The sequence below is a fragment of the Schistocerca serialis genome, chromosome 7 (assembly GCF_023864345.2).
Source record: "Schistocerca serialis cubense isolate TAMUIC-IGC-003099 chromosome 7, iqSchSeri2.2, whole genome shotgun sequence".
NCBI lineage: Eukaryota > Metazoa > Arthropoda > Insecta > Orthoptera > Acrididae > Schistocerca > Schistocerca serialis.
The window spans coordinates 100,806,179-100,878,267 of NC_064644.1; the positions used below are offsets into that span (position 1 = coordinate 100,806,179).

General features: G+C 38.9%; 1 protein-coding gene across 4 annotated transcripts; it reads right to left on the reverse strand.

The window, feature by feature from the left end:
• Positions 1-9,098: 9,098 nt before the first annotated feature.
• LOC126412243 (methyl-CpG-binding domain protein 3) lies at positions 9,099-54,288 on the reverse strand. Of its 4 annotated transcripts, none has more exons than XM_050081737.1 (5): positions 53,994-54,288; positions 52,709-52,861; positions 45,987-46,128; positions 11,549-11,794; positions 9,099-9,592 (listed from the first exon to the last, which is right to left on the reverse strand). In XM_050081737.1, the coding sequence occupies exons 1-5, from the start codon at positions 54,137-54,139 to the stop codon at positions 9,494-9,496; spliced, it is 786 nt and encodes a 261-aa protein (XP_049937694.1). In that variant the 5' UTR covers positions 54,140-54,288; the 3' UTR covers positions 9,099-9,493. The 4 variants fall into 4 exon arrangements, with proteins under 4 accessions (XP_049937694.1, XP_049937692.1, XP_049937696.1 ...); XM_050081735.1 differs by having other exon boundaries at positions 45,987-46,131; XM_050081739.1 differs by lacking the exon at positions 52,709-52,861.
• Positions 54,289-72,089: the final 17,801 nt, after the last annotated feature.

Consider the following 72,089-nt stretch of genomic DNA (forward strand, 5'->3'; position numbering starts at 1 on the left):
TTTTTCCATTCGTCTGTAAAGAATTCGTGTTAGTATTTTGCAGCTGTGACTTATTAAGCTGATAGTTCGGTAATTTTCACATCTGTCAACACCTGCTTTCTTTGGGATTCGAATTATTATATTCTTCTTGAAGTCTGGGGGTATTTCGCCTGTTTCATACATCTTGCTCACCAGATGGTAGAGTTTTGTCAGGACTGGCTCTCCCACTGCCGTCAGTAGTTCCAATGGAATATTGTCTACTCCGGGGGCCTTGTTTCGATTCAGGTCTTTCAGTGCTCTGTCAAACTCTTCACACAGTATCATATCTCCCATTTCATCTTCATCTACATCCTCTTCCATTTCCATAATATTGTCCTCAAGTACATCGCCCTTGTATAGACCCTCTATATACTCCTTCCACCTTTCTGCTTTCCCTTCTTTGCTTAGAACTGGGTTTCCATCTGAGCTCTTGATATTCATACAAGTCGTTCTCTTATCTCCAAAGGTCTCTTTAATTTTCCTGTAGGCGGTATCTATCTTACCCCTAGTGAGATAGGACTCTACATCCTTACATTTGTCCTCTAGCCATCCCTGCTTAGCCATTTTGCACTTCCTGTCGATCTCATTTTTGAGACGTTTGTATTCCTTTTTGCCTGCTTCATTTACTGCATTTTTATATTTTCTCCTTTCATCAATTAAATTCAATATTTCTTCTGTTACCCAAGGATTTATACTAGCCCTCGTCTTTTTACCTACTTGTTCCTCTGCTGCCTTCACTACTTCATCCCTCAACGCTACCCATTCTTCTTCTACTGTATTTATTTCCCCCATTCCTGTCAATTGCTCCCTTATGCTCTCCCTGAATCTCTGTACAACCTCTGGTTCTTTTAGTTTATCCAGGTCCCATCTCCTTAAATTCCCACCTTTTTGCAGTTTCTTCAGTTTTAATCTACAGGTCATAACCAATAGATTGTGGTCAGAGTCCACATCTGCCCCTGGAAATGTCTTACAATTTAAAACCTGGTTCCTAAATCTCTGTCTTACCATTATATAATCTATCTGATACCTTTTAGTATCTCCAGGGTTCTTCCATGTATACAACCTTCTTTCATGATTCTTAAACCAAGTGTTAGTTATGATTATGTTGTGCTCTGTGCAAAATTCTACCAGGCGGCTTCCTCTTTCATTTCTGTCCCCCAATCCATATTCACCTACTATGTTTCCTTCTCTCCCTTTTCCTACACTCGAATTCCAGTCACCCATGACTATTAAATTTTCATCTCCCTTCACAATCTGAATAATTTCTTTTATTTCATCATACATTTCTTCAATTTCTTCGTCATCTGCAGAGCTAGTTGGCATATAAACCTGTACTACTGTAGTAGGTGTGGGCTTCATATCTATCTTGGCCACAATAATGCGTTCACTATGCTGTTTGTAGTAGCTTACCCGCATTCCTATTTTCCTATTCATTATTAAACCTACTCCTGCATTACCCCTATTTGATTTTGTGTTTATAACCCTGTAGTCACCTGACCAGAAGTCTTGTTCCTCCTGCCACCGAACTTCCCTAATTCCCACTATATCTAACTTCAACCTATCCATTTCCCTTTTTAAATTTTCTAACCTACCTGTCCGATTAAGGGATCTGACATTCCACGCTCCGATCTGTAGAACGCCAGTTTTCTTTCTCCTGATAACGACATCCTCTTGAGTAGTCCCCGCCCGGAGATCCGAATGGGGGACTATTTTACCTCCGGAATATTTTACCCAAGAGGACGCCATCATCATGTAATCATACAGTAAAGCTGCATGTCCTCGAGAAAAATTACGGCTGTAGTTTCCCCTTGCTTTCAGCCGTTCGCAGTACCAGCACAGCAAGGCCGTTTTGGTTATTGTTACAAGGCCACATCAGTCAATCATCCAGACTGTTGCCCTTGCAACTACTGAAAAGGCTGCTGCCCCTCTTCAGGAACCACACGTTTGTCTGGCCTCTCAACAGATACCCCTCCGTTGTGGTTGCACCTACGGTACGGCTATCTGTATCGCTGAGGCACGCGAGCCTCCCCACCAACGGCAAGGTCCATGGTTCACGGGGGGGTGGGGGGGGGGGGGGGGATTTTCAGGTATTAAAAGTTCATTCTACTATGAATTCCACAGAAAAAAGTAAAACTGTATCCTGGTAAACAGTATAACTTGTCTGAAATAAATTGACATATGTTAGAATGTGTTTACTTTTTTAAAAATGGCAAATGGAACTGTACCTGTCAAAATGATGGGTTGGTCCTTCTAAGTAGATTGAAATCCCCAATCCTTCTAGTGTTAAATATGTATGTATCAAATACATGCACTGCTTTTTGACCCTGTATGTGTAATGACACATAGAACTGACAAATCAGCAATGTATAAACTGACACCATGTTCACCATCATTCCAAGCACCAGTATTTGCTTTGATCATAATAAACAGATTTGTTATCGGATCTGATACACAAGTGTGTTTATGAGTCTCTCATTAGCTCAAAATTCCATACCTTTCTTACTTGTGTGTGTGTGTGTGTGTGTGTGTGTGTGTGTGTGTGTGTAAGCTTTAAGTAATGATATAGGTGGGAGCTATCAGAGAGAGAACGGTAGGTGATAAGAACAGGGAGCTACATCACTGATAGTCAAGGTCAGGACCCCATTCTGTAGCACCAAGGGGAAGATGCTCACACTAGCATACACAAGACCAATGGATTTGCTGCCAGCTGCAAGCATATACAAAGAATTTGTAGCTTGAACTTCAACGGCCTGTTTTGATAATGAAATTCAACATACAGTATACTACTTCCTGTAGCAACTGATAGCTTTGCACCTTGAAAAATAGAAACATTTACTACTAACCATTATGTATTTAAATATTACTTCAAGAAAGGGCAACTACTGTATTAATCTTGTGGATACATGAAATTCGACAAGAGACCCTGATTTTGAAAGAAAAGTAATTTTTTATGAGGAGAATGGACTTGCTCACAAAGCCTCTTCATCAATGAGAAATCTGAGGTACGATACGCTGAAACATCCACCATATTCACCATTTTGGCATTCTCTCACTTCCACCTATTCCAAAATCTAAAGAAACTCGTGACTGGAAAACGTTTTGAATACAGGGAAGAGATTTTGGTGAAGTCACAGATAAGTATGTAACAGCTCTTCAAGAATCAGTACTTCTTGGACAGAACCTACTCATGACAAACTTGGGGAAAACTACATTGGTCTAAAATGTGACTATGTCAAAAAATTAGAGGTTTTTGACATACATACAAGGTATTCGATTCTCAAGTCAAGAAATTTTCTCCTCACCTGTGTAAGGTGTAAGGACCATATACATCCACCTAAGGAGACGGCCTAATGCCTGGCTTGAAATGTATTAGAAGATTAACTACACTACTGGCCATTAAAATTGTTACACCACGATGATGATGTGCTACAGACGCGAAATTTAACCGACAGGAAGAAGATGCTGTGATATGCAAATGATTAGCTTTTCAGAGCATTCACACAAGGTGGGTACCGGTGGCGACATTACAAAGTGCTGACGTGAGGAAAGTTTCCAACCGATTTCTCATACACAAACAGCAGTTGACCGGCATTGCCTGATGAAACATTGTTGTGATGCCTTGTGTGAGGAGGAGAAATGTGTACCATCATGTTTCCGACTTTGATAAAGGTCGGACTGTAGCCTATCGTGATTGCGGTTTATCTTATCGCCACATTGCTGCTCGCGTTGGTCGAGATCCCATTACTGTTAGCAAAATATGGAATTGGTGGGTTCAGGAGGGTAATACGGAACGCCGTGCTGGATCCCAACGGCCTCGTATCACTAGCAGTCGAGATGACAGGCATCTTATCCGCGTAGCTGTAACGGATCATGCAGCCACGTCTCGATCCCTGAGTCAACAGATGGGGACATTTGCAAGACGACAACCACCTGCATGAATAGTTCGACGACGTTTGCGACAGCATGGACTATCAGCTCGGAGACCATGGCTGCGGTTACCCTTGACGCTGCATCACAGGCGGGAGCGCATGCGATGGTGTACTCAATGACGAACCTGGGTGCACAAATGGCAAAACGTCATTTTTTCGGATGAATCCAGTTTCTGTTTACAGCATCATGATGGTCGTATCCATGTTTGGTGACATCGCTGTGAACGCACATTGGAAGCGTGTATTCGTCATCACCATACTGGCATATCACCTGGCGTGATGGTATGGGGTGCCATTGGTTACACGTCTTGGTCACCTCTTGTTCGCATTGACGGCATTTTGAACAGTGGACGTTACATTTCAGATGTGTTACGACCCGTGGCTCTACCCTTCATTTGATCCTTGCGAAATCCTACATTTCAGCAGGATAAGGCACGACCGCATGTTGCAGGTCCTGTATGGGCCTTTCTGGATACAGAAAATGTTTCACTGCTGCCCTGGCCAGCACATTCTCCAGATCTCTCACCAATTGAAAACGTCTGGTCAATGGTGGCCGAGCAACTGGCTCGTCACAATACGCCAGTCACTACTCTTGATGAACTGTGGTATTGTGGTGAAGCTGCATGGGCAGCTGTACCTGTACACGCCATCCAAGCTCTGTTCGACTCAATGCTCAAGCGTATCAAGGCCGTTATTACGGCCAGAGGTGGTTATTTTGGGTACTGATTTCTCAGGATCTATGCACCCAAATTGCATGAAAATGTAATCACATGTCAGTTCTAGTATAATATATTTGTCCAATGAATACCTGTTTATCATCTGCATTTTTTCTTGGTGTAGCAATTTTAATGGCCAGTAGTGTATTAACCACTACTTCTGTAATTTGATTCATGGATGTATTTTTCAGTTAACACAAACATTGCTGTTAAACAGGTTTTTAATTTTTCTAGTATATTGTCAATTTTACAGGTCTCTGAAATCAGTTAAGTTATAGAAAAGCTTAGTACAAATCTAAACTGCAGGTGAGTAGTGTGCAAGAGGAGGAGCAGCGACTTTTTTAAAATTATGTTTTCTCTCTCTCTCTCTCTCACACACACACACACACACACACACACACACACACACACACACACACAAAACCTAACACACATTTTTCCAGTGGTGCACCTCGACACTTCAAACTAGAAGTAATTCCTCTAATTAACAGCTGGAGCAGATTATCTCTAGTTGTAATAATTCATTGTTGTACGCCTTACGGATGTAGCCTGTAGTGTCTGTTTTCTGAATGTTAATGCATAACTTGACACATGCCACATCCATGAAGGCTCTCCTTTACAATGGGATTTACAGAAAATGATGTGGAGAACGAATGCAAAGTAAATGTAATACCCTCACAGGTGAGATCACATACAAAATTTTTATTCAACCACATCTCAGGTAATGTTGAGCATATAATGGACATTAAGTTCACCAACAAACATTTCCCAGTTTAATTACTATACAGTGCAGCTTTGGTACTGCCAGTGGTATTCTACTCGCAAGTAACTTTTTGTGTTATCCTTGTGTAAAGTTTCCTCTTCTGTGTCCCCTCAACATAGATTAAAATGTTGTTATTCATTCCCCTCAGAGCACTTCAGGACTTCACCTTATTTACAGACTCAATGTATATTCCGAAACATTACAAACTGTCATAAGCTGTTGTAACGTATTTAATAGCACAAAAACTGGCAGCAGAATCATGGCAAAAGATCAAGTCCTATACTGCACTTAATACATTAATGCCACTTTTATATTTGGAAATTACAGATTGCCTTACATTATGTACAACACTTAAAAACCACTATTATTATTATTTTGAAAAATCAGCAAGACTGAAAGAAAGAGAAAGCCATAAAACATTAAATGTTTATTGAATACTGATTTGGTATTAGTGGTGTTGTTGTCTAAAGAAGTGTATGAATGAAACTTGTGAAATGCAGGGAAATGGTCATGAAAACTCAAAAGACTAATGTTGACTTCTGCAATGACACTCTAGCAAATAAATTAGCACACACAAGTTGGCTACTGTTCTATAAGAAAATGAATGTTGCTGGGGAAACTGAACTTAGCTATTAAAACAACAGTTTTGGAGTCATCCTATAAAGCAAATAATACACAATGAACCATATTAAATTATGTATTCATCAACAGAAAATTGAGTTTCTGCCAATCACACCATTTTGGATATCAACAAGAAAAGTACTCAGTTTTTGTTACAGTTCATTTCTTCATGCAGTTAAAATTTTAACCATGTAAGAAAAGATAGATTGCTATTTACTGTAAAGATGACACATTAGATTGCAGACAGGAACAATTAAAAGGCACTTACACATAAGCTTTCGACCACAGCCTTGATCAGAAAAAGAGAAACACACACCATTCATTCACACAAACTAGTATACCCTACGCACGCATGACCGGCAACTCCGGCAGCTTGGGCAAGGGAGTTGGCAGTCATGTGCGCTTGAGGTATGCTTGCTTGTGTGAATGAATAGTGTGCGTTTCCCTTTTTCTGCTGAAGGCTCATGTGTAAGTGCCTTTTAATTGTGCCTGTCTGCAACATAAAGTGTCACCTTTACAATAAGTAGCAGTCAATCTTTTCTTACATTGTTAATATTCCTACCTGGAGTTTCCATTATTTTAGTTAAAATTTCTGTAATCTTAACACAATGACTATCACACATATAATGATAGGTGTTTCACCACCTGGCTGGTGGACACACAGCATCAGGCGTGAGCCTCTGCTGTGGCTGCCGACGGCCACCTGACAATCAATGTGTTAAACAACTCAGTACCATTCCTGCACTAAACTGCACTGCAATAGACAATATGCGCAAATAACTCTGCCCAGGCTGGGTGTTAATCAAATAACTGCATTACATTTCTTCCTTCGCAGCAGTGATTTATTTCAACTCTGCGTGGTCGCAAACACTTGGAACTTTCGGTAACAGTTATCTGTCCGCAGACTGTGGAGTGCTGTTCAAATGTGGAAGCCGTCACATGTCTACAGCTCCAAATGTATTACACAAATGTGACACATTACAGGAAAGTGAAGTACAGGGATTTTACATTCAATTTTGTGTGTAGTCACATGTTGTCAACAATTAATAAAAGTCCTAGTTACTTATTGGGAATATATTTTGGTCAAACATTACGTTTCAAAATTATTGCAACCTGAGAAAACATCTGGAGCAAAGGCATCCAACAATAAATTTACCAGTTCACAATTATAATCATACTCGCTTAAGCACGAAGTCTGTAAAAAAGGTTCTGTTTTCGAAACGTGGTTTGTTAAAGAAAGCGTGAATATACTGTTTAGTATCTTAAACAAACTGATTATATTAACCATATAAAACACTTAATTTGCATTAGTGTAGCAATTTTCTGTATTTCTCTGGTTTTCTTGCACTTCGTGACCTATGTGGCATTTATTATTACAACATTCCAGTTGTAGCCTGTTACTTGTAATTAATAGTTTAGTCCATCTCTAATTGGAAGATTTCTTGGACACAACTGACAATATAAAATTAGATAATGGTCAAACTTCTTTAGTCAAATAGTGTTCGTGAAGTGTACAGCCACAGTTAGAGAGAATTTTATCACCAGTCACAGGTGAAAAGAAAACCAGATTTTTTTAAATTGTTGCTTGGATAAAACGGCTGACAATGCCTTAGTTATTAATTAATTGAAGAAATTAAATAACTTTCAATTTGAGGGTGAAGCATATGAAGAACCAAATGTTTTTTGTTTATAGGTTCAATAGAATCAAATAAGTAACTGCTGTATGAGCTGTCATTTCAACATTACACATTACACCTCTAGTGAAGAGGAGAATTTGAGTGGAACACAGAACCTGGTTCTTTGTGCTAAGTTATTGGCCCAGCTGACTGTAAATTAGGAGAGAAAATTATACACATCAGCAATGGTTGGTTTTGGCATGTAGTTTACAATTCAAGGTGAATAAATTGCATTGTATCACCAACATAAGGTTTTCTGTTTTCACGAAAACATGACTACTGGCATATCATATGACTCAATATTGTAGACAAGGCTCCTGTAGCAAATCAATGCAGATTTTAAAAGTTTTTTATAATGTTAAGCCATAATCATGCAACATTTTTTGAGAGAATAAACTGCCATTTTAATGTGTATTACTGTATTTAACTTCTGTACTATCTAGATTTTATCTTTTATCCCATTATCAAGTACAATGTTACAAGTTCTTAGACTAGTAACATGATCATGGTCTAAGAACATTGTACCTGATAATGGGATAAAAGCTGAAATCTGGATGTACAGAAGATAAATGTAATAACACACAGTCAAATGGTGATTTATACTCTCAAAAAGTGCAGAATTTCAGTCAGGACATAGACCCACCTGATTGAAAACTAAATATTTAACGATTTCTCAATGAATCTCTGTTAAATATCTTGTGTCAGGAGGGTGAACTCGCATTCCTGCTCTGGTCACCAGCCTGACTTCTTTTGTTCTTTGTTGTTGGGATTAGTGAAAGAAGCTTCTCTAACAACAATGCTGGATAAATTTAAAGACCACACCACAGTTACAGTAAACTCACTCAGTGGTACAATAAGTTTATCAACAGGTGGAATGGTTCAGTTACTGATTGGATGTTATCTGTGCAGCCAAAGGGGGCATATTGATGCCCATAAACTGTCATATCAGTATAATCAAATATAAGTTAAATTGTGTCTTGTATTATGTATAGCTCATTAAATACAAAAGTACGAACTGAGACTATAATTTTGAATACCCCTGTGTATTATTTTCTGTCATTTAATCTCCAAATTTATATTTATCAATATAAAATGTGTAATTACTGAATGAAGTCATACTGTACATGGTTGTTGAAAATATTTACTGTGACTGCAATTTCAACATAATGTTAAAGCCCTTGCTACAACATTAAACTGAAACTTTGTTCCAGCAGGTCACAACTTAATGGTGAAGAGTGGGCTTTAACACCCCACAATACTCAACTGATAAAATGTTGAAATTTTAATCACAATAAATATTTTTTAAGAGTCATATTTTTTTTGTTTGATTTTGGAATTTTTATCATTAGACATCCATAAGCCTGAATCTTAGATATTAATAATTTACACACAACCTGTACATATTTATTCATTAATGGAAGTATTACAATAATGAAGTACATTTTGTTGTCATAGGCCACAAAAATCACTTTTAGTCTTTATATCGACAGAATTATTGCATTTATTTTGTTAATTCGTAGTGTCCTCCAAGGGGAAAGATCCTTTGCTTTGTCAAGGCAATATAAGAAAACTAGTCCAAGAACAAATCTTACTCAGTCTGTGCTTACAAAATGTGAGATCAAAGAGCACTGCTGCACTGTGTATACCAATGGAACCACACAACAGTTTCACACACAACTACACCTTCCTGCAACACATGCCACAACCTGAGTGAATAAGACAACCTGTCTGTCAGTACCCAAACAGTCACATTTCAATTACGATATTCTGCTATGCTACAATTCTCTTGAGAGCTTCCTGAAGTTTCTTACGAGCACTTGCAACACGCTCCTCTTGGCGTTTGATATCTTCATCTGCAATGGTTACAGCCTGCAAGAAATTGAAGCACATTAAGTAATAATGTTACTTGAAGTTAGTTATGTATGACAATAATGAAGTTCAGAGTCTAATGTAACAACAAAAATAATTCTTCAAATTATAACATAATTGGATAGATAAAGGATCCACTCACAAATTGGTGGCAGAAGAAAACACAATTCCTCAAATTTTGTGTGTGTTTTTCCCTGCCGTTGATTGGTGAGCAGATTTTTGTATCTATAAAATTATATAATAAAGTTCAGAGTCTGTAATAATTAATCAATATTTAGTAATACAGGGTGATTCAAAAAGAATACCACAACTTTAGGAATTTAAAACTCTGCAACGACAAAAGGCAGAGCTAAGCACTATCTGTCGGCGAATTAAGGGAGCTATAAAGTTTCATTTAGTCGTACATTTGTTCGCCATTTCAGCCAATAAAGTTTTTGGTCCCTTTTTCTTCGAAGGTGCTACTGTAACTGGACTACAGTATCTGGAGATGTTAGAGAATTGGCTGTTCCCTCAGCTCGAACAAGAAGCACAACAATACATATTTCAGCAGGATGGAGAGCCACCACATTGGCACTTATCTGTCCGTAACTACCTGAACGTCAACTACCCGAGGCGATGGATCGGCCGCCAGGCAGCCCGTGACAGAGCATGTCATCACTGGCCTCCAAGAAGCCCTGATCTTACCCCCTGCGATTTTTTCTTATGGGGGTATGTTAAGGATATGGTGTTTCGGCTACCTCTCCCAGCCACCATTGATGATTTGGAACGAGAAATAACAGCAGCTATCCAAACTGTTACGCCTGATATGCTACAGAGAGTGTGGAACGAGTTGGAGTATCGGGTTGATATTGCTCGTGTGTCTGGAGGGGGCCATATTGAACATCTCTGAACTTGTTTTCGAGTGAAAAAAAAAACTTTTTAAATACTCTTTGTAATGATGTATAACAGAAGGTTATATTATGTTTCTTTCATTAAATACACATTTTTAAAGTTGTGGTATTCTTTTTGAATCACTCTGTATAACTGTTCTGTTGTTCTGGGAAGAAATTGCTGAGTAAAAATGTATTAATACAGGTTTCATAATATTCTTGTAGTGGATTGAATGACACATCACTACGAATTTTATACTTCTCTTAACAATAAACTTTTCTGATGGGACAGGAAATACTTGATTAATTGTGTGTTGCCCCTACGTGGAATGAATGAAGTATGGTCTATGTACATCGGGTGTATTGGAGACAGACCAAAGTTAATTTAATTTGTGCCATCCATAAAATATTTATAGTGTTAGATCAATATTAATGTGTAAATGCTTTTTAGGCCCACAATGACTTTTATTATGGAAAAATTGGTTGACACTTTATTATGAAGATATAAAGAACAACAGAATTCATCAAGAATACACTTCTTAAACAAATAAACTGAACAGCTATATCTGAAAAAAACAATGGATTTTGTGACTGTATTCTGGCAGTTAATAAGGTTATGGAAACAAGCTGGCTGCTATTTTATGAGCCCATTGTGACTACAAGGAAAATACATTATCAATATCATTAGTATAAAAAAGTATCTCAAATGAAAGAGATGCCTTACCCTATAAATGGGATTCACGGAAGTGACAGTACCCAGAGACCAAGGATGAAAAAAATTCCCTTGCTAAACTAGAGTATGTCAATGACTTAATTTGAAATTCCTGCTTCCCCAATGTTGTTTCACAGCCATCAAAAATTAATCAAAAGATGCCAGAGTTTGCTGTGGCTGTCTTATTTGAATGAAATGGTTTATTTGACACTAATGGACCAATTTTGGCCACATAGTCATTATCAACTGCTGTAGTAAGTGGTACATATGAGCGAGAGAGAATGAGAGAGAGAGAGAGAGAGAGAGAGAGAGAGAGAGAGAGAGATATGCTTACTAATTCACCTCATTTTGTGATACTAATGTGCAAACATGTACCTGCACAAGGGGTTGCTCAGGGTTGAGAAATACACCAGGATTTTTGTCTAGAACAGTTCGAGATCCTGTCTGACCAGTAACAGGTTGAGCAGAAACATGTAGTGCTGTTGCAACTGACTGCAGCAACGTCTCATCACCAACATGTGGGCCCACTGGTCGAAGCGCACGAGGCAGCTCCATAGCATCGAACTCTGTACCGTCGAGATCACATGCACGAAGCCCCTCTAAGCGTTTTTCCCAGAACAGCTGAAAAAATTACATTTATAATGAAACATGTAACAAATCACGTATCAAATTGTGTGTGTTAAGTTAACAAACAACAATTGTTCCTAATGAGATTATTCACTACTTCCTACAGCTTAATTTTCAAAAAGAAGAAAACCATGTAATTTTTGTACTAAAAACTAATTTCTTTTATTTATATAAAATTAAGATGAAACTAATTCTTCACATGGTAACTGGTACTTCATTTTACTTAAAAATACAGGTTTCTTTGTAATAACTTCTTAGTCTGCAGTCAATCTCTTGAACTGCCTAGTAAATTGTGCAACACCAGAATCATCAAACAAGACATCACACGATTGTCAAATGCAAATGTTTGCCACAGCCTTGATATTCATGCTACTGTTTAAATATTAGGAAACTATGACACAAAGGAGACACATCTGCCTACTAATTTGTGAAAGGCGAACAACTGACAAGTGCAAATCCCTCTTCTGTCTCAAATAACTATGACAATTTTTTTTATTCACAAATGATAACAATAAAATTTTAAAGTAACGCTCATAGGCTCTGCAGGAGAACTGAAAGATCTGGGAATGAATCCCTACTTCAGGCTGTTCCAGGTGGCACAATCACATGTGAGCACCTGTCAGCTCGTACCCAGGCAGCTGCAGGTAGTATAAGCTACCTGGCACAGTGTTCTATTGATATGTGTTACGTGTGCGTGCAAATCACCTGGATGCGAGTGTTTGGCAAGACCAGCATGGTAATGTAGACCAGATCTGTTAGTCAGTGCTTGTGGTAAAATCACAGGCCAGACATCATTATGTCTATCAGGGGAAGTGCAAATTGTGCACCGTTTTCAGAGGAATGACAATATGTTAAGCTGGCTGTAGTTTTAATAACAAACATATATGCTTAAAGGTGCAGTGCTTAAAGTGGAGATTAGCTCTTTTAAAATTGATGAAAAGCAGCACAAAAAACAACCAGATTAGGAATTTCAAATCAAAGGTCAGACACACCAGTGTCAATTTATAACATGCTGGTGCAGATTGCCTAGCTACAGTTAGCACTTCTGGACCTGCAATGTACAGGCAGTTGAGTGATAAATTTCATTCTGTTATGAAAGACTTATTCTGTTATGAGTCATGCAGATTCATATAAAATTTTCTTCAACTTGAATTTTCACAACACCATAAAGTTGCAGTTATGATTGTCATTGTTGGGACCAACATACTTGTGCAAACAACTTTTTTCCGCAATGAAGTAAACAAAATTAACCTACAGAATCTCATTGACAGACTTCAATTTAAAAGTGCATCTTCAAATCAACAGTGCTCAGAAAGTGGTGCCAGACATTGATGCTTTAGTGAAAAGCAAAATAAGCAGTATTCACTGAGACACAATGTTTCTATTTCTAATGTTTAAATAAAATAGTCATCACAAGATATATGTTGATGCCAACTGAAACTTTTTCCACAAATGTCATTCATTATAAGGCTGCAGCAGTTGTAACAAATATCACATTTCCTACTTAGCCGACCTTTTCTATGCCTCATCAATTAAAAGATATGTAAGCTTCATTGCACTGTCATCTCTCATCAATATAACAGATTAAGGAAATAAATTTGCCACAAAAAGGCATTAATTAGCCAACGTGAAGTGGTAGATCTCCTTAGAACTACTAGCGGTCATAGAACAAACTCTTTGAACAGTTTCTGCTGCTGAGCTGTAATGTGGAGCATACTTCTACAGTGAACAGGAAGCCCAAGAATGAGCAAAATGTTTTGAAGAAAGTGCTACAGCTAGACAGTCTAGGCCATCATTTAGGGAAAAATTTAGGGGCAGCATACCAGACTGCCAGCATATTCAAATCAGATGCAAGTTATAGAGCACCTATACCAGGGCTTAACAACTGGCCGGTTTTGAGCGCGAGTACTCGTGTCCACTCAGGCTCATGCTCGCGAACAGGTGCAAGGTCCTTCCTGGCAGATTAAAACTGTGTGCCCGACCAAGACTCGAACTCGGGACCTTTGCCTTTCGTGGGCAAGTGCTCTACCAACTGAGCTACCGAAGCACGACTCACGCCCGGTACTCACAGCTTTACTTCTGCCAGTACCTCGTCTCCTACCTTCCAAACGTTACAGAAGCTCTCCTGCGAACATTGCAGAACTAGCACTCCTGAAAGAAAGGATATTGCGGAGACATGGCTTAGCCACAGCCTGGGGGACGTTTCCAGAATGAGACTTTCACTCTGCAGCGGAGTGTGCACTGATATGAAACTTCCTGGCAGATTAAAACTGTGTGCCCGACCGAGACTCGAACTCAGGACCTTTGCCTTTCGCGGGCAAGTGCTCTACCAACTGAGCTACCAAAGCACGACTCACGCCCGGTACTCACAGCTTTACTTCTGCCAGTACCTCGTCTCCTACCTTCCAAACGTTACAGAAGCTCTCCTGCGAACCTAGCAGAACTAGCACTCCTGAAAGAAAGGATATTGCGGAGACATGGCTTAGCCACAGCCTGGGAGATGTTTCCAGAATGAGATTTTCACACTGCAGCGGAGTGTGTGCTGATATGAAACTTCCTGGCAGATTAAAACTGTGTGCCCTACCGAGACTCGAACTCGGGACCTTTGCCTTTCGCGGGCAAGTGCTCTACCAACTGAGCTACCGAAGCACGACTCACGCCCCATACTCACAGTTGGTAGAGCACTTGCCCGCGAAAGGCAAAGGTCCCGAGTTCGAGTCTCGGTCGGGCACACAGTTTTAATCTGCCAGGAAGTTTCATATCAGCGCACACTCCGCTGCAGAGTGAAAATCTCATTCTGGAAACATCCCCCAGGCTGTGGCTAAGCCATGTCTCCACAATATCCTTTCTTTCAGGAGTGCTAGTTCTGCTAGGTTCGCAGGAGAGCTTCTGTAACGTTTGGAAGGTAGGAGACAAGGTACTGGCAGAAGTAAAGCTGTGAGTACCGGGTGTGAGTCGTACTTCGGTAGCTCAGTTGGTAGAGCACTTGCCCGCGAAAGGCAAAGGTCCCGAGTTCGAGTCTCAGTCGGGCACACAGTTTTAATCTGCCAGGAAGTTTCATATCAGCGCACACTCCGCTGTAGAGTGAAAATCTCATTCAGGTGCAAGGTCGCGGAGTATGGAGGGAGGGGAAATGCGCGCGCACGTCTGAATAGGGCCTCAGCGTGCCTATTGAATTCGCGCCGACTGTGTAACGTTTAAAGTATTACGATCAGCTCTAACAGTCACTTCACTGGTTAAGAATCATGTCAAGTCGCCGTTGTGTAACCCCAGCCATGCTTTCGCAGTTGAACCCCCACTGGGAGGAATTGTATCTGTTTACAGAAAAAGAAGGTGCTGCAAAATGTTTAGTATGTCACAAAACGCTGAATTCTTTTAGGAAATTTAATTTGCATTATATGTCGTACCATGCGAAAGACTACGGAAGAGGAAAATGTGATGGACCAGATCGTGCACAGGAAGTTATTAAACTTAAAAGGAAGCTATCCGAAGAAGATCTGGATGACGAAGAAAAATCAACTGAGGCAGCTCTCAGAGTGAGCTACAAAATTGCTTTGCTTTTAGCAAAATCCCTGCGCCTCTTCACTGATGGCGATTTAATAAAAGAATGTTTGGTAGTTGCAGCAGAACATTTGTGTCCATCTCAAGTCGAACAGTTTCGGATTGTACCATTATCTAACATAACCATTATGCGTTGCATACAGGACATGGCAGACGACGTCCAGAGCCAGCTTGCAAATATCTGTAAAGACTTTATGGCGTATTCTCTAGCTCTGGACGAAAGTGTTGATATCACTGGAACAGCGCAGCTTGCCATATTTATTAAAGGTGTTAATAGAGATCTTCAGGTGAGGGAGGAGCTCCTCGATGTAGTAGCCATGAAGAACACTACAACCGGAGATGATATTTTAAGTAGTGTTGAAGAAAGTGTTGAAAATATAGGATTGTCGTGGAATTCTTTAGTTTCAGTGTCTACAGACGGTGCACCAGCGATGACAGGGAACAAATCAGATTTCGTTGCGCTGTTGAAGGAGGAAATGCAAAAACTGACCGTGCCGAATAAAATAAGGGGCGTTCAGTGTGTGATCCACCAGGAAAACTTATGTGCAAAGAGTATCACTCTACAAAATGATGAGTGGTGTTGTTCGTGCAACCAATTATATAAGGAAGCATGGGCTACAACACAGGCAATTTAAAAGCTTTCTTGAGGATGTAGAAAGCCAGTATGGTAGCCTGCCTTATTACAGCGAGGTCTGCTGAGTTAGTCGTGGTGAATTATTAAATCGATTTTTTTCCCTTATAGATGAGATAAATATGTTCATGGAAATAAATAACATGTGTGTTCATAAATTGAAAGAACCTTCATGGAACTGTTATCTCGCGTCCTTAGCAGATTTAACTAGCCATCTGAATGCTTTGAACATTTCACTACAAGGTAAAGATCTGCTAATTACTCATTTCATAGATTGAATACGAGCTTTTAAAATGAAATTGACACTTTGGGTAAGTCAGCTGGAAACAGGAAATCTAGCTCATTTTCCTAAATTATCATTCATGCAAGATGTTCACAAAGACTGTGAACGTTATTCACGTAGTTTAGTTGCCTATAAGGAAGAATTTGATCAACGCTTTCAAGATCGGACAGCACTAGACAGTGATTTTGATCTGTTCTCCTCTCCATATTCAGCGAATATTGAAGAGATTCGTCCTGAGCTGCAACTAGAAATTATTGACCTGCAGTGTGACAGAGAATACAGAGACAAATTTCAGAACAAGAAAAACATTTTGGAATTCTACAGACACTTCCCTCAGGATAGATTTCCTCGTTTGCACAAACTGGCGGCTACAATAATATCAATGTTCGGTTCCACATATGTTTGTGAACAACTGTTCTCTGCAATGAAATGTAACAAGACGCGCCTGAGAAACGCACTGTCTGATCGAAATTTAAACTGCACGCTGCGCCTAAAATGCGCAAGAACATTACTTCGAACATACAAGCAATTGTAAAGGGCAAAAAGTACAAGATAACCGAGAATCCCACACTTCAGTGACACCTTTTATTGTGTAACAGTTCACAAATTAATACGAATGTAGATGCATACACTAAGCTAATAAAATTATGTGGCACGTGTACATTCTCCTTTATTTGTTTCATTTGTCGCAGTAATAATTCGTGAGTGATATCCCTGCGGGTGGCCGCGGATTTACACTGACTGGCGGCAGCCGTTATGTGCCCCACATGACTCTCCCCACTCTCCGTTCTAGTCCGGTAGTGGGGGTAGCGTGCTCGCGCTGCTCCGTGCTCGCGCCTTGCTGCTAACAGCTTGCTCCGCGAGCACGTATGTTGTGAAGCCCTGACCTATACCCTTTATTTAAGGACTTTACAAAAGAGGCCCATGTAATACCATTGGATGGGACAGTAAATAATTTGAACAGGGACATAGCATATGAAATCGGAGGTGATCTAGAAAAGTCAAGACTCGCTGCCTTGTGGCACCAATGTACACTTTGTCAAGCTGTTCCAGCATTATGATTGAGCACACCTTAACAGAGGAATGAGGCAGGTTAATGTGAGGTTTGAAATGTCATTGACGGCAGTTGATTTCACACTTACTGTGCTGTTGCCAACAGGGGTAGGGTTTCACTAGGCATGAGCAATGCCTACACAGGAAATGGAAGGGAAGATTTGTACAGCTAATTAGTGTAAGTATGAGTGGGTCTCTGGCCACACATAGGTAACTGTTGTTACGGCCAGGAGAACTGGGTTCTTTTTGGAATACATCAAGGCAACGTGTTTCTCTCCTTGAAGACAGTCTCCAACAGTTAAAAGAAATTGCTATTACTTATTCACAGGACAGATGCTGACAAGCTAAATGGCACACTTACAATATGGCATAAAGAAAAAGAAAACACTGGGACTACATCAAACATTTCACAGACTTAACAATTCTTCACCAAAACTTGCACTCAGTAAAAATTAAAATACAGCATTTTGACACTGAGCTTTGATATTTGATCTGTATAGTAGTAAAGAATAATTACTGCATGTACAGAGACAATCAAACAATCATTCTTCCTGTTCTCCATATGTGAATGGAACAGAAAGAAACCCTAATAACTGGTACCATGGGATGTATCCCCTGCCATGCACCTCACGGTGGTTCACAGATTATAGATGTAGTAAAAGTCACAGAACACTGGTGCAGAGACGAAAAGCTGCAATGTGTAGTATTATTACTGGATGAAAGGCCAGACTCTTACTTTAGGACTTCTTTGCTGGTAGCATATCATCTATGTATGTCAGAAATGAACACATTTTAAACTGAGACATGATCTTTGTACAGTTGGTGAAAAAACACTTCCAAATATCACCTACCGAATTAACAGAGTTTGACTTCAAAAAGAAATTCATCATTTCATATTTGTATCAATCACATAGTGCTAAAACATTTTTTAAAGTCTGTTAAATTGCCCAATTCCAATACTTAAATTCAAATTTTCAGCAAAAACAGAAAACTATTAGGAAAATCTCCTAGAAATTCGTGATGCTGTTGAAGCACTCAAAACAACAAACCAAGAGCGTAAGACTCAATCACAACTGTGATCTGCACTTGCTTTTTGAGAACATTTGAAAACCAAAAGATTCGAGGCGAGTGATAATAGAATAAATAATAATAAATAAAAGGAAACAAACAAAATATCAACAATTACAGAGTAATGTCACTTCTGCCAGTAGCATACAAAGTATTATAAAAATTTCTCCTGAGCAGAGGTGAAAAAATTTTAGACAAACAACAGGGTGGTTTTTGAAAGGGGAAGATCCTGCACAGAATACGTTCACACGCGTGGGAAATCTTATGGGACTGCTAAGGTCATCAGTCCCTAAGCTGACAAACTACTCAACCTAAATTATCCTAAGGACAAACACACACACCCATGCCCAAGCGAGGACTCGAACCTCCGCCAGAATCACTGCGCAGAATAGATTTTTAACATCAAAATCAGCAATTTTCCATAGAATGTTAACAACTAAACCTATCACATGAAGCATTTGGTTCTGCAGACAGGGAAACAATAGATAAAATCATCAAATAATAAGGCATTAAAGCAAAACTAGCTGGCATAATTCATGAAACTATGAAAAATACAGGGGTTTCAAAATGAATATATGGGTTTTAAGGCTTTGTAGACGAATTATATTCACCTTACAATTACAAATAATACACCAAATGAAAGAGAAACATTTTTCTTACAATTATTCAGTGTGAACACCGATCACACATCGAGTCAATAGGTGAGTTGTTCTGGAATCTTGATCAAAGTGTCAACATTGTTTCGGAAGTCAGATAGATCAGCTGGTATTGGAAGCACACACACATGATCGCATCAGATTGTGTGCGAACGTGGAGATCATGCATAAAATGCTATGTAAACTGTCCCCTTGTGCCCAATCCACAGGTCAGATACAACATTGTTCAACCAGTCACGCACTGAGTTATGCCAGTGAGGCAGAGCACCATCTTGCTCCCATATAAAGATGTGTTGATCAATTTCTTCCCACTGAGGCACAGGCCATAGCTGTAGCGCATCAAGGTAAGAAACATTAGTTACAACTGATTCACCAAAAAAGAAAGGCCCATAAACTACCTGCGGGGATATTTCTTGGGGTTAAGCGTGAAAGACTCGCACTTGTTCAACACATTCCCATTGCGCACAGGTATACAAACAAAACCATCTGAGTTGCTCTTTCATTTGGTGTATTATTTATGATTGTAAGTGGAATGTAATAAATGCTACAATGCCTTAAAATCGGTATGTTCATTTTGATACACCCTGTATAGTATCTAAAGTTAAATTTATGAGAGAAGTATTTCAGTCATTTGAAATGACGACTGGTGATAGGCAATATGTCAGCTTATCACCTTTACTTTTAATTGCATTTTAGTGCAAATAGTAAAGATCTGGAATTTTGAGCTAAAAAATAACAAAACTTAACCAATAATTCTGGGAAAGAAATAAAATGGTTTCTGTGAACAATTTTGCTACTTTCAGAAAATCTGACAGTAGTAGTTACTCAAATAAATATTTTGGAAAAAAGTAAATAACAGAGTAACTCTCAAAATCTCAGATGAAAACTCTAAATTCTTGAAAAATGTAACACATGCTCCAAAATACATGCAAACACAAATGGGTGAAATGTTGTTGTTGTTGTGGTCTTCAGTCCTGAGACTGGTTTGATGCAGCTCTCCATGCTAATCAATCCTGTGCAAGCTTCTTCATCTCCCAGTACATACTGCAGCCTACACCCTTCTGAATCTGCTTAGTGTATTCATCTCTTGGTCTCCCTCTACGATTTTTACCCTCCACTCTGCCCTCCAATACTAAATTGGTGCTCCCTTGATGCCTCAGAACATGAACCGATCCCTTCTTCTAGTCAAGTTGTGCCACAAACTTCTCCCCAATTCTATTCAATACCTCCTCATTAGTTACGTGATCTACCCATCTAATCTTCAGCATTCTCCCGTAGCACCACATTTTGAAAGCTTCTGTTCTCTTCTTGTCCAAACTACTTATCATCCACGTTTCACTTCCATACATGGCTACACTCCACACAAATACTTTTAGAAACGAATTTCTGACACCTAAATCTATACTCAATGTTAACACATTTCTCTTCTTCAGGAACGCTTTCCTTGCCATTGACAGTCTACATTTTATATCCTCTCTACTTCGACCATCATCCGTTATTTTGCTCCCCAAATAGCAAAACTCCTTTACTACTGTAACTGTCTCATTTCTTAATCTAATGCCCTCAGCATCACCCGATTTAATTCGACTACATTCCATTATCCTACTTTTGCTTTTGTTGATGTTCATCTTATATCCTCCTATCAATACACTATCCATTCTGTTCAACTGCTCTTCCAAGTCCTTTGCTGTCTCTGACAGAATTACAATGTCATCGGCGAACCTCAAAGTTTTTATTTCTTCTCCATGGATTTTAATACCTACTCCGAACTTTTCTTTTGTTTCCTTTACTGTTTGCTCAATATACAGACTGAATATCGGCGAGAGGCTACAACCCTGTCTCACTCCCTTTCCAACCACTACTTCCCCTTCATACCCCTCAACTCTTATAACTGGCATCTGGTTTCTGTACAAATTGTAAATATCCATTTGCTCCGTGTATTTTACCCCTGCCACCTTCAGAATTTGAAAGAGAGTATTCCAGCCAACATTGTCAAAAGCTTTCTCTAAGTCTACAAATGCTAGAATCGTAGGTTTGCCTTTCCTTAATCTGTTTTCTAAGACAAGTCGTAGGGTCAGTATTGCCAAACGTGTTCCACTATTTCTACGGAATCCAAACTGATCTTCCCCGAGGTCGGCTTCTACCAGTTTTTCCATTCGTCTGTAAAGAATTTGCGTTAGTATTTTGCAGCCATGACTTATTAAACTGATGGTTCAGTAATTTTCACATCTGTCAACACCTGCTTTCTTTGGGATTGGACTTATTATATTCTACTTGAAATCTGAGGGTATTTCACCTGTCTCATACATCTTGCTCGCCAGATGGTAGAGGTTTGTCAGGACTGGCTCCCCCAAGGCTGTCAGTAGTTCTAATGGAATGTTGTCTATTCCCGGGGTCTTGTTTCGCGACCCAGGTCTTTCAGAGCTCTGTCAAACTCTTCACGCAGTATCATATCTCCCATTTCATCTTCATCTACATCCTCTTCCACTTCCATAACATTGTCCTCAAGTACATCGCCCTTGTATAGACCCTCTATATACTCCTTCCACCTTTCTGCTTTCCCTTCTTTGCTTAGAACTGGGTTTCCATCTGAGCTCTTGATATTCAAACAAGTGGTTCTCTTTTCTCCAAAGGTCTCTCAAATTTTCCTGTAGGCAGAATCTATCTTACCACTAGTGATATGCACCTCTACATCCTTACATTTGTCCTGTAGCCATCCCTGCTTAGCCATTTTGCACTTCCTGTCTATCTCATTTTTGAGACGTTTGTATTCCTTCTTGCCTGCTTCATTTACTGCATATTTATATTTTCTCCTTTCATCAATTAAATTCAATATTTCTTCTGTTACCCCAGGATTTCTATTAGCCCTCATCTTTTTACCTACTTGATCCTCGGCTGCCTTCACTATTTCATCTCTCAAAGCTACCCATTCTTCTTCTACTGTATTCCTTTCCCCCATTTCTGTCAATTGTTCCCTTATGCTCTCCCTGAAACTCTGTACAACCTCTGGTTCTTTCAGTATATCCAGGCCCCTTCTCCTGAAATTCCCACCTTTTTGGAGTTTCTTCAGTTTTAATCTGCAGGTCATAACCAATAGATTGTGGTCAGAGTCCACATCTGCCCCTGGAAATGTCTTACAATTTAAAACCTGGTTCCTAAATCTCTGTCTTACCATTATATAATCGATCTGATACCTTCTAATATCTCCAGGCATTTTCCATGTATACAACCTCCTTGCATGATTCTTGAACCAAGTGTTAGCTATGATTAAGTTATGCTGCATGCAAAATTCTACCAGGCGGCTTCCTCTTTCATTTCTCCCCCCCCCCCCCCCTCCCCCCAATGGGGAAATAGTATTAGTAAATTCAAATATCTTGAACAGAATAGACCAGAGAAATTTACAATAGATGAAAAAATTAATAGTATGGAAACAGCCTACAACAAGAAATGCACATTTAAAAAAATATAACTGAAATACTATATCACAGTGGTAAGGCCAGAATGTTTTTATGCATGTGAATGCTGAACAAACTATAAGGCGAACAGAATAAAGGTACTTGAAAGATGGGTTATTAGAAAAATAATGAGCGAACAAAAAAACTGCAGATGGTAGAAGATGAGAATTAATAAACTCTATGAAAACAGAAAACATAAAAAGTAATGGCAAAACAAAGATTAAGCTCCTTTGGTTATCTCAACTGAATAAATGAGAACAAGCTAATAAAACAAATATGCCTCCATTTATGAAAAAAGAAATCAAGAATGGCATGGATAACAGAAATATGAAAAGGGCTACAATCAAAAAACAAGGAATTGGAAATAACAGAATGAATTTAGAAAGTTTTTAAGGTGGAAGGAAAAAGAAATTTGGAACAATGTGGACAGAAGAAAGGAAAAGACAGCATTAGGACAAGTTGACAGAGTGCTGGTAAAACAGGAAAAAACAAAGAAGAAGGATGAGGTTGTTACATGACCCTAGTTGGTCAGTACGAAGATAACAAAAGAGGTGCAATTAATGGCTAGTTCTGTTTGCTGCTAAGAGATAGGGTACAAGAGTAGAGATAATCAAACATCAAATGTCTAGTGGAACACTTATCAGAACCAAATTGCCTTAATACAAGACTTCATCATTGTAGCATATAAGAACCAACACTGAAATGACTTTCCCAATAATGTTAGTCTTGAGGAAAGAATTCTCTTTGCACATGACAGCATCATATAGACTAAAAAAAAATACAGCCAGTGCCTTTTGGTTACATACTATTTGAACACACATTTACTGCTAAGCTATGGAATTCTTTTCTGGATGCTAGGCTGTGTAGTTCTTTACTGGGAAACAAATGTATAACCAAATATATTAATCTGGCTCACTATAAATATCTGTTCAAAACACTGGGTATTTTAAAAAATGGCTCCGAGCACTATGGGACTTAACATCTGAGGTCATCAGTCCCCTAGAACTTAGAACTAATTAAACCAAACTAACCTAAGGACATCACACACATCCATGCCCAAGGCAGGATTCGAACCTGCGACCGTAGCGGTCACGTGGTTCCAGACTGAAGCGCCTAGAACCGCACGGCCACACTGGCCGGCAGGTATTTTAACTACACAACTTCAGTAAATTTACCAATCAGTCATATGCATAAAAAGATATGATAATTACAGCACAAACAGTTGTGTCCTTGGCCATGAGCAAGACCTAACTGAATTTACATGGAAGTAAAAACAAAGCTCAAAAACAGCATTTTCTGCCAAGCAATCAAATTGCACAATAAACTGCAGAAAGATACTTCAGATATTACATGAAACAAACTTCTTAAAAGGTGGTTAAAAAGTGCCTGTTATGGAATATGTTAGACACATTGAAGGCTTCGATAAAAAAGTGTAGAAGTTTGATAAAAAATGTAACATAAATAATAATGAAACGTCTGCCATTTCATGACATACTTTTGCACTATAATGATCTTTTTTTCCCTTTTTCTCCAGAAAACCCTACACCCAATCTCTGCAATGGATAATACAATGTCTTCTCTTTCCAATCTAAAACATACAACACGTTAAGGGGTGGGAGAGAGGGGATGGGGGTACTGTGTCAGCTTTTTAGGCATGCAAATGCTAAGTTGTAGTATACAAAATAGAAACCAATCATCACAGTCCTGAGTCAGGTGATATGGCGGATATGCTATGTGTAATACATGCAGTGATTGATATTGAGAAATTTAACATTGTAGCACTAGCAATCTACATAATGAAATAACTACTACTTTGTAATAATGTATAAACAAAACAATATTCTACACAAGGGCTAAACGGAACAAAGTTGTGCTACTCCTAACAAATGGGAATTGAATACAAGAGGATGAGGTGTCTAATTCTCACCTGGCTATCTTGGGTTAGTTTTTCAAAGTTCACCTAAATTACTTCAGGCATACGCAGAGTGCGGACGATTCCTACTATAGAACACAGTTTACTATCTATCCATCTTTGTCAAACCAGAGTTGCATGTATGTAAATGCTTGCATATATCCAAAAAGGTCAAACAACTGCATTCTATCAGAAGGTTTTCATTATGATTCCTCGAACAGGCTGCTGACTAAGTGGTGGTAAAAGAGAGAGAGAGAGAGAGAGAGAGAGAGAGAGAGAGAGAGAGAAAGAAAGAAAGATTACAGTATAATGCCCTGTCAATGATTCCAGTTGGTCAAGCTTCACAGTGGTCACTATGGTTCTGGACTGAAAAAGTGGACTTACTGCTCAGAAAACCAATAGTGCCAGATAATCCGCCAGCCACAATAGATAGCAAAATTAATGTACTTACCTAAACTCACAATCCTCTACACCCATGTGCTCCTGTATGTACAATCTCAGTAAGAGAAGGTCATACGCCTTGGCTGACAAGTGTGTTCACCTCAAATGATGGAAAGGGATGCTTCTATCAGATATTTCTAGTCAAATTTGAAGCCTAGATACTAAGAATAACAAAGAAATCTGCAAATCGTGGAAAAGTAATTTGTTTATACTGCCAAAATTCGACACACTTGCTCCATTGTATGCAGCAATGAGATCTCCTTAATTGTATGGAAAAAAATTGTGTAGTGTATAGGTTCCAGCTGAATGAATTTCCTTCAGCATCAGCCAACCCCAATGTTGTACAGAACTATTACCGCAAGATCTCCGCCCCCCCCCCCCCCCCTTCCTTTCAGGACTCTCCTGTAAACACCACAGCAATAACACTGCACTAATTAAGGTAACTGATATCTGAAACATGCCGCAGATGACTATGGGGCCACAATGTTGGAAATATTAGGACTTCAAGAAGGCACTCAACACCGCAGACTTTAATACACTTCTCACAAAAATACAACAGCTAAAATTTTCAGATAAGGTACTGAAGTGATCCGACAGCTTACTGAGAAGCAGAAAGAAACGTATTGTCTGTGAAAATAACATGTTATCTGGGAAGCAAGTTACTTCTGAGTGCCAGAGCTGGGCCTGATAATATTCTCTTTGTTTGTCATCAGTTCTGTTCCACAAATACTGTTTCTGTGCTGATAACTGCCAGCTTTACCTATGTGCCAGACTTGAAGCTATAAACACTACCATTGTCTAAATAAATGGCCCTCTAGAAGTTTCAAAACACACTTCCACAGTAAGTTAAATGTAAATTTGTGCAATCACTCATTCTGCCATACCTCCACAGTTGCAATGTAATCTAATATGGAATGAGTAGTGAAGGTTCCTGGCGGTTAGAACTAGCCATGTGTGGTTGCTTGCATTACATCTGTAGCACCCATCCGTTTCCTCATCTCACTGTTTCAGATGTAGAATTACAATGTCTTTGACCAGGCAAGCTAAATGATTACCATATGCCCTGTTTACTTTACCGGCTCCTTAGAGTGGACACATCCCAGTACCTTGAGATCAGACAACAAGTACTTGTCATCTCATAATCACAAAACAATGTCTTGCTTAGCTACTGTCCTAGGTGCCAACCTATAATGCAAAAAATCACAAATCTGTTCTCTGTTACTGCTTTCTGCGTCTGTGACAAGCTACCTTGTACTCTGTGCACAATTAATTGCAGGAAAACGTTTATGTTCAGCTGCAGACTCTACAGCAATGCACCGCCATTCTCACTTCAGCCTTCACTGGATGTAATTACCCCACCAGCCTAGCTCAAAAGCAGATTTCCTGGGCCATAATATCCAATCCTGGTACTGCTGATTCCTCCAAAACACAGTTTTGGAGTACATTTCTTGTCACTCAATACTATCCAAGTCTCGAATGTATTAATCAGCTACTTTGACAAGGCTATGACTTCCTAAAATCTTGCCCTGAAATGAGGGCCATTCTGTCTGGCATTTTGCTCACCACACTTAAAACAGCTTTTCGTAGCTGCCTTCCCCTCTCCCTCCTACCAATCTCCGCCAATATCCAGTCAGACCCTATGCACCTTTTGCATCCATGTCCCTGCCCTGTGGCTCCTATCTCTGTGACCATCCCCGCTGTAAGACTTGCCCTATACACCCTCCTACCACCAGCTTTGCCAGCCCTGTAGCTGGTAAAAATATACTCGATGGGAGAGCCAACAGTGAAACAAAACATGTCATATACTAGATGTTATGTAAATACTGTTCGGGCTTTTACATTGGCATGACTACCACGATGAATATAATGGCAACACACAATAGCCTGCTGCAGAGAATGGTCTACAACACGACAGTCATGACCTCAATGCCTGTCTCGTCACACGTACTATCTGGATTCTCTCCCGCATATTCCCCTATCACATATAATACACTTAGCTTCCCACTCTTATTATCTCTTGCATGATATTTTGTCAATAATCTCTGACTTGCTTACTACCCTACCTTCCACCACTCAGGCCTTCAAATCTTGTCTTGTGCAGCCTCCAACAATCAGTCTTTCCTTCTCATCGCATCCGGTATGACTTTTGCATAACTTTTCCAGTCCTTTTCCTTCATCCCTCTTCCTTCCCCTTCCACCTCCTGGCAGAAGAAGGAGCCTCAATATCCCAATGCATTCATGGGTAAAATGAAGGACTTTCTTCTATTACATTATATTTGTTTATAACAAATTAATACACTAATTAAAGTTTCATATCAAGCCATAATTCGTTTTCTACCTTTGAAGGGGAACAATGCAGCAACAATCCGTACTGAGTAAGTGGAAGTATACAGCAACAAAATATCATCATATGACACAGTGGTTAGGTGGCACAGATGAGGAGACCCTGGTGCTTGAAGACCAGGGTATCACAATCGAGATGATAGTGGAAAAAGTGAAAATTAGCCATGTATGATTTTTCAACATCTTACACATTTTAAACATGACAAAGTTAGCTGCCCCCCAGACTTCCTAGCTGTTCAAATCAGTTCAATAAGGCTGTTGAACTGTGGTAGCATTGGAAATGTTACAGCAGTCCAATCCTCATGATTTCTTTAGCCAGCAAATCACCATAGACAATTGTTGGGTGTATCATTAGGACTCCGAGGAAAGTAACAGAGGAAGCAGTGGAAACACACTGATTCATCACTCTCATAAAAAGAGGCAACCCAGCCATCATCGGGCAATACAATATGCTTTTTGGGACTGCCATGGTGCGGTATTAACATATTATGCCAACACAGGGCATACCATCACAGGAGCAAACTACTGAAATCGCCTGATATGGTTACAAGAGGCAGTTAGAAAGAAGTGTCACGGTGTTTTTGCTATACAACAAGCCCCAACTCATTTTACACAGTACACAGTTGCAAATTGTGCTTCTTAGAGCTATCACATTTTGTCTCACACCCAGTATTCTCCTGGTAATAGACCCAATGGAATGTTCTTTACACCAATGAAGAAATCATTGCATAGCAGGCATTTCCTGAATAACGATGAGGTGATTTTCAAAGTGGAACATTTCCTGAGCAGCCAAAATGCAGACATCTACAACCATGTCCTCAGTCAAGCCATCCATCATTAGAGAAAATATGTTGCGTTAAAGGATGAATATGTGCAGAGAGACCAATACTATCACAAAGTTTCATATTGCTGGTTGTATCTTCATAGATAATAATTAAAACTGTATATCTCCTTGTGCACAGCCAGTCCTCTCTGCTAAACAACACAGTGAATCATCCCCTTTGATGCTTCTCTCTCTCTCTCTCTCTCTCTCTCTCTCTCTCTCTCTCTCTTTTCCCCACAGTCCTCCCCCTCCACCTTGTCATGGTTACTTGTAGTCTATCATTCTTAGTGTGGCTGTAATTTAACCTGACCAAAAAGCCCATGAATTTTACCAGCAAAAACACAATAAAACTCAACTAAACATAATTAAGAAAATTTAAGTAACATACGAAATCTTACTAGTTAGCCCGACAGAAATTTAAAAGTGCCACAATATTTATTGAAGGCAACTATTTACAGTCACAAGAAATTTAGTAATATTGTATTTTAACTTTTCTTGCAATATAAAAAATACAATTAAATAACATTTAGACTTCCAGAACTAGAATGACTAAAGTATAATTAAGTCCTTTTTGGAAGCATGCAGAAATTTATAGATGTTCACTAATTACTTTCTTTCCGAACTTATTTCTTCATTTTAAACAAACATTCCCTTAGCTAGGGAAGATTCTCTCAGTGGATGCAATACTGGCAGGATAAGAAATGAGGCTTTTTACAAAAGTAATAAATCATGTTGGTACTTTTTTCCTCCATTTGCCATTTGTTTGGATGGAACTGTTACAATTGTAGAAGAAAACATAGTGGGTGGAAAACAATCAGAATCAGCATCAGCAATCTTAAAAAGACATAAGACTTGCCATCCACTTTGGATGCCTATCTATGAACCAGTTTTCTGCAGTTTCTCCTTGTTCAGACTTGCAATCCACTTTGGATGCCTCTCTATGAACCAGTTTTCTGCAGTTTCTCCTTGTTCAGTAGTTAATCTTCTCTCTCTGAATCTTGGATGTAACATATTATCAAGATAGTGAAAGGATTCTAGTTCTTGTCCCTTTCATTTTCTTTATTACTTTCATATATGGTTCCATGTCAGGACTTTCTAAAAAATCGACCCACGGCTCAACGGCTTGTGCAATATTTGTGTCTGCTTGAAAGGAGGTCCAGGATTCTACAAACCTCTGACAATTATCATAGATGAGTGGAATCTTTATAAATTATAACTTATCTAAGATTTTACTATTTTTAGTATGGACTTCTTCATACTGCTCATTTACAATTTAAACATATTTAGAATAATTGTCAATAAAGATGTGAAGACAATCAGGCTGGGAACTCCATCCAATAGAAATTGGGAGATTCGGCATAAGATCATTCTTTTCCTTTAAACCCTCAGGCATGTGCGACGGTATATTTCGACCGCCGCTTACCCCTCGATCAGCATGTGCTATGTCATATGCCATCTGTGGTTTTTGAATGTTTTTCCTCTCTGCCGATGCAGTTTGAGAGACGACTACTAAATGGTAGTGTCGTACATTCCTTAGCTACATGCTGACAGAGTTTGCATTTGTTACTCGTGTGGGTTATGAATGTTTTTTGTCTTTGTGTGCGTGCTAATTTATTGTAGACTGTGCACAATGGCAGGACTGAATGAAGCTGAAGTTCTATGACTTTTGATGAAGAGTGATAATGAGGACAATGAGTCTGATAATTCTTTAGATGACTAATTAACAGAGCAGAATGCAGTCTCATCTAACTGGAAGGACATGACAATATTTCAGCACCAACTGCATTTATATTGAGCACTGCTGAAGGTAGGCTGAAACTTTAAATTCCTGGTAATGCAGGGCCATTAGCTTCCTTTGAATTGTTCTTTGACAATGAAATAATAGAAATGATTGACAAAGGAACAAATAAATATACACAAGGTTTTTTACACAATGAACATGAAAAAAATATTTTATCTGATGAAATCGCAATTTGTAAAGTGGTTTCAAACCAAAGATGATGAAGTCAGAGTTCTTTTAGCCCCATTTTTATGGATGGGGATAGTGTCTAAAAGATCAGTTAAAATTTATTTTGTCAGACAGAACATGCTAGAAATGCCCTTCCTCCCTAATGTTATGAGTGAAGAAAGATTTCATCTCTTGACAAGCTTCTTACATTTTGCTGACAACAGAGAATATCTACAATGTACACGGCTGTAAAAACATTTGTAAAATTATGCCTCTGATAAATCATTTGAAAGCAAGATTTCAGAGAGCTTATGAGCCACAAAATAACGTAAGTGTTGACAAATCCTTGTTACTGTGGAAAGGGAGACTCTTGTGGAAGCACTATAAACCTTTGAAAGCAAAACACTTTAGTATGAAATTTCCGAACTGTGAGACAAGAACAGTTATTCAGGGAACTTTATTTTGTACACTGGAAGAGATATTGATCTTAACTGTGAAATAACAAAAGATAATGATCTTCTGTTGACAAAGGTGGTGTTAAATTTGTGTGAAAACTTGTTAGATGCAGGTAGGTGTGTGTATATGGACAATTACTACTCAAGTCCTGACCTATCCAAAAGACTTGTGTACAGGAATACTCATGCAGTAGGAATAATTAGAAATTGTAGTAAAGGAATGTCACATATAGTAAATATGAAATTACAGAAATGAAAGAAGACCAGTGCACAAAAGGGGAAATTGGTGGCTCTGAAATGTAAGGATAAAAGGGAAGTTACAATGCTAACAACAAAGCATGGTGAATCAACGATAAGATGTGCAAAGTAGAGGAAAAGGGGGAGAAGTGCAAGTGACCCAGATATCGCTCTATATTTTTGACTACAACCAGAACATGGGCAGGAGTGGACCTGAAAGACCAGTTACTGGAATCCTTCCTTGTGGAAAGAAAGCAGAGTACAGTTTGATACAAAAAGTTTTTAAGCATTTGTTAAATGTGGCTGTTCTAAATACTTACATACTGTACTGCCAGAATGGAGACAAGAAGGACCATTTAGAGTTGAGAGTGAAACTGATAGATGAACTCCTAACTAATTACCACCACAGTGCCACTGAACACAAACAATGACTGTCACCAATTTACTGGTAGACACTTCCCATAAGCAAATTTAGCAACAAAAACCAGAAGATAGCACTAAGGAGATGTGTGCCGTGTGCAACAAACCAGCAAAGAAGAGACACATCATACAGATGCAACATTTTTACTGTAAACCCAGAATTGTGCACTGTGCCATGATTTGAGCTCTATCACTCTCAAAAAAAACATTGTAAACAATTAATTTTTATAACATGATTTAAATCACTATAGTTTCAAGTGTTTGCCACATATTTTTCAGAGTTTATTTCAGGTAATTAATTAGATATAGCATTTACAGTAAATACATGGGTTTTTATCAACCCTGATCACACTCATCTTTTCCTTCCTCCCCTTTTTCCACATTCACTGCTGCCAGTGTTCACAGTTAAATCTACCTCCTTGTAATTTGCCTTTGTTGTTCTACTTTTCATTTCTAATATCTATATTATAGTTCTCTCTATGTGTTGGATTCCACGTTAGATGTATGAACTATTATATCATTTGTGTCCATCTGAAAGTAGTGCAACATTTGCATAATGTGTGATTAGCTGAAAGGAGGGACAGATGGACCTAATCTTTCCTGGAAACATAAAACAATAAATAAATAGAGACTTAAATCAACTTTTTCTATGTTTTAAAATTGTGTTCTATGTATACATTTAGGGAAATGACTAGTCAGAACGTTGAAGCTTGTAGGCATCCCATCCAACTTGCAATACGAAAATGACTAGAACACAAGAATGGCTGTGAAGTCAAGTGCAATCTTACCAATATGTTGTTGTTGTTATTATTTTCAGTTCAGAGATTGGTGTGATGCGGCTCTCCATGCTACTCTATCCTGTGAAAGTCTCTTCATCTCCAAATAACTACTGCAGCCTACATCCTTCTGAATCTGCTTAGTGTATTCATTCCTTGGTCTCTCTCTACGATTTTACCCTCCATGATTCCCACCAATACTGAATTGGTGATCCCTTGATGCCTCAGAACATGCCCTGCCAATTGATCCCTTCTTCTAGCCTAGTTGTGCCACATCTATTCAGTACCTCCAAATTAGTTACGTGACCTACACATCTAATCTTCAGCAGTCTTCTGTAGCACCACATTTCAAAAGCTTCTCTTCTTGTCTTCACTGTTTATCGTCCATGTTTCACTTCCACACATAGCTACACTCCATACAAATACTTTCTGAAAAGACTTCCCGACATAACACTATACTCAATGTTAACTGATTTCTCTTCTTCAAAAACACTTTCCTTTTTGCCATCGCCAGCCTACATTTCATATCCTCTCTATTTCGACCATCATCAGTTATTTTACTCCCCAAATAGTAAAACTCATTTAATGCTCTAAGTATCTCATTTCCTAATCTAATTCCCTCGGCATCACCTGATATAATTCTATTAAATTCCATTATCCTCATTTTGCTTTTGTTGATGTTCATCTTACATACTCCTTTCAAGACACTGTCCATTCCATTCAGCTGCTCTTCCACATCCTTTGCTGTATCTTACAGAATTACAATGTTGTCGGCAAACCTCAAAGTTTTTATTTCCTCTCCATGGATTTTTATTCCTACTCCAAATTTTTCTTTTGTTTTCTTTACTGCTTGCTCAATATACAGATTGAATAACATCAGGGATCTCAACCACTGCTTCCCTTTCATGCCCTCTGGCTCTTATAACTGCCATCTGGTTTCTGTACACATTGTAAATAGCCTTTCACTATCTGTATTTTGCCCCTGCCACCTTCAGGATTTGCAAGAGAGTATTCCAAGTCAACATTGTCAAAAGCTTTTCCTACATCTACAAATGCTAGAAACGTAGGTTTGCCTTCCCTTAACCTATCTTCTAAGATAAGTCGTAGGGTCAGCATTGCCTCGCATGTTCATTGTTTTCTACGCAATCCAAACTGATCTTCCCCAAGGTCAGCTTCTACCATTTTTTCCATTCGTTTGTAAAGAATTCATGTTAGTATTTTACAGCCATGACTTATTAAACTGATAGTTCGATAATTTTCACATCTGTCAACACTTGCAGAACTCTAATAACCAGCAGACATGAAGCAGCAGCTACACTACTGTATACCCATGACCATATGAGGACAATAAAATTACTCTGACTCAAAAGAAATGAATTAAACTGTACTGGTTCTTCTGAAGTATAAAGATTAAATTTTTACAAAAAATGCATTGGATGAAAAACATAAAATATTCTTAAATATGAACTGTAGCAAATTATGAACACTAAATGGATCAGTTAGTGCAGTACTTGCACCCTCAAAAACAATAAGGTGATTGAAGCTCACCTCTTCCTGTTATGGGCTCTTAAAAATACAACACACTACAAACATGAAGCAAAACAGCATTTTTTTCTTTCTTTCGTGTTTATGAAGGATAGAATAGTTTTCAACAGAACAGAGTGACCTTGTAGCTGCATTTGTCTGGATGGTGAGAATACAGCCACAAGTGAGAAAAAGTTGGCTAGCACCAGCCAGATGTTCTTTAACATGCATCATGTGCCACCTGTTCTCTGGCATGCAGTATATTTTGTACAGTGCTTTTGTAACTGGAAAATTTGTTCTTGAGCATGTTTTGAACTTGAAAACCTTATGACTTCTACACTTGCATTAGAAGCTAGTGAACTAGTTTGAGCATCATATTGTGCATTTATGGATGCATTATTTTTCCCTAAGCAGATGCTGACAGGGTCTCTAAATGTCTCAATGGTTTCAAAATTAAATCAAACAATGGAAACTTCAGGTAGCAATATCAACAATGTGGAAAAAGACAGATTGCTATTTACTGTAAAGAAGACGCATCACGTTGCTGAGAGGTACAATTAAAAGACACTTACATATAGCTTTTGGCCATGGCCTGCATCACAAAAACTATGTTTGAGTGTCATTTAATTGTACCTACCTGCAACTTGACATGTCTTCTTTATGGTAAGTAGCAATCTGCCTTTTCCTACATTATTGCTTTCAAAATTGATGGATGTGAGAGCTTATTTCAGAACTGTTTTATGTGTCAGCAGCCCAGGAGGATTAATCTATGTAATTTTTGTTTCCTCCTCAGGCAAGTCCTAATTCAATTTATAGAGTAGTTGTAACAATCTACTAAGGAGATACAAGCTCAGACATTTTCAACAGGGAATGTTATAGTCAGAATTCCACAAACATCTGAAAACTAATCTATCTACAGGCAATATTTTTCAAAATTTTGGCATTCTAGAAACTGAAACCTGTTGAGATACTCCACAAAGATCTCAGTTATTGTAGTAAATCATTTCTATATGAATTTACAACATTTCAGGTGTGGGTACCAAATTTACTACCCTGAGGACACCTCACAAACTGACTCAAAAGACAAAGTATGAGAATTTATAGTTTTCGAGCTTCCTCTACAGATATCTGCATTTAATGTTTGTAAATACGAAATCTAAAGCAAACCAAATCACTTTATTTTTCACTAACAGTTGGAATAGTTGCTTGGAGGTAAACTATTGTATCTGAATAAACAGCTCAATACTATGAGAGCTGATGTTTGTGTACAGTTCAGTTTAACAGGATAAGCTACCTAAAACACAACAGCCAATCACACAGAGAATCTGATGCCCAAGAAATTCTTGGTTCACATGGCTATCCAAGTTCATATAAAGTCAACTTGGTAGCACAAAGAGTGCTGTGAAGATGTAGCCAGCTTGTTTCTTAGAAGTCAGAAATTACTACAACCACCGTCTTGAAAATGTTACTGACATTAATGTGTGGAAGGACGATCATAGCTTAACATCTTGTCGACAACAAGGTCACTAGAGATGGAGCACAAGTTCAGATTGTGTCAAAGATGGAGAAGGAAATCAGCTGCACCCTTTCATAGGAACCAACCTGGCATTTGCCTGGAGTGATTTGGGGAAATCATGGTAAACCTAAATTTGGATTGTCAGAGGTGGAACTGAATTGTTGACCTTCCGAAAGCATGTCCAGTGTACTAACCGCAGTGCCACCTTGCTCAGTATGCTAAAACAACACTCATGCAAAATTACTTTATAGATTCGATGAAAACTATGGATAGGGTAATTAATTATAAAACTACAGTATTTCACAGATTCTGTATTAGAATTGCAAAATGTTTCTTACAGTTATGGGCACTAATTGGCAAATAGATTGAGAATTAACTTCTCAAAACCTGAATTTCACCACAGACCTTCTTTACATTTTCCAGTAATCAGCAACTATAAGAGGTGTTAAAAAAGAAATGAGCCAGAGTCTGGAATGCGCAAACCGGTGACAGGAGGGTCATATTGTGGCGAGTGTAACAACGTGTGGTTCTGACCAGAGCGCGGAAGTTCACAGCCCATCGCTAGGGGGAACACATGCACGTTATGTGACTATACAGAGCTAGCAGCAGCATGCATCAATCGTCCAATGCTGCCGGTTGCATTGCAAACAGTGACATGGAAGCGTTAACAGAGGAGCAAAGAGGTGTTGTTCATTTTCTGATAGTAGAAGGAGGAGGAGGAGGAGGAACGGACATTCATCGGCGAACACTATATGTCCCTTGCAAGGATCAAGGTGTGGCACAAGCACTTCAGGGAAGGACGGGTATCATTAGCCGATGATGCACAGTCTGGAGCACCACACGGCATTACCGATGACATCGTCCAGCTCGTGGATGCACTCATTACCTAGCACTGCTGAGTGACAGTGAAAGCCATAGCTGCCGTGGTCAGATTGGGTACCGGAAGTGTTCACACCATCGTGAAGGAATGACTGCACAAGTGCCAAGTGTGTGCCCAATGTGTGCCCCACAATCTTCAACCACACCCAGAAGTATGTTGAATGACCCACTGTCTAGCTCATCTGCAGCGCTTTACTCGGGAAGGGAATGCGTTCCTGGCACGACTGGTGGCTGGAAATGAGTCATGGTGTCGTCACTTTGAATCAGAACCAAAACAACAAAGTTATGCTGACATTCTTCTCTGACCAAGATGGCCCCCTTCTGATTCACTTCCTGCAGCACGGGACAACAGTGAATGCCCAGCATTACTCGCAAACCTTGACCACCCTTCACCAAGTGATCAAATCATAACAACCAAGCAATCTCACCCATGGGGTTATTCTGCTTCACGACAATGCAAAGCCTCATACAGCCAACACAGTCGCGGCACTCCTGCAGAAATTCAAGTGGGAGGTTCTTAGTCACCTTCCATACAGTCCAGACCTCTCTCCCTGCGATTACGCCATTTTTGGTCCTCTTAAAAAGGCTCTGATGGGGCAAACGATTCACCTTGGACGAGGACGTCCAGCTGTATGTGCGGAACTGGTTAACATCACAGCCCCGGGAATTTTATGATACAGCCATTCACCGCCTTGTGTCACAGTGGGACAAATGTCTCAACAGCTAGAGTCAATACTTCTAACATACAGGTACTGGTTTCTGTATTATGCCTCCGGCTCATTTCTTTTTGAATGCCCCTTATATAAAATTGTACTCTTTTTTTCTGTCCAAAACTTTGGTGAAGAAGTTATGGCCATGTCCATCCATCTGCATCTACATCTATACTTGGCAAACCACTGTGACATTCATGGCAGAGGATCATTCCCATTGTACCAGTTATTACAGTTTCTTCCCAATCAATTCACATATGGAATGCAGGAAGACTGAGTGTCTGAATGCTTCTGTTCTTGCCGCAATTATTCTTATTTCGGCCTAACAATCCCTTTGTGAGCGATAAATAGGGGGTTGTTGTATATTCCTTGAGTTCTAATTTATAGCCAGTCTTTGAAACTTTGCTAGTAAACTTTCTCAGAACAGTTTACGTCTATCTTGAACAGTCTGCCACTTCAGTTCCTTCAATATCTCTCTCAGACAAACAATCCTGTGGCCATTTGTGCTTCCCCTCTCTGTATAGTTCAATACCCCTGTTAGCCCTATTAGGTAAGGATCCCACACACTTGAGCAGTATTCCAGAGTGGGTCACACGAGTGATTTATAAGCAGTCTCCTTTATAGACTGATTGAATCTCCCAATATCATACTGATAACCAGAAGTGTACCACATACTTAACCCATGACTGAACCTATGTGAACATTCCATTTCTTATCCCTATAAAGTGTTACATCCAGCTAATTGTAAGAGTTGGCGACTCCATCTACGACTCATTGATATTATAGGATACTACATTTTTTGTTTTGTTTTGTGAAATGCACAATTGTAAGTTCATGAACAGTTAAAGTGAGTTGCCAATCTTTGCACCACTTTGAAATCCTATCAAGATCTGACTAAATATTTATGCAGCTTCTTTTTGGCAGTACAGTACAGTCCCGTTAATCCGAACTAATTGGGACTGGACCTGTTCGGATTACTGATTTGTTTGGACTAGCCAAAATTATGGTGACAAGTTACTACAATGAAGTATACAAATCAGATAAGTAGGTACACCATGGTAACAAATGGGAACAATGGCTCACTCTCATTCCCTGCCCATGTTGTTGTGCATTATTGAGACCTTTGTAGTGTCCGAGGTCAGTGCACTGCCAGCTGGCTCGCAGAGTGCTTGGTTATGTTAGTTATCAATCGCTGGCACGTGTAAAAGTTGTATTGCATTCATTCGGGTGTAGTGGTGTACATATTTTCGTCATGAGTAAACAGAAACATACAATGTTAACTCTCAAAGGAAAACTGAATGCTTTGAAGTGGATAGACAATTGTGAGAATGTATCTAAACTGGCAACAGAACTGGGTGTTGGCAAAGTAATCATTTGTGATTCGAAGAAGAACCAAGTGAAGCTTGAACAGTCCTGTGCAACCTCTTCAGGAAAAACACTCAAAATTCAGCAGACTCTGAAACAGTCCCAGTACGATTAAGTGGATGATGCTCTTTTCCTTTGGTTTATGCAATAAAGACAAACGTGAACTCCTCTGAGTGGAGCACTGGTTTAGGAGAAGGCTGTTTACCTGAACAAGCTAATGAATGGTGATGAGTCTTTTAGTGTGAGTACGGGTTGGTTGGACAGATTCAAAAAACGTCATGGAATCCGTTAACTAACAATTACTGAAGAGAAGCTTTCTTCTGACCATGATGCAGCAAAGGAATATTTGAGTGAGTTTGAAAAATGATAAGAATAGGAAAGTATTCTCCCCAACAAATTTATAACGCTGACGAGACTGGCCTTAATTTTAGGGCATTGCCAACAAAAAGCCTGGCACCAAAAGCAGAAGACCATGCTCCTGGTTTTAAAATGTGCAAAGATCGTGTGACTTTATTAGCGTGCAGCAATGCTGCTGGTAATCACAAGCTGCCTTTAATGCTGATCGGCAAATCTCTTAGGACAAGAGCTTTTAAAAACTGCAACATGAAGTCCCCAACCACATATTATTGCAATCAGAAAAAAGCATAGATGGGTGGTAACCTGTTCAAAGAATGGTTTTACGGCCAGTTTGTCCCCTCTGTTCGATGGTTTTCTAAGGAAAATCATTTGTCTCCCCACGCAACCCTTTTCATTGATAACGTGCTATCTCACCCCAGCACTGAGGAATTATGTGATGGAGAAATTGTGGCAAAATTTCTTCCGCTGAAAGCTACACAACTTCTACAGCCAATGGACCAGGGCGTACTACAAACATTAAAACTGATTTATAGAAAACAATTTTTAAGAACGCTGATTCAAGATGATAGCATTCCTTTAGTGGACAAAATAAAAAAGACCAATGTGATTGGGCCGCTGAGACATGGCAGAATATTTCATAAAATATGCTGAGAAAATCATGGAGATAACTGTGGACATCTCTTGAATTTCAGGACAACCTAGTTGAAAATGAACAGAAAAATCTACTACAAATGATACAGACAACCCCTAAATATGAAGAAGCTAGTGAAGGAGACTTAGATAAGTGAATGGCAGCGGATGGGGCATGTGTGGAGAACCTTACTGATGCTGATTTAATTGCTGCTGTGACTCCAGACGAGGAAGAAGTGGACTGCTGTGACGGAAGTGACAGCCTGAAAGTGACAAAGGAGAGCTGGTGCCATACAGTGATGCAGCAGAAGCCCTTGACCTCACACTACGTTATTTGGAGCAACAGCCCACTGCTACACCTGCTGATTTGATGTTTATGAGACGATGGCACAATTATGCATCATATAACAGACTGTCTTCATTACACCAAAACACAACGACTGAGTTTTTGTCATCTAAAAAAGTAGGGATAAAATGTCTGCTGTATTTTAGTAAGTTTGACAGCATTTCTTTCATTGTTATGCATTGTTTAAACCTAAGGTTTTCTTGTCAATTTTTCTAATACATGTTTAATGTATTGTGTAAATTAAAATAGTGTGTATGTACAAGCAGTTTACTGCACAGTTTCCCATACTTAAACTAACATTTTTCATGTTCAGATTAACTGAACATTCAGATTACCGGGGTTCAGATTAGTGGGATTCTGCTGTACTTCATTCTAGATAGGTGCATCATCTACAAAACGTCTGAGGTTGCTATTAATACTGTCCGCAACGTCATTAATATATAACATGTACAGCAAAGGTCCCAACACACAAATGTAACTTCCCTACCAAAAAATCCTCAATCCAGTTACAAATTTCACTTGATACACCATATGTTTGCACTTTTGACAAAAGCACAGATGTGGTACTGAGTCAAATGCTTTTTGGAAATCAAGAAATACTGCATCTACCTGACTGCCTTGATCGAAAGATCTCAGTATGTCATTAACATGACTTATGTTTTTGAATCCATGCTGGTTGGCATGAAAGAGGTTCCTCTGTCTGAGATACCTCATTACGTTTAGGCTCAGAATATGTTCTAAGATTCTACAACAAATCAATATCTAGAATACTGGACAGCAGTTTTGTGGATCACTTCAACTAGTTAGAAGAGGGGCCAACTCAACTGCAAATCCAGTATTGACTCTGATAGGGATTCCATCAGGCTCTGGAGCTTTGTTTAATTTTAACAATTTCAGCTGTTTCTCAACAACGCTGACACTAATACTTTTCTCTCTCATCTTTTCAGTGATACAAGAATTAAATTGGGGACATTCTCCTGGGCTTTCCTTTTGTGAAATAACATTTGAAAATGGTGTTAAGCATTCCAGCTTTTGCTTCGCTTCCCTCGGTTTCAGTTTCTGTCCATTCGCTTGGGACTGGACACTCACTGCAGTGCCAATAACAGCCACTACATACGAAAAAAAAATTCTCTGGATTTTGTGAAAGATCATTTAACAATATTCTGCTACGGTAATCACTGAAGGCTTCACACTTGCTCTCCTGACAGCCATGTGTATTTCATCCAGCGTCTCTTTGCCAATAGTCCTATGCAATGTTTTACAGCTATTATACAGTAGTCTGTTTTTTTCAGAAGTTTCTTTACAGTGACTGCATACCATGGAGTACAGTGCATGGTCAACTATTCTTTTAAACTTGAGCCCTGTGCTGAAACATACTGATTTTTTACCCAGTTTTCTGAACATATACATCTTTCTGCTCATTTTATAATAACAAAAACAATCAATTTTTGGCAAAATAATTTAATTGGATGGATCACAAATTTATTCACCAGTCAGTGGCAGAACACACACATAAAATAAAGTTATAATTAGGCAAGCTTTCGGAGCCTGTGGCTTCTTATACAGGCAAGAGGGTTGAAGGGGAAGGAAGAGGCATGAAGGAAAAGGACTGGAGAGGTCTAGGAAAAGGGGTAGATTTCGGGAAAGTTACCCAGAACCATGGGTCAGGGGAGACTTACCAGACAGGATAAGAAGGAAAGACTGATTGTTGGAGACTGCATTGTATAAGATTTGAAAACCTGAGAGCTTAAAGGTGGACGACAGGCTCATATGTAAGACAGAGATTACTGCTTAAAAATCATGCGTGAGTTAATAACAGTGAAAAGCTAAGTGCATGGTATATAACAGAGGTGGGAGAGGGGGTGGGTGTGGTCAAAAATAGAAGCGTAAAATAATGAAAGGTGTAGAAGACTAAAACATAGTGAAGAAAAGAGTAGTAAGTGTGAAGAAATGCTGAGACGGAAGAAATTAATGTAAATTAAGGCCAGGTGGGTGGCGAGAGCCAAGAACATGTTATAGCACTAGCTCCCACCCATGGAGTTCTGAGAAACTGGTGTCTGGGGGAAGAATCCACATGGCACATATGGTGAAACAGGCACAGAGATCACATTGTCATGTTGTGCAGCATGCTCTGCAACAGGATATTGTGTGTTGCCAGTATACACCATATGCTTATGTCCATTCATCCTAATTGATAATATGGTGGTAGTCATGCCAATATAAAAGGCCAAACAGTATTTACATAACAGCTGGTATATGTTACTACACTCAGCTGGCGGCTACACGGGTAGCGGAGGCTGTGTGGCATGGACTGGGCAGTTTTTTTAGGTTAGAAGGCCTCGGGAAAATACGGAGTGGGCTGCAATCTCAAAGAGTGCATGGCAAATACAGGACGTGCTTAGATCAAGGAACAGTCGGAATTGTAGTTGTAAATTGTTGTAGTTGTGCTGGGAAAGTCCCTGAGCTTCAAGCGCTAATAGAAAGCACAGAAGCTGAAATCGTTATAGGCACAGAAAGCTGGCTAAAGCCTGAAATAAGTTCTGCAGAAATTTTTACGAAGTCTCAGACGGTGTTCAGAAAAGATAGATTAGGCAGAATTGGTGGTGGAGTGTTTGTGTCTGTCAGTAGTGGTTTATCTTGTAGTGAAGTCGAAGTAGATACTCCGTGCGAATTGGTATGGGTGGAGGTTATACTTAACAGCCGAACTAAGTTAATAATTGGCTCCTTCTACTGGCCCCCAGATTCCGGTGATATAGTTGCTGAACAGTTCAGAGAAAATTTGAGTCTCGTAACAAATAAATACCCCACTCATACGGTTATAGTTGGTGGGGACTTCAACCTTCCCTCGATATGTTGGCAAAAATACTTGTTCAAAACCAGTGGTAGGCGGAAAACATCTTCCGAGATTGTCCTAAATGTTTTCTCTGAAAATTATTTCGAGCAGTTAGTCCACAAACCCACACGAATTGAAAACACACTTGACCTCTTAGCCACAAACAATCCAGAGCTAATAGAGAGCATCATGACTGATACAGGGATTAGCGATCACAAGGTCGTTGTAGCTAGGCTCAATGCCATTTCTTCCAAATCCACCAGAAACAAATGCAAAATAATTTTATTTAAAAAAGCGGATAAAGTGTCACTAGAAGCCTTCCTAAGAGACAATCTCCATTCCTTCCGAACTGACTATGCAAATGTAGACGAGATGTAGTAGCAACAGCAATTGAGAGATTCATACCTCATAAATTGGTAAGAGATGGAATTGATCCCCCATGGTACACAAAACAGGTCCAAACGTTGTTGCAGAGGCAACGGAAAAAGTATGCGAAGTTCAGAAGAACGCGAAATCCCGAAGATTGGCTAAAATTTACAGACACGCGAAATTTGGCACGAACTTCAATGCGAGATGCCTTTAATAGGTTCCACAATGAAACATTGTCTCGAAATTTGGTAGAAAATCCGAAGAAATTCTGCTCGTATGTAAAGTACACAAGCGGCAAGACACAGTCAATATCTTCTCTGCGCAGTGCCGATGGTACTGTTATCGACGACTGTGCCGCTAAAGCGGAGTTATTGAATGCAGTTTTCCGAAATTCCTTCACCAGGGAAGACGAATGGAATATTCCAGAATTTGAAACACGAACAGCTGCCAGCATGAGTTTCTTAGAAGTAGATACCTTAGGGGTTGAGAAGCAACTCAAATCACTTGATACGGGAAAGTCTTCAGGTCCAGATTGTATACTGATTAGATTCCTTTCAGATTACGCTGATACAATAGCTCTCTACTTAGCAATCATATACAACCACTCGCTCACCGATAGATCTGTACCTACAGATTGGAAAATTGCGCAGGTCGCACCAGTGTTTAAGAAGGGTAGTAGGAGTAATCCATCGAACTACAGACCTATATCATTGACGTCGGTTTGCAGTAGGGTTTTGGAGCATATACTGTATTCAAGCATTATGAATCACCTCAAAGGGAATGATCTATTGATACGTAATCAGCATGGTTTCAGAAAACATCGTTCTTGTGCAACGCAGCAAGCTCTTTATTCGCACGAAGTAATGGCCACTATCGACAGGGGATCTCAAGTTGATTCCGTATTTCTAGATTTCCGGAAAGCTTTTGACACCGTTCCTCACAAGCGACTTCTAATCAAGCTGCGGGCCTATGGGGTATCGTCTCAGTTGTGCGACTGGATTCGTGATTTCCTGTCAGGAAGGTCGCAGTTCGTAGTAATAGACGGCAAATCATCGAGTAAAATTGAAGTGATATCAGGTGTTTACCAGGGAAGCGTCCTTGGACCTCTGCTGTTTCTGATCTATATAAATGACCTGGATGACAATCTGAGCAGTTCTCTTAGGTTGTTCGCAGATGATGCTGTAATTTACAGTCTAGTAAGGTCATCCAAAGACCAGTATAAGTTGCAAAGCGATTTAGAAAAGATTGCTGTATGGTGTGGCAGGTGGCAGTTGACACTAAATAACGAAAAGTGTGAGGTGATCCACATGAGTTCCGAAAGAAATCCGCTGGAATTCGATTACTCGATAAATAGTACAATTCTCAAGGCTGTCAATTCAACTAAGTACCTGGGTGTTAAAATTACGAACAACTTCAGTTGAAAAGACCACATAGATAATATTGTGGGGAAGGCAAGCCAAAGGTTGCGTTTCATTGGCACGACACTTAGAAGATGCAACAAGTCCACTAAAGAGATAGCTTCCACTACACTCGTTCGTCCTCCGTTAGAATATTTGCTGCGCGGTGTGGGATCCTTACCAGGTGGGATTGATGGAGGACATCGAAAGGGTGCAAAAAAGGGCAGCTCGTTTTGTATTATCACATGATAGGGGAGAGAGTGTGGCAGATATGATACACAAGTTGGGATGGAAGTCATTAAAGCAAAGACGTTTTTCGTCGCGACGAGATTTATTTACGAAATTTCAGTCACCAATTTTCTCTTCCGAATGCGAAAATATTTTGTTGAGCCCAACCTACATAGGTAGGAATGATCATCAAAATAAAATAAGAGAAATCAGAGCTCAAACAGAAAGGTTTAGGTGTTCGTTTTTCCCGCGCACTGTTCGGGAGTGGAATGGTAGAGACAGTATGAGTGTGGTTCGATGAACCCTCTGCTAAGCACTTAAATGTGAATTGCAGAGTAGTCATGTAGATGTAGATGACGTGTCATTTCACAGGTGGCCCTCCATTTGATAGTAGGTGTTTTGCCAGTTACAGGGTTGGTATAGGTGGTGGTAAGATGGTGCACAGGGCAAGTCTTGCAGCAGTGACGGTCACAGGGGTAGGAGCCATAGTGTAGGGAGATGTGTGTAGAATGTGCGTAGGATCTGACAAGAATATTGTGGATATTGGGAGGGCGATGAAAAGCTGTTGTAGCTGGGGTGGGTAAAATCTCAGACAGAATGCATCTCATTTCAGGGGATGGTTCTAGGTAGTCATGGCTTTGTCAAAGTAACTAATTAATACATTCCAGACTAGGATAATACTGAGTGACCAGTGGTGTGCCCTGAAGTCGTTTTTAGAAGAGTTCAGCAGTAATAGGATGTGATGCCTGGGAAATCTGCTTTTGAACTAGGCTGGTGGGGTAATTACGTCAAGTGAAGGTTGAGGTGAGAATGGTGGTTTATTGCAGTAAAGAGTCTGCATCCAAACAAATATGTTTGTCTTTAATGCCAAGACTGTATGGGAGGGAATGTTTGACATGGAAAGGATGGCAACCGTCAAAATGTAAGTACTGTTGGTTGTTAGTAGGTTTTTATGTGGACAGAATAGTGTAGCTCGCCTTTGGTGAGGACAATATCAACATTAAGGAAAGTGGCACAGGATTTGGAATAGGGCCATGTGAAATTTAATTGGGAGAAGGTATTCAGAGATTCCAGGAATTTTAACAGGCCAGCCTCATCATAGTCTATATGGACTCGGAGCATGTTCTACCATATGACAATCGTTACCTCGGTACCTGTTTCACCACATGTGCCATCTGGATTCTTCCCTCAGACACCAGTTTTTCAAGTCGTGGTATGTGGGAACCAAAGCTAAAACATGTCCTTGGCTCTCGCCACCCTCTTGGCCGTAATTTACATTTCTTCACAGTAACTACTCTTTTCTTCACTCAGTTTTAGTATTCTAAATCTTTCATTGTCTTGCCCATCAATTTTTTATCATCTCCCTTCCACCTGTTATGTACAATACACTTAGCTTTTCACTGCTATTAACTCATGCACAATGTTTAAGCAGTAATCTCTGTCTTGCATCTTACCCTGCCTCCCACCTTTAAGCTCTCAGGTTTTCAAATCTCGTCCAATGCAGTCTCCAAAAGTGTCTTTCCTTCTCATCCCATCCAATATGTCTCCCCTGACCTGCAGTTCGGGTGACTTTCCTGAGATCCACCCCTTTCCCTAAACTTTTCCAGTCCTTCTCCTACATGTCGCTTCCTTCCCCTTCAACCCTTCTGCATGAAGAAGGAGCCACAGGCAATGAAATCTTGCCTAATTATGACTTTCTTTTATGTGTGTGTTCTGCCACCGGTTGGTGAGTGGATTTTTTATCTTTCTGCTTGTTTTAGTTATCCAATATAATAATCATAACTCCCCTACATTACATATATGTTATGCCTTCTTAGATTTATTAATAAGTGTTGGGGACTGGTATTTTACACATAAAAAAATAAATGAAGTCTCATACACTGTAAGTCTAGCCACTATTGAAATATAACTTTTTCTGATGCAACAAAGTCCAATTACAAAATATGCTTCCATAAAGTTAATGTATCAACCTGCTTTGGCTTCTCCTGTGGACCATGCTTGAAATCTGTTTTCACTTTGCCTTCTTGCATCTTGTGCACAGTCACAGGCTGTTTGAAAATTGATGCTGTCTGCCTGATTGGAGGTACTAGAGAGGCATCATTGCGGACACCCCTGCTGCAATAAAATTCTATATAAGTAGCAGATACTCCTGGAAACAGCTTCTTATATAGTGTCCAACTGAATGAAAGTATAGTTTTAATGCATCAAATCTAGCATGTACATTTTAAAATTAATTCAAAATGTTGCATAAATATTTGAAAATAATATATTGTAACATCTGACAATTCTTTTTATGGTAGTGTCAAGGAACAATGGTGTTTGTTAATCACAGAGATCACAGGTTCACATCAGGCTCCAGCATCAACCAAAGTTTGCGGAACCACCCATCTGCTTTGACCCATGACGTAACTGCATCGTATGACATCAAAGGGGCGCAGTCTATTCGAAATGGATTGTGACTGTAGAGGGCATGTTGAATTAAGTGGTGGCACTCTCATGTGGGATGCTTAGCTTTCTAAATTGTTTGTAAGAGATGTTAGTGATTCACTGGGTCAGAGTGCTGCCTGAGAGAATAATATTGGAAGAGTTTGTGGCATTCTTTGAGTGAGTTATTTGGATTTTGGCAGTTGTGGGTACTTTTCAGGTTTGTAATTATTACTGCAGTGTTGTTTATGGTTTGAGATTTAATTTTATGTTTCATATTTTTGTTTATTTTGGATATAACTAAGAAGTTTACTAGTACCTAAATAGGGGGCAACATACTGACTGTGCTTAAATTCCTACAGTTATTTGGTTTAGTTGGCAAGTATGTGAAGTGTTACATTTGTGGAGAAGGCATCAGATTGAGCAAAGTTGCTCAGATCAGGGACCAAGACTTGTGGTCTTGTCAGTGGGACAACATATGGCATTTTATCCACAATTTCTGGTTCATATGTTGGCTGGCCTCTCGAGAGACTGTGTTGATGAAATTATTTTTCTTATCACTAGATTGCTAAATTTGTGTGTTGGCTGGCTGTGACTTGGTAAGTACATTTTTATGGTTTTATTGTATTACATGCATGTTTCTCGTATACTGAAATTGGTATTCATGCAGTTTTTTTATGAATTTTTGGGTTGCTTTGTTTGTTGTTAATTTTGTTGGATTCTGATTGGTAAATACTGTGGAGTTTTTTTTTTTGGTAAAGTTAGGTTTTAGATATTAGTTGTATCAATGAGTTTTGGTTTTATGGTACTGCTAACTTCACTCTAGCTATATAGATTAAGTGAAGGGCTAGATACCACGTCATGAAGTTGTGTGTGGTATCGGGGTACGTAGGTTGCGTTAATTGCTGAAGGCTTTGTATGTTTAATTTTTGTGTTAGTATTTGTTTTGGCAGTCTTCACACTGAGTGTGATTTCAATGATTATATTTGTGATTTATGTAAAATAATTTCAAAGATAAAAAGCATATTTCCTGCCATTGTTATTTTGTGTTCAGTTGTCTTTGGTTTTTTTTAAGTTTAATAAAATCAATTAATAACAGTGTTTGACATGTTGTGAATATTATTGGGGGTGAGAAACCAAAAATCTAATAGGTCATGAGCCAAGGTTTGTTTCAAAATGGAATTTGTAACAAAATACCTGGCCACAAGTGGATCCTCACAAAGCTTTTTTTTTGAGGTGGTAAGCAAAGTTGAAAAATATTGTATTCCTTTATTCAATGGAACAAATTTCAACAATTGGAAATTCAGGGTGGAAACTCTGCTTGAGGAACTGGAACTTTTACCACCTGTGCAAGTGAATTATCTGAAAAAGGTGGAATTTGTAGATGGACAGGTGAACACGCAGTATGTCACAAAGGAAACATGATTGGCTGAACTGGCTAAACAAGATCAGAAATGTAAGTCTCATCTTATTCAATGCATCACCGACATTCACTTGGAATATGCAAAAGATAAGATTAACACTTTCGATTTATGGACATCTCTGTGCAATAAGCTTGAGATAAAAGGAATTGCTAGTCAACTTCCATTGAGAAAACAGTTGTTAAATACAAAATTTAATGTGGCAAATGATATGCTAGTTAATCATTTCTTAAGTTTGATATACTGATTTGAGATTTACATTCAACTGGGGCTACTTTTGAAGAAATCGTCATTGTATGCCATCTACTTTTAACAATGCTTGCAAAATACAACATAGTGATCACTGGAATCAAAACGTTCTCAATGAAAGACTTGATGCTGAGTTTTGTGAAAAATGGCCTACTGGATGAAGAGTCAAAGCAGGAGTCATCAGTAAAAACAACAGTGAAGATACAGCACCTCCTACAGCCTTTTAGACTCAATGGTATCAGAAAAAAAGATTCATCAGACGCCAGTAAAACAAGAAGTCAGCAATGAACTTCAGGGAACTCATTCAACTTTGTTTGTCATCACTGTGGAAAGCCTGGTCACAAAAGGGCCAACTGCAGAGTTAAGTCACCAAACAAGAATTCAGAAACCAGTAATTCAGTGGTCGTGGCTAATGTCAAAGAGGAAGATGGTTTTTGCTTTGCAGCATCAAGTGAAGATAAATCAGTGAACAACATAAGTTGGTTCTTGGACTCTGGAATAGTTGATTAGCAGTAAGATACCTCTCACTAATTTAAAGAAACTGGAACAACCAATTGAAGTTAAAGTAGCTAAATCAGGCATTTGTCATGAGGCTAAAGTAAAAGGAGACATTAAAGTCACCAGTGTTGTAAAAGGAGGGGAAATTCATATAACGATCAACGATGTTTTATCTGTGCCTAGTCTTAATTATAGTTTCCTGTCAGTTAGAAAATTGGAAATGAATGGTTTTTGTATCACATTTGAAAAAGCTCAAGGTTAAATTAAAAAGGGAAAAGAAATCATTGCTACTGCAAATAGGAATGAATCTCAGCTATATGTTTTAAATTTTTTGCAATGTAAAGCCTTGTCAGCTGCTTCAACTGAAACTAAGGTGAAACTGTGGCACCGCACATTAGGCCATTTGAGGTATGATAGCATTAAACACCTACAGTCACACATTGACAGAATGGAACTGGACCCTTCAACGATCCCCACAGAACGATGCTCAGATTGTGTCGAAGGAAAACAATCACAGCTATTATACAATCACACTAGGAAATGTGCCACCAGATCTCTTGAGGTGATCGACAGCGGCCAATCTCACTAGAATCGTTTGACGATCAGAAGTATGTACTCATGTTCATCGATGACTTTACTCATTTGACAGTGGACTACACATTGGAATTGACGTCGGAGGTAACTTGCTATATCTGAACATGTTTCACGCCATGGCTGCAACTAATTTCAACTTGAAGATCAGCAGACTGTGGTGCGACAATAGTCTTGAATGAATATTGAATGACTTTTAGCAATTTTCTGAAGAACAAGGAATACAGTTTCGGTTCACAATCCGATACATTCCTTGGCAAAATGAGCTCTTAGAGCGAATGAACAACACTCTTACTGAGAGAGCTCACTGTTTGATACTTCAATGTAAATTAAGTGAGATGTTCTTGTCAGAAGCTGTCTGTACGGCTGTATACCTACTAAGTCCTACTGCGGCTTTGAAAGGAAAGGTTCCTGAAGCTTTGTGGTACAATGAGAAACCTAACTTGAATAAGCTGAGAGCATTTGGACATATTGCTTATCTACATATACCAAAGGAATTTAGAACAGAGAAATTCAATTGCAAATCTTTGAAGTGCTCCTTCACTGGCTGCTTTCCTAATAGCTAGAGACTTTGGTATCCATAGGGAGGAAAAAAATAAGTCACAGGAAGCAACACTGTTTTCTACAATTGCAGATTTGACTTTGAACATATACCAATTGAGGACTGGAGACCAGAATCTGTACAGAAATCATCATAGAAGCAGCAAAAGGACAATAATGGAGGAGAACTCACCAAAGACAATGTTAAATCAAATGATGGAGGTCACAAAAGAGTTCTCATACCAGAACTGACCAGTGATGAAGAGGAAACTGAAAATGAAGCTGTTCGACATTCTACCAGGAAGGGGAACCCTCCTAAACACCTAGATGGCTGTAATGTTCTTGCACTGAATGCTGAATCATTTGTTGATGGTGTACCGAAAAGCTAGAGGGAAACTGCAAGTCATGAAGATAAGGAATACTATTATAAAGCTATACTGGATGAAACTGACTCTATAAAGGAAAACAAGACTTGGATATTTGTTAAATTATCCCCTGGACAGGTCATCAGCAGTAAGTGGGAATTCAAATTGAAGAAGGAAATATCTTAAGACACAAGGCTAGACTTGTGGCTAAAGGATGTTCACAGACAAAAGGATTTGACAATGAGGAAACATATGCATCAGTGATCTGACTTGCAATTGTCAGAATAATGCTAGTTATTACAATTTAACAAGGACTGGTTCTGGAACAATTTGATGTTGCCAATGCTTTTCTTCAAGGATTAGCCATGGAGCAAATATACATGGTTATTCCTGAAGAACTGAAAGATGCAACTGGGTTGGTTTGCATGTTACAGTAGTATTTATATAGCTTAAAGCCAGAACCATTAGCATGGAATCATTCTATTCATATGTTTCTTATTTCTATAAGAGTCACTCAGTCAGAAGCAGATAATGTCTTTACTACTTTATTTAAAGGAAGTTGTCATTTACATTGTGCTCTATGTGCTGATGACAGTCTGATGGCAGGAAATCACAGAAAGATAATGGACAGAGTGAAATTTACTAAATGAGGTGGTGTAGTGGTTAGCACACTGGACTCACATTTGGAAGGATGACAGTTCAAACTCACATCCGGCTATCCTGATCTAGGTTTCCTATGATTTCCCAAAATCGCTTTCCTTTGACAGGACACGGCTGATTTCCATCCCCATCCTTCCCTAATCTGATGGAACTGATGGACAGACCACACTGTTTGGTTCCCTCCACCAAATCAAGCAACCAACCATCCAAGAAAAAATTTTTAACTTAAAAGTAGTAGTTTAAATGGAGGAACTAGGAGAGTCACAATCATACTTGGGAATCGAGATTTCATGGAACAAAGAAGAAATGTATATGAGCCAAATGTCATATTTGAAGAGTTTGCTACAATGATTCAACATGCAAGATGTGTGTAATGATAGCAAACAAGGACCGATTTGCATGCTGTGGTTAATTTCTTAAGCAGGTACCAAAACAATCCATTGAAAGAACTCTGGAGATGCTTGAGAAGAGTTTTGAGCTATATCAAAGGAGCCATCAATATGAAACTACATCATCGAAAGGGAAATCAAGAAGCCTCTACTGGCCTATGTTGATGCAAACTGAAACAAAAAGGAAGACATAAGATCTACCTCTGGTTATCTGTTACAAATATTTGGAAATACTGTCCGTTGGGCAACAAAGAGACAGACTAGTGCTGCTTTGTCTTCTACAGAGGCAGAATACGTAGTTTCAGCAACATCTGCTGCTGAATTACTCTGGCTCAAAGACGATATTCAAATTCCACTTCAGCTACCAATTTGTACATTCAATGATAATCAGTCCTGTATATAGTTCCTGAAAAATGGGAACATCATCAGTTGAGGCACATCAACGTTAAATACGACCCTGTGGATTAGTTTCACCTCCACATCATCATCACTGCTGAGCATGTACGTTTGGAGGACCAGATTGCACATATCTTTACCAAAGGCTTACCAGTTCCTAGATTCATCACTTTCAGAAGCTTATTGGGTTTACTTTCATTTTTGTTACTGTTAAATGTAAAAATCGTTGTATTGAGGAGGGGTGTTGTCTTCAGTTGTTTTTCAATTTAATAAAACCAACTAATAATAGTCTTTAACATTTTGTGAATGTTATTTGAGGATGAGAAACTAAAAATTTATCACTTCATAATTAGGTTTGTTGTACATTTAAATTGTCCCTGCCCAAAAAAAAAAACATTCTTGTGGTTATGCCATTAGTTTCATTGTATATTTACAGTTACATATTTATTCAATTATTTATGTCTGTTCACCACGTAATCAGTGATGCCATGATTGCCATACTGTATACAGTTGAAATAGGGGTGGCCACCATCTTGGCGACATCATGGGTCCAGACAGACAGGAGGTACAGCAATCTTCAGTTTTGCTGATCAGTGTAGACAGAGTTGCAGCATAATTTTTTGATATAAGTAAAAGTGGAAGGAGGAGGTGCAAAAGCTGCTGAGTTACCAACCAACTTAATCAGACACAAAACATATTTAAATTTGTATGCTAAATGTATACAAGGCAGTGGATTTACAGATTCTCTTGGGTGGGTTGGAAAGAGGAGAGAAATTTAACCAACATAATTTACTGTTTTAAAGTTAGTAAAACAGAGTAAAGCCAGTTTTAAAGCACAACACATGAACACCACCAACAAAGTGTAGCAAAACTATGGAAATAATCACAGTACTCATGCAAAACAAACCATTTTATTATCAACACAATTTGTTTGAAAGTAATTGGGTCACATTTTACAACAGATTCCACAACAGTGTACACGAAAAGCAAGTAGAAAACATGAACACATGATCTTATCTCATATACCACACAAACTATCCTGGATATTGTTAATAAACATAAATTAGTATGGAGCCAATTCAGTGACTACAGACAGTCAATTGCCACCCGCAGCCCTCTCAGTGAGGTATAAAGTGCAAGTCTGTAGGCTTAAGCCTACCTGTAATCAAACTGAGTTCCCCTCTGCTTCTTGTTTTTTCGGAGAAGCAGGGAATTGATTTTGCCAGACCGGAAATCGAACGTGGCGAGGTCTAGAGCGTCGCCCAGGTATCGAGCCAGTTGTGGTTTGCTGCGAAACTTCTTCCCATTTGGGCTGGAATTGGAAAACAGCTGCTCAGTCGCGGCCTATCTTGTTCTTACCTCACTCATATTTAATTTAAAATTTAGTTAAATTGAGAGGGCATTTACACAGAGAAATGCCATGCAATTGCACACCACACTGCATGATTTCAGCAGGGTAGTATACTGCTCCATACTGCAACATTGTCAAACAGTGCCACCACATACTAAAATTATGATTTGTATTATTTATACTGAACAATAGGTTATGAGCAATAAAAACAATCTCCAAATGCTGGTGGCAAAAAAGAACAGATACTCCAAATTATGTACGAATTTTAATACCCTTATCTAATAAAAGTAAATTAATTTATCGACAGGCATTTGCAGCAGTACTGTCCTTGATACATGCTGCCTGAGTCAGAAAATGCATAATATTAATCTATCGAGCGAGGAAGAGAAACGAGTGAATTAAACATTTTACTCTTAAAAAAAAAAAATGTGAAGGTGACGCATTTATTTACAATAAATTCAAATTCATCCCACACAGTGAGGTTCAGGAAACAAGGTGATATATATTGTGACCACAAAGAAAACTAATGAAAACGGTTATGTAATGGAAAGCAACAGTCACAAGACTAGCATTTGCTTAAAATTTTAAATCTTCGAAAAGCAAGTTGATTCACGTGGACTTAACAAAGATATATAATAAACTGCTCTCTCTATACAACCCTACAAGCTATAAAAGTTGTTAATTATTTATTTCAAAACAACACAAGCCTTTGTAACACAAAATAATTGATACTGCAATAATTCTCGCGCAATTGCAATGAATGCCAAAACTTATTTTCAACATACCCAGGATACGACTCTCTTTGGTCAGGTTTAAAATTTTTGCTTAAGAAACTGTCAGAAAATTAAACTGAAATTTCATAATGGAAGGAAATGTCACGTACCATGAGAGGCAATTATACTTCGAAAAAGGTATTGCCGGCAAAAGGAAGATTTACACTGAGAGTAGTAAAAAAGATTAACACAAACAGCAATTTATTGAATAACCCTAAAAAACTTGGGGCTGTGTAGTATGCATATAAACGTCTACTGAGTAGCAAAGAATAGCTTAATGGTTTAAATCAACTGCTTATGATACACAACTTCTTTCTCACCTATAATAATAAACGTCGACTTTTCCGGCAGATAGGCCGGACTTTCTGATTACTTCTTCTCGCTGCCATCCCTTAGGTAAAGCACTGCACTCATATTTCCTTTTCTCAAGAGCCATTGTTCTCGTATCACCAATCACGTCCTGCATTGAGCTCCGTGTCACATTATCTATTTAATGTATTTATAAGTGACGCACAAACACCTCCAAAAATGTAGTAAACTTTCAAACACTATTATCGAATTCTGACAAGCACCCACCGCATATTCACCCGTGCGTCGTTTGTTTACCAGTTTGGGTGCATCGAAGACAACGTTTTATCGATATAAAAATCGATTATCAGCATCAAACGAGCATTGTCATATCGTCTCGAAAGCCGATTCACACTGATGGTCACGTTCCGTCACCGTCACGTCGGGATGTATTCACAGTTCACGCTGTCCGTCACGTCACATCATTTCGCGTAGCCCAGTTACGAACGGTGAAATTAATGGCCAAAGCAAACTTTATAACGTAAGTTATTAATCAGTTTTCTGTGGTGAAGTGCTGCGAAGTGAAACAACATTTCAAAATTTCAAACCATCGACATTATATATACACTAAACAACATTTATGAGGGTATAAATACAGCCCATTTACAAATAGTTCAAATAGCTCAGAGCACTATGGGACTTAACTTCTGAGGTCATCAGTCCCTTAGAACTTAGAACTACTTAAACCTAACTAACGTAAGGACATCACACACATCCATGCCCGAGGCAGGATTTGAACCTGCGACCGTAGCGGTCGCGCGGTTCCAGACTGTAGCGACTAGAACCGCTCGGCCACTTAGGCCGGCTAGCCCATTTACATTGTCTATTTTTCTCACAAACTAATAACGTAGGACTCCGGTACGCACTGATAGCGAATGATTGATACACAGTGGTACAGAGTACACAACACACTTTATTTTACAGAAAATCAATGCATACAAGGATGTACGACCTAGCGCACTCGAGTCACAGAGCGAACTAAACTTCTCACAACAACAGTCACAGATGAGACTGCAAGTAATTTTCTCTGGCCAGCGTCGTTAACGTTGCCACACAGCCCCCTTCCACCGCTCCCCCCCCCCCCCCCCCCCCCCACGTACCGGGTAGTACGGAGCACGCTGTGGAGGCGATGATTGGAGGGGCAGAAACACGGGCGAGGGTGGTCTGCGGTCTGGTGCAGAGTGTAGATAGAGATGATACTCATGGAAATGGGCGGGTGTGCGTTTGGTGTGGTCCGCACCTTGATGGCAAGATGACGAAAGTGTCGTGCTTGATGTTAATCGGTTGAATTCATCAGGAGGCGAGTTAAGGTCGCGGCGAGGCAAGATGGCTGCAGTTGTTGTTGGCATCGGCTACACATAGTAGGGGGAAAATAATGTCTGAGCACTGTTAAACTGGCTGACAGCCACAATCATGAAAATGTTTACTGTCCACAAGCGGCGCAGTCGAAACAGTAGCATCGATAAGAACATGTCTAACTAGTTGGATATGTAGAGTTGCCATCTGTCCCAATATTTTGGGACCATCACCATTATGGATCTTTCTGTCCCAACATCCCAATAACACCAAATTTTCTCTCGATTTTGCAAAATACTGTCGCGAGCTTGGTTCAGGTACTGAAGTAACGCTGTCTGTTAGTGCAACATGTAAATACAGCCTCAGTTAGTTTTATTTATGTCAGCAAGTATACGTTGACTAAGTTGTCTCACAGATGACATTGCATGCTGCATATCGTTTATCGATGATCAAAGCACATTCTAGATCTAGCGTCATCATTCGATAAAGTACCTGACTTCTCCAGTAGTACGGGGCTGGAACTATTTAAACAGCGCCACGTGGAAGAATCGTGCAGTTCCCTCTCGAATAGCTATCTGATAAGACGATTCTTTGTAAATGTAATACGACCGAGTGCAAGTTAGTAATGTCTGAAGTGTTTACTGTGGGTATCTAGGGCGTGAAGTGTATAGTGACGTACTTCGATGAATAAAGTGTTACTGTCGGCTGTTTACCGTCCAATAAACTTATCATAGCATCCGAAAATGCCTAAGGCTGGAAAGAGAAAGTGTCACTTTTCGGATGATTACACAAAAGAGTGGTCTTTCGTCAAGAAACGACGTACAGATCAGGAAGTGTTGTGTGAGATATGTTCCTGTTTCATCTCAGTAACTCACGAAGGTAAGGCAGATGTGAGGCATGACATTCCTACGAAGAATTGTACAAATAGATTCACAAAAGCATCGATATCAAAGCCTATTTCTACATTAAAGAAGATACTCAGGAAGAGCTGTTCGTTGCTGCTGAAGAACTAACAACAGTTTACAAGGTTGTCAAGCATCACCAGTCCTTTAGTTCTCTTGACTGTTTCATTAAGCTGAATTCTCCAATGTAGCCTGACTCCAACGTCGCCGCAAAGCAGTCTACAGCCAGGACCGAAGCCACAGCGATTGTTAAAAATATTCTTGCATCTCACTCCATGTTAGAATGCATAAAACAATTGCAAGAAGTTTCATTTTATGGCATAGGCGCCGACGTATCGAAGCACAAGGCTCAAAATGTTTTTTCCTTTAATTGTTTAGTGCTTAACAGGAACTGACAAAACCCAGCAGAAGCTGTTGAAGTTTGATTCGCTGAATAACGAAACACTGGAGACAGTTACATAGTTTTGTTAAGATACTTTAAGATAACTGCAAATTCTATTAGATAAATTAATAACTTTTTGTGGAGACATACCAATGCCAACTGTGGAAGGCTTCATAGACATGACCAAATCAAAGAAGAACTAGGGAAAAAAAAGTAGAAAGAATTGGATGCCCTGCCCATCAGGCGCTGCCCATAGTCTCCACAATGCTATTTCAAGCAGTGCTGGAGTCTTAATTGTCAGAAATGAAATAACCATCATGAAATTATTTAATTATTTTTCAATACACATGGTAAGGACAGAGAAGCTGAAAGAGTTCTGCTTATCCATTGCTGTCAATCATCAAAGTCTTCCATCTCACTCAAAAATAAGATGCAGCTGTCATTAATGTTTACAGTTGAGAGAATTATTAAGCTTTGGATTCCAAATTTTTGAAGCCAAAGACAGGCTACCTAAACAAGTTTTAGATTTTTTCAGTAGTCCGATCAGTGAAACTTACTTCATGTTTCTGCAGTCAAACTTGGTTCTGTTTGGGAAAAAATGTAGAAAGCATGGAGAAGAAAAAAGTCTCGATAGTTGAAATAAGAAAATATCAATCGACACTCAAAGGCATTTGAATGAAAAGGTGACTGCCACTTTTATTGCCATGCAAACCAAATGAATTCGAACAAATTAAAAAATAAGAACCCTAACCAAGAAATAATTAACTTCATTTCGAAATTTGAGAGAGAGAGAATGGCTTTCTGTGCCATAGCATTTGATTACTTGGAGAAATGGGCTATTTCTTTTAATACATGTCAAGTATTTGATTTGACGATGCTATCTGAAACCCCAAACTGGGGGATGATTGTAAACACTATTATATACCTGAATATATATGGTGTGAGGATTTCAGGTGACAGTTGTTTTCAGCAGTATATGTGTCTGAAGAAATTTTTAGAATGGACTTGCAAGAATGGAAGTCTAAACACTCCTAGAAGAAAGGTGGATTTACTTTCTTAAGAAAAACGAAAATCCTGAATACAAACACCAGCTGCTAAAATTATGTGAGTATTTGCTTTCTATTCCCGCATATGATGCCATTGTGGAAAAAGTATTTTCGCTGACGTCGGCCCAGTGGGGTGATAAAAGAAATTGACTGCTGCCAGGGACTGTGGAATCAATCTTCCAATGTCAGTTTAACTACAAGCTGACTTACATGGAGTTTTACAAATACGTAAATGGGAAAAATGACTTGCTGAAGAAGATGAAATCTTCCGAAAAACGTGGTGTACCAACTACTTCTACCGCAGCATTTCCATGTAATATCGGCAGTGTTCTAAATAAAAAGCAATTATATTGAATAAATTTTTTACTTAATTTTGACAAACCGATGTGTCCCAGTGAGGTCGCAGTTAGATAGGGCAACTCTATGAATAGCATGTCTGCCCGACACTGTAATGACACTTCGTACACAGTCTAATATAACAGTCGCGACACTCACTGCTGTAAAAGCTGTTACCATTTGAGAGCTGGAGTGACACTAGCGTTCCAAGCGACGAGAAAGGAGAACTTCACATGTGTCGTAAGCATAACGTTTGTTTTGCATCCATTTCTTACGTGATTTACGAAATATTTGAACTATATTTTTGCCTCCAAGATTGTATTATCAGAAGACGTAGATGTTTCTAAAATGATTCTAAAATAAGAGCAAGTAGGGATAAAATCATGAATCCAGTGGCAAGTAATAAAATATTCGTGAAGAAACGCTTGTAACATTTGATACAGCTGCAGCTTACCACATAGATATCAACGGAATATAATCACATAGATTCACACAGAAGAAGCACAGACATGTACCTCTACATGCAAAAGGGATCGACACCCCATCTGTTGTTCCATAGGTCAACCGTGTTTAGTCAATTCCGCCTGTTCCCACTAGTAAGACCTTCATCTTTATATTGTTCTAAGTGGGACGAGCATCTGCAAAATAGTGGGAGAAATATACTGTGAGTGTAAACCCCAAGTCCTCACAGCCAATAACACTGTCAGAAGGTCTGTCATCTGCTAAATTTGTCATTAAATACTTTTCATCCAATGACATATGCAGTAGTTTATCAGTATCGGAGAAATGTTGTACCTTCTGCATAAAAGGTGGAATATATTGTCATTTATCCCACAATTAATTTGTATGCCTTCCACATACCTCTGTAATGTATGCACTGATGGGAACATAAAACAGCAAACAGTTAATTTTTGTCTTTCCATCTTGCAAATGGCATTTTAATCTGGCATCTCTTTTTAAATATCGGGATCCTATAGTCTTCAAAATTTGTTTTTGGTTCTTCATTTGATCCTTCTCATACAGTTTCTGTTGCTGTCTGTACTTAAAATGATAGGCACTTTCCTTGTCCCATAACAGTTTTGGATGAAGTCTTGCGATTTGCACATTCTGATAATCCACAAAGCTTTTTCTAGACACAAATAACAGCACTTAATTTTGCCACTTCATCGTCAAAGCAGGTCTGTGATGACGATTCAGATGAATCTGGCATTGATATATGGAGAGTTGAACTGGCTGCTTCTGTGCCATAGAATATTTTACAGCATTAGACTAATTGTCGAACCTTTGTGGGAGTTTCCTCTTCATCATCAGTTGAGGTGTCTTATTTGAAATGCCAAACAGTGAGGTTAACTGCATTCCACACTAGTTTAATATTGTCTGCATTCATGAACTGGTTTTGTTCGACATGTGGTGGACAAAACTTAACATTATTATGAAGTTAAACAAGGTCTTTTTTCATAAAATGTCCTCATCTGCTATTCACTATCCATTTTATACCCCTAAAACGGAACATTAATCATCAATATGCATGTAGTTTGCGAGCGAATCCTGACGATACAGTTTAGTAACATGATAATATATACCTCTCAGCGTCTTTAGGAAACCTAAAGAAAGACAGGTGTGGTATCTTCTCTTACTTGTTGCTGTAATTTATTGCGCTACGCTACGTTCCCATTTGTAAAAACCATTGTACAAACCAAAATAAACAACTACTATTCGCTTCCGTTTTCACGATCGTGCCAAACTCAACATTTTAACTTACTGGCCACTAGGCGCGCTGCTGGCAACAGCGGCGGATTTACTTATAGGCCCACTAGGCATGTGCCAAGTGGCGGCACTTTAAGGGGGGCAGCATTTTTTGCTCTGTTCTCATTTTAACCTTTTACGTTTTAAAATAACTGCGCTTACAAACGACAAAATTTTTTAATATTGTTAAACAACTTGCTAGTTTAAATAAGCCTTAAGAACGAAATTCGACAATACAAGCTTGGAGACAGACATAGTTTACTTGGTGAGCGAAAGGAAATTTAACATTGGGCTTCTGTCTGTTATCATCTTCGTGATTGTTCAAAATATTTTGAAGTAAGCTGTCAGGACGTCAGTCTACAATACAATGTTTGAAACGTTATTACTCTGAGAATGTTGTGAGCTTCTGCTTAACCTTACCATATTTAACCTGTGAAAATACCGAGACTCCTGAAAAGCTGTGATAAACTACTCATCAGTTTCTTAAATACGGTAACATGTGTGGGCCTTAGTGTGTAAAACCCGACTCTACTTAAATGTCTTGTAGAAATAATGGGGAAGTATCAAGTGAACCCTCCATCACTGTAATTAGTGTGAAATTTCTGTGGTCTTCAATATCTGAGCTTTGATTTAATGACAGTCATTTAACAAAACATGTAGATACTGTAAATGTTTTACATTTTTAAACACATATTTGTATGAAAAGAACACAAGTAGAATATCTAATAATGTGTAAAAAACACTTAACAACAGTTAAAAAATTTTATTTATTTATTTACTTAGTTACTTTTTTTCGTGAAAAAAGAAGAAGAAACCAACTTTCGCTTGTCTCATTTTTTGTGATGCAGCCTGCACGATATCAAAGTGCCCACTCTGTGCGATTGAATACTATGTGGCATTGCAAATTTTATATTAAACTTCTTAACTAAGCTTTTTCTTCTTCAAGGAAAGGTTATTTTTATTTTATGTTGGAACAAAAGGTGGATTTGCGTATAGACATAATAGCAGTGTTCACACAAATGACAACACACCACATCAACTGCCAACAAGACCAGTCAAACTTTGTAGTCTGTCTTCTCCGGCCTCAGAAACCACTAAAATGTTATAAGAATAAGTGGGATAAGAGTCGATCCAGCACACCTAACTCCAAGAAATTACAAAAATTATTTGATTTTTGAATTAGAAGGACAGTGTTAAGAATATTGAGAACATATCTGCATCCCAGCTAAAATTCCGGTGACGCAGGAAACAGAAGCCAAAAAAGGGACTGTGCTGTTTTCTTTATGAGATGAATTCCAGCCAGCAGGTGTGCTGTTCGCTGACAACAGAGAAACAGGCAACAATGAAATTAAATTATTCTGCATTGTCGTTCTTTCATAGCACACTTATGTCGAGAAATCCGAGTTGGTCAGTTCATCGCTCCGTGTTTAAAGGAAAAATCTTTGTGCTCGTGTGCAGTGCTTAAAGTAAAAAGCTTTGTGCTCATGTGTGGTGTAGTTCGATTGGAACTGGATACAGTCTTTCTTTCTTTCCTTTTACAATATTTTTCTGCCGGCCGGTGTGGCTGTGCCGTTCTACGCGCTGCAGCCTGGAACCGCGTGACCGCTACGGTCGCAGGTTCGAATCTTGCCTCGGGCATGGATGTGTGTGATGTCCTTAGGTTAGTTAGGTTTAATTAGTTCTAAGTTCTAGGCGACTGATGACCTCAGAAGTTAAGTCGCTTAGTGCTCAGAGCTATTTGAACCATTTGAATATTTTTCTTTTGTTTTGATTGTTGGTTGACAATCTTGTATGTGCCTTAACATGAATAACAGTGAAAAAAGCAAACGTGCAAAACTAGGTGTGGCGACATTTCGGAAATTATCAAATAAAGGCAAGAACGAGAAGTCAATGTTCTAAAAACGCTTGGTAGAGTAGATAAATTTTTCCCATTAAACGTAGCTGGTTCGACTTCAAGTAGTATTGATGATATTTCTGGCACCGCAGCTGTCGTAAAAGAAGTAAATACATACGAAACAAAAGTTAAAAATGAAAAAAGCAAGTTGTTCTTGATTTCGAGTTTCACGAAAAACTAAGTGTCGAATCAAACATTACAAAAAGAAATAATCTCGTTAGTGATGTGTAAATGAATCAACAATCGACATTCTCTTACAAGGTGGCATTAATCAAAATTGTAACGGTGATTATTCTAATTCAAGAAGATCAATAGGTGATAAAACCAGATATTTGAACAAAAATGTATTTTACTGTAAATTTTTAAATGGTGAATCAACTTCTCGTGATTTTGTAGTATACTCCTGAAGCACCGGTGCTGTTTTTTGTGCTCCATGTAAATTGTTCAGAGGTAAGGCCGCGATTGCTACTATTGGTATTGTAGATTGGAAAAAGATTTCTAATATTTTATCTCATCATGAGAATTCACTTGAACACAAAAATTCTGAATTATCACTCTTAACAAGAAAAAAGTCACTTGGAACAACAGATAACCATTTTGAGTCATATGTTGAGGTAGAAAAAATTTACTGGCGCAGTGTATTGAAAAGCAGTAGTGAAGAAGGTAACAAGTCATGGACTTTCCCTACGTGGACACGTTGAAAGATTCCATTCATTACATAATGGTCAATTTATGATTTCTCTTGAACTTGTAGCCGAATTTGATCCTTTCCTCGTGGAGCACACTGAACGATATGGAAATCCAGGGCAGGGACATACCAGTTATCTTCCTTCGACAATATGTGATGAAATAATAGAGCTTCTTTCTGAACGAATAAAAAGAATTGTCATAAGTGAAATAAAACAGGCCAAACATTTCTCTATAATAGTAGATTCTACTGTGGACATGTCACATATTGATCAATTATATTTACATTAAGATATGTGAACGAGAATGGTGAACCTTTTGAACGTTTACTTCTGTTTTTAACAAACCCGGGACACAAGTACGAAAACTTAGTGAGGCCGTACTAAAAGTCCTGTCTACAAATTCCATTGATATTACTGACTGTAGAGGCTAGTCATATGAAAACGCAAGCAATATGCCAGGACCTACACTGGTTTGCAGGCACGCATTAAAGGACAAAATCCGAAAGCGCATTATGTGCCTTGTGCAACACATTCTTTGAATTTTGTCGGCACTGGTGCTGCAAGCTGTTGTCAGGAAACATGTTCATTTTTCAGTGTAGTGCAGAACCTTTATAATTTTTTCTCTGCTTCTACACAGCGCTGGGATAAACTTCTTTCTTTCGTGAAATCAGGAAGCAAAACGGTGTAAAGTTTAACAAAAACACGTTGGTCAGCAAGAGAGGAAGCGTGTGTAAGTCTATATGGAAACTGGGAGGGCGTTATCAATGCCCTCACACATATTGCCAATAATACGCTTGAAAAACCACTTGTGCGAAATGAGGCTTCAGCTTTATTGAATCAGCTCAGCAGACTAGAAACAGTATTCATGATGACAGTTTGGAAGGAAATACTCCAGAGATTTAATAGTGAAAATCTGAAATTGCAAAGTGTAAATATTGATACTAAAATAGTGCATGAATTACATGTAGGATTTATTGCATCTATTCGTGGTATGTTCGACTGTTATGAAAATAAATCTATCGAAATTGTAAATGATATAGACTATGAATGCACCTATGAAAGATCACGAAAACGCAGACTTCATGATGGCGAAAAAGCGGACTCTGAAGAAGTTTTTCTGACTGAAAGGGAAAAATTTAGAGTCGAAACATTTCTCCCAGTACTCGACAACTTGTACGCCGAATTAGTGAGGAAGAAGGAAAGCTATAGAACACTGCTGGACTTCTTCACAGCTTTCAGTAACCTTAATAGCAGTTCACCTGACGATACTGCTGAACGTGGAGCAAAACTGCAAGCGTCATATGAGACGGATTTAGAGCCTTCCTTCCCTAGTGAATGTGTACATTTCGCGGAACTTTTGTAATCTTCCGAGATTTGTGATATACCAACCGAAATGAATAAATTTTTACGAAAAGAGAGGTTACAGTCCATGTTTCCGAATGTTGACATCGCTCTTAGAATATATCTATGTATGGCACTTACAAATTGTTCAGCAGAACGCTAGTTTTCGGCTCTTAAAATACTGAACTCGTACATTATTATGTTCTACGTTGTCTGAGGAAAGACTGAAAGCCTTGTCCATTCTTCACATCGAAGCTGACCTCCTAACTGATAACCGTCTGAACTATGAAGATACGATCAACGAATTTTCTGCCGTCAAAGCGAGACGCAAACTTTGCTGACTGGTGAGTTTTTTTATTTATTCATATTAGTTTTAAAAATTTAAGATTATAATGTGATTTTTATTATAACTTAGATCACATTCATTGGATTAAAAAACTACGTATTATCTGTTTATCTTACAATTGTCGATGGCAAAACGCGGAATTAGCCTCGTCTACACCGAGCGAGGTGGCGCAGTGGTTAGACACTGGACTCGCATTCGGGAGGACGACGGTTCAATCCTGCGTCCGGCCATCCTGATTTAGGTTTTCCGTGATTTCCCTAAATCACTCCAGGCAAATGCCGGGATGGTTCCTCTGAAAGGGCACGGCCGACTTCCTTCCCCATCCTTCCCAAATCCGATGAGACCGACGACCACACTGTCTGGTCTCCTTCCCCAAAACCAACCAACCAACCTAACCTCGTCTACGTGCAGATGTGACCGAAGGCGCCCTGCGATACTAAACAATACCCGAATGACCCAGGCCGCTCGGCGCTGTACAGGCGAGTCATACTGATACTGTAGTATATTACAACTGATACTTACTATTGGCGTCTGCTGAAATGTGTAGTTATCGCGGAAATATATGTTCAGATGAAAAATGTTAATAAATAACGTAGTTCAGTTCTGTCGATAAATACGTAAAAGCTTTGCTAATACTGTTAGAAAGAGTTATGGTGGGAGCAGTAGCTGCAGTACAAAACTGTTCAGCCCTTACATGGATTAAAGGTATTGTGTACACTTACTATGCAGCAGCTAGCTACACAGACCCCGATGCTATACACGTTAACTATTATATTATAAGCAAATTTGATTTTTCTACACTAGTCTGTAAAATTACGTAATAGCAAATCCAGTTCTGTGTTTGTTCGTCTGTATTTAGTTAATTTGTTCGTGCACAGAAATCTCTATTTCATTTTCATTTCTTACACTTTCCTATAGATTCACATATTTATACCGAACGTGTTTTTCTTATTTGCTACACATTCAAGTTATTAGATCGTAAAACGACAGTTCAATTTTATTTTTTAACGCATCTCTGTAAAAGTACGTATTAATTTCTAATGTATGACACGTTCGCTTCAATTTTTAGATTGCGGCACAGCTTTTTTATTTTCATTTTCAACGGTTTCGAGTAAAAGAACATATTAAAAGCGAATGTATAACCAAAGTCCGTTGTCTCCTGCACGCTCTGTTGAATTTTTAGGCCATAAAAGAAAAGTAATTTTCCTTGTGTTCGTTTCTGTTGTCTTTCGCCAGAAGAATGTGTTAACGCAATGCAGTTTTAAGTTTGTTTTGTCCGCTGCCGTACACAACTACAGTTCAGGAACCATATTGCATTTTGATTGAGCGCGACAAGACCGCTGACGCGTCCTTCAGAACAACGAATAGCAGAGTTCGGAAACAGCTCACAGTGCTCGCACCCAAACGGCAATTGTAAAGTGATCAGGTAACAGTTATCATGTAAACCATGTTTTTTTTGGGGGGGGGGGGGGGTGCATAGAATAAGGTGTGCCTAGGGCCGCAAAATTTTTAAATCCGCCACTGGCTTGCGCAGTAAAAATCGAGGCGAAGTGTCGCGACTGTTATGTTAGACTATGCTTCGTATCTGAATTTAAGTCCCTTGGCGACTGTTGAAAGGGACGTAGTGGAGCATCAAATATGTCGATTATATACTCCATGTCCAAATAGCCATCTCTAGCGCGCTGATAGAGGGCAGAACACCGTAGATGCACTGGACAGTCGGTACATTACACAGCTGTGTCGACGTTTCAGTTTCGAGCACAGTTTAATGCATTGCACGTAAATGTTCTATGTCGTAGCATGGCACGTAAGAGAAGACGGCAAGAAAATTACTGTCAAGTCGCGCGAAAAGCGTGGCAGCGGGGAGCAATAATAGGTGGACTGTGTTTGCGCGGTTACAGGCTCGGTAACAAAGCGAGTAAAATGGCGCAACGCGATAGGTGGAGGTCACCAATGTGGAATTTCGGTACGTATTGATAGCGAATGATAGACGACAAAGTAGTATGAGTACACAACACACTTTATTTCATAGAAACTCGATACATACAACAGTACACAAGATACTACACTCGAGCCACAGAACGTACTCAACTCTTCCTGTCGTCCATCACAGATAATACTGCGAGTCGTTTTGTCTGCCCAGCGATACTAACGTTACCAAAACGTCATAAACTTATGTATTTTTCTCCTTCATTAGAGCTGACTTTTTCATTTAAAATGTTATTCAGTGAAAATTGCTTAGTGTAGTTATGTTCTCATTTATATACAGTGTGGGTGGCGGCTCTGTTCTGTTACCGTAAAAGCTAAATAACTTTTCGCTTCCAGATATCTGATCTCATTGGTGGGAGAATACTCAATGGGAAAATATCCACGTCGCCATGTAGCACTTGCAATTAGCCACAAAAACAAAAAAGAACAATAATAAAATAAAGATTAAATTTTGCTACTATACCATGCGTGAGTGCACTGTAATTGCTTAACTTCTGATGTTAGCAGACAATGATACCGTCAAAACTTTCTTCCTGCGGAAGCTTAACATCACATGACGTGACATTCGCTGACAGTCTGTGTGAATGTCGCCATTTGAAATGCATTGTGGAATGTTTCAATGTGACTTGATTTGCAGTGTGAAGTTGTCTTCACTTGTCAGGGGGTCGTGATAAAATGTCTTCACACCTATGAGAAGTTTATATGTGTTTAGCAATATTAGAAAACGTCACTGAAAAGCATTCATAAAGTTAAGGCAAACAAAACTATCCAATTAATCATGTTGCTACCCTACGATCAAAACATTGGTGGGGTGTGTGCCAAGTTGTAAATACAGTGATGAAAAAGGACTATAGATCGATTCACACTTGATTAGAGATTAGATTAGATTAGTACTTGTTCCATAGATCAATAATGCTACACTTTGTAATGATGTGGAACGTGTCAGGTTAATAAAAGGTGTCTACACAAGATATTACATTACACAAAATATTACATGACACTTAATATTTTTAATGTTTTTGTGGGGGTTGGGGAAATTACCCACTTACTACATCCAAAAGTTCATCTAATGAGTGGAAGGAGTTGCCATTGAGAAATTCTTTTAATTTCCTTTTAAATGCTATATGGCTATCTGTCAGACTTTTGATGCTATTAGGTAAGTGACCAAAGACTTTTGTGGCAGCATAATTTACCCCCTTCTGAGCCAAAGTTAGATTTAACCTTGAGTAGTGAGGATCATCCTTTCTCCTAGTGTTGTAGCCATGAACACTGCTATTACTTTTGAATTCGTTTGGATTGTTAATAACAAATTTCATAAGTGAATATACAGGGTGAGTCACCTAACATTACCGCTGCATATATTTCGTAAACCACATCAAATACCGACGAATCGATTCCACAGACCGAACGTGAGGAGAGGGGCTAGTGTAACTGGTTAATACAAAGCATAAAAAAATGCACGGAAGTATGTTTTTTAACACAAACCTACGTTTTTTTAAATGGAACCCCGTTAGTTTTGTTAGTACATCTGAACATATAAACAAATACGTAATCAATGCCGTTTGTTGCATTGTAAAATGTTAATAACATCCGGAGATATTGTAACCTAAAGTTGACGCTTGAGTACCACTCCTCTGCTGTTCGATCGTGTGTATCGGAGAGCACCGAATTATGTAGGGATCCAAAGGGAACGGTGATGGACCTTAGGTACAAAAGAGACTGGAACAGCACATTACGTCCACATGCTAACACCTTTTTATTGGTCTTTTTCACTGACGCACATGTACATTACCATGAGGGGTGAGGTACACGTACACAGGTGGTTTCCGTTTTCAATTATGGAGTGGAATAGAGTGTGTCCCGACATGTCAGGCCAATAGATGCTCAATGTGGTGGCCATCATTTGCTGCACACAACTGCAATCTCTGGCGTAATGAATGTCGTTCACGCCGCAGTACATCTGGCGTAATGTCGCCGCAGGCTGCCACAATACGTTGTTTCATATCCTCTGGGGTTGTAGGCACATCACAGTACACACTCTCCTTTAATGTATTCCACAGAAAGAAGTCCAGAGGTGTAAGATCAGGAGAATGGGATGGCCAATTTATGCGTCCTCCACGTCCTATGAAACGCCCGTCGAACATCCTGTCAAGGGTCAGCCTAGTGTTAATTGCAGAATGTGCAGGTGCACCATCATGCTGATACCACATACGTCGACGCGTTTCCAGTGGAACATTTTCGAGCAACGTTGGCAGATCATTCCGTAGAAACGCGATGTATGTTGCAGCTGTTACAACACGCAACTGAAAGTCGGAGGTTTCAAGCGTCAACTTCAGGTTACAATATCTCCAGATGTAATTAACATTTTACAATGCAACAAACGGCACTGATTACGTATTTGTTTATATGTTCAGATGTGCTAACAAAACTAACGTGGTTCCATTTAAAAAAAGGTAGGTTTGTGTTTAAAAACATACTTCTGTGCATTTTTGTATGGTATTAAACAATTACACTAGCCCCTCTCCTCACGTTTGGTCTGTGGAATCGGTTCGTCAGTATTTGATGTGGTTTACGAAATATATCCAGCGGTAACGTTAGGTGACTGACATTTTGTTAAAACTTTATTTTTACAAAGGTGTGAAGCTACTTTACAATACATTACTTCTTCAAGAATTTTGGATAAGGCAGTCAGAAGAGAGATTGGGCAGCAGTTGTTGACATCAGACATATACCCTTTTTTATGCAGTGGTTTAACAATGGCATACTTCAGTCTATCTGGGAAAATACACTGCTTCAGAGAGCTATTACAAATGTAGCTAAGAAACCAACTTATCTCTTGGGAACAAGCTTTTATTATCCTGCTGGAAATGCCATCAATTCCATGTGAGCTTTTATTATTGAGAGAAAATCTATTATCTTCCTAATAATATGATTTATTATACTGTGGTGGTAAAATGTGCGACTTCAGTGTATAAAGATTTTGCCAATGAGGTTATGAGCACATAATGGTTAAAATAATGGTTAGAGTAGATGATGTTTCTATTACATGATGCATGGATAAAATTTGTGTGTAAGTAAGCAAATATTATTAATTAATGAAATGTAGGTTTGTTGTTTCACAGCAGCTCACTTTTAGGTGGAAATAAATGCAATACTAGCAGTATATACAGAAGATCAGATTCTAGTACTGGAAAGTTCAATGCCTATGAAACACTTGCTCAGTGGATTGGAGAAAGGGAATAATAAGATTTCATACTTCATAGTATTGGGTTGCAAGACTGAAAATATTAGCTTTTAAATTAGTCTTTAGGGTATCATAAATAGCATCCAATGTATCACACAACTTGGAAATTGTAATTTTCAGTCTATGGTATAGCCGTAAATACTGGAAAGCTGTAATGACACAATGTTAAATACTGAATTGTTTCTTCTACTTAAGTGTACCAGAACTGCTTATATCTTTAATATGGTATCAGATTTTCTAATAGATCTGGAATCATACCTCTACAAATACTTACCTAAACTTTTACATACTCGAGATGATTCGTGGTGACCCTGAAAACCAAGATCAGAAACACTATGCTTCACTGAATTTATTTTAAATTGTGCAGACATACACAACTAACCTTCAATGACTGTCATTGAGCATATGTGTGAAAGACAATCATAAAATTAGAATAAGATACTTTGAACGCTTAAAGCACCGAAAAGTGGAAACTCATACACCATGTTTGCAAACCATCTCATGGAATAGAAACAGAATCTTCTATTTCTTCACAACTGTCATCAAGGAGTGTGACTGGAAGACATTTTAAATGTTTACTTGATACTACAAACAGTCATCAAACCACATTCATTGAAAACAATGATATTTTTAAAAGGTTACATAACTAGTTTCGACACACTTAGTCATTTTCAAATATAATCACAGATCTGGAAAACTGCATTAATAATTGCAACCACACTTCTGTCAAATATTACGAAAAATACACTAAAACCAGTAAACTGAAACAAAGCAGCAGAAACGAGCCATAATATGTCATGAAAATTTCACGTCTTAATGCAGTTTTCATCTACACTGCATTTAGATGTGAAATGACTGATCAACCAAAAAATTTTATGAGACCTTATGACCTGTTTCTGCTGCCTTTGCTTCAGTTTTAGTGTATTTTTCGTAATATTTGACAGTTCTAACTGTGGTTGCAATTATTAATGCAGTTTTCCAGGTTTGTGATTACATTTTAAAATGACGACTCATTGAGTCAAAAGTAGTTATGTAATATTTAAAAAAATTCATTGTTTTACTGAATGTGGCTTGATGACTGTTTATGGTGTCAAATAACGATTTTATAAGAAACAGAATCGCCATGCTACTGCCATCTGAACATGAGTAAACAGTAATAATAATTTGTAGACAACTAATATCTACCTAAGACAACCCAAAAAAGATCTACTACAGTAACTTAGAGCATAAGATGTGCAATCCTTCTCACTCGTAAAAATTATTTTTTGAGGTTATAATATACTCCTAAAATAACTGATAAAAAGTTTTGCTTACTTGTAGTTTCCAATAAACGTACCTTTTCAGTCCATAGATTCCGAATTATATCCCCATTGTGATATTTCTATCCTCAGCGTCCCACAAGCTCCTTCTTTGGCTGATCTTATCAGTTTCTCATAGTCCATGTTTTGTGTCATGTAAGTCAATATGGCGGATGGAAACAAACTGATTTGAATTCCAACGATTGTAGTCCGAAATTTGTACATTTGGCCGATGAGATTGTCAACATTGTGAGCACATATGTAGCATCTTGTAAAAAAAAATATAGTGATTTGAAATAGATCAGCCGTGTTCGGCCGATGTGGATTGGCAGAAGAATCCAGTGATATCAGTACCACTGTGACCGCGGCTTTAGCCGCGAGGTCCAGCACTCGGTAAGTGAGCGCCGCGCGATACTGAGTGTGGGAACTGTCAGCCGCATGCATCTTTGTGCGCGTACATAGCACTTGATGTAGACGAAAGCTATTCATGTGGCATCATAATGCGGATGCAGTGCTCCCCACAGTGTGTCAATGGAATGGAATGGGGTGAGGTTGGGGCTGTTTGGGGGAAGAGACCAAACAGCTAGGTCATCGGTCTCATTGGATTAGGGAAGGACTGGGAAGGAAATCGGCCGTGCCCTTTCAAAGGAACCATCCCGGCATTTGCCTGGAGCGATTTAGGGAAATCACGGAAAACCTAAATCAGGATGGCCGGACGTTGGATTGAACCGTCATCCTCCCGAATGCGAGTCCAGTGTGCTAACCACTGCGCCACCTCGCTCGGTAATGGAATGGGAAGCCGAAGTCAAGCTTCTGGAAGAAAGTTTTGGTGTTGCTCAGGGGACGGTATCGTCGTTTGTTAACATCGGAATCAACCTATTATCGCCTTGTCCACTCGAGTTATAGTAGTGGGGTTATTGTTTTTATTTCTTGTTAGCCTTTACTTTATTATTTTGTTTTGTTTCTGTGATACAATGCAAATGATCCATGACGACTTCGATATTTTTTCCATAGGACGTTCTTCCACAAGGGAGGATAGGTATCTGAAAGCAAAAATTGATTTAAGTTTTACAGTACCTGGAGCGAAAAAGTCTACATTCTGTATAAATGAGAACATACGTTCATGAAGCAACTTTCATATAATAATCTCTTTTTAACAGCAAAAAAAGTCAGCTCTTTTGAAGTAGAAATATACATCCGTTTTTGACATTATTCGTACTGGGGAAGAAGGAATACAATGAATAACGCTAACAGTCGCTATATTGGTTAATGTGTCTCTATGTACATATTTTCGATAGCAGACAAATGTTGATGTTTTCAAATAATTGAACGACACTTTTACTGTTGTTCCACTTGGCTGCAGTTTGCAATACAAACTTTATCAAGAACGTCTATTATGAAGTTTACTTTGGCCATTAATAAACTTTACCACTTACCCTAATTTCAGATTCTAGACTGACGGAAAAAAACATAACACCAAGAAGGAGTTGTGTACATAAACGAATGCTGGCAGGCGTGTTTCTGCATCTGGAAGATGATGGCTATTCCAATTTCGCGCC

What these genes read in the sequence shown, in the direction of transcription:
- LOC126412243 (XM_050081735.1), bottom strand. Translation starts at nt 54,139, where the DNA reads ATGCAGGACGTGATTGGTGATACGAGAACAATGGCTCTTGAGAAAAGG. An exon ending in GTCGACGTTTATTATTATAG is followed by an intron (nt 52,862 to 53,993) that starts GTGAGAAAGAAG and finishes TTCCAATTCCAG; the next exon opens with CCCAAATGGGAAGAAGTTTC. An exon ending in CACAGGAGAAGCCAAAGCAG is followed by an intron (nt 11,795 to 45,986) that starts GTTGATACATTA and finishes TAATTTTTTCAG; the next exon opens with CTGTTCTGGGAAAAACGCTT.